The sequence below is a fragment of the Stomoxys calcitrans genome, chromosome 1, assembly GCF_963082655.1.
Source record: "Stomoxys calcitrans chromosome 1, idStoCalc2.1, whole genome shotgun sequence".
Classification (NCBI taxonomy): Eukaryota; Metazoa; Arthropoda; class Insecta; order Diptera; family Muscidae; genus Stomoxys; species Stomoxys calcitrans.
In genome coordinates, this window is record NC_081552.1 from 17,670,394 (window position 1) to 17,742,482 (window position 72,089).

Below are 72,089 nucleotides of genomic sequence, written 5' to 3' on the forward strand. Positions count from 1 at the left end.
CGGCCGGGCCGAATCTTATATACCCTCCACCATGGACCGCATTTGTCCATTTGTTTTCCCGGCATCTCTTCTAAGGCAAAAAAGGATATAAGAAAAGAGTTGCTCTGCTATTAAAACGATATCAAGATATGGTCCGGTTCGGACCACAATTAAATTATATGTTGGAGACCTGTGTAAAATTTCAGCCAATTCGTATAAAAATTGCGCCCATTGGGGCTCACGAAGTAAAATAGAGAGATCGATTTATATGGGAGCTATATCGGCCTATAGACCGATTCAGACCATAATAAACACGTATTTTAATGGTCATGAGAGAATCCATCGTACAAAATTTCAAGCAAATCGGATAATAATTGCGACCTCTAGAGGCTCAAGAAGTCAAGATTCCAGATCGGTTTATATGGCAGCTATATCAGGTTATGAACCGACTTGTACTTTATTTGACATAGTTGTTGAAAGTAACAATAAAAAAACGTCTTGCGAAATTTCAGCCAAATCGGATAGAAATTGAGCACTCTAGAAGCTCAAGAAGTCAAGTCCCCAGATCTGTTTATATGACAGCTATATCAGGTTATGAACCGATTTACACCATATTTCGCACAGTTATTGGATATCATAACAAAATACTACGTGCCAAAATTCATTCCAATCGGATAAGAATTGCGCACTCTAGAGGCTCAAGAAGTCAAGACCCAAGATCGGTTTATATGACAGCTATATAAGATTATGGACCGATTTGAACCATACTTGGCACAATTGTTGGATATAATAACAAAACACGTCGTGCAAAATTTCATTCCAATCGGATAAGAATTGCGCACTCTAGAGGTTCAAGAAGTCAAGACCCAAGATCGGTTTATATGGCAGCTATATCAGGTTATGGTCCGATTTGAACCATATTTGGCACAGTTGTTGGATATAATAACAAAACACGTTGTGCAAAATTACATTCCAATCGGATAAGAATTGCGCACTCTAGAGGCTCAAGAAGTCAAGACCCAAGATCGGTTTATATGGCAGCTATATCAGGTTATTGACCGATGTGAACCATACTTGGCACAGTTCTTGGGTATCATAAAAAAACACGTTGTGCAAAATTTCATCCCAATCGGATAAGAATTGCGCACTCTAGAGGCTCAAGAATTCAAGACCCAAGATCGGTTTATATGGCAGCTATATCAAAACATGGACCGATATGGCCCATTTACAATACCAACCTACCTACACTAATAAGAAGTATTTGTGCAAAATTTCAAGCGGCTAGCTTTACTCCTTCGAAAGTTAGCGTGCTTTCGACGGACAGACGGACGGACGGAAGGACGGACGGACGGACGGACGGACGGACGGACGGACGGACGGACGGACGGACGGACGGACGGACGGACAGACGGACGGACATGGCTAGATCGACATAAAATTTCACGACGATCAAGAATATATATACTTTATGGGGTCTCAGACGAATATTTCGAGTAGTTACAATCAGAATGACGAAATTAGTATACCCCCCATCTTATGGTGGAGGGTATAATAAGACGTAGCGGAGCTAGCCCGGTCCAGCTAGTTTTCAATAAAAACACCTCATGCCAAATTTTGTAAAGATAGAGTCGTAATTGTGGCTTCTGTAGCCCTAAAAGTCCGCAGCTAATGAAATAATGCAAAATAATGCAAAATTTTGTGAAGATCGGACCAAGATTGTGCCTACAACAGCTTTAAACGTCCATATCAGAGGAATGATACATATGGAAGCTATATCTATATCTGAACTGATATGAACCAAATTAGGCAGATTTAGTTCTAGGCCCATTTTGAAGGTCTAATTTGGTCCTGTGATTTGTTGCTTCACAACCCTGGCTTTGGCCGCACAGTGGGCTTTGTAAATCTTTGGATATCCATTAAAAAATTTCGTCGACATTCGATGAAAAACAAATGATAGCGCGATAAGTTCGGCCGGGCTGAATCATATATACCCTCTACCATAAACGCTTGGGATAGGTTCTTTCAATGACTTTTCCCAATATATAGGAGTTCTTTCCAGCTTTGGACCTATATGTGCGGTTTATATTATTATGTTTGTAAGAAGTCATAAAATAATACCACGGTTAAAATTTCGGCAAAATCGGTTACAAAATGCGACCAATAGAGGTTCACGAAACCAAATCAGACGATTGCTTTATAAGGCAGCTATTTCAGGATATTGATCTAATAGGATCATACTTGGCACTACTGTTGAAAGTCGTAGCAAAACTTTGCCTGAAAATTTTTCATATAGTCGGCGTTGAGAAATTTTTTTTACAGCTTGTGACTCTGTAATTGCATTCTTTCTTCTGTCAGTTATCAGCTGTTACTTTTAGCTTGCTTTAGAAAAAAAGTGTAAAAAAAGTATATTTGATTAAAGTTCATTCTAAGTTTTATTAAAAATGCATTTACTTTCTTTTAAAAAATCCGCAATTACTTTTTGGGCAACCCAATAATACGCTTTTTATAGGGCCAAGACTTTAAATCGAGAGATCGTTCTATATGCCACCTATAACCAAATCAGGACCGATCTAGACCAAATTAAACAAATATATAATAATCATCATATATTACTACAACTCCACTACTATATCCGTAGTCATATTTTAATAGTGGCTGGTCTTGACCATATTTTATTCAGGTCCCGAGAACTCATATACAAAAAACATTTTCAGACAATAAATCTACTTTTTATGGGATTAAGACCCTAAATTGGAAGATCGGTCAATATAACCGTTTTATCTATATAGTCTGATCTGACTTATATATATGCCCTTAATCGGCATATCGGTCTATATGACAGCTATATCTAAATACATTTCGATATTTACTATATTTGGGTCAGATGGCGGGTGGGTTAAAACAACTCACTGATAAAAATTTCAGCGAAATTTGGTAATAAATGCAGCTTTTATGGGTTCCAGACCCTTAAGCGGCAGATCGGTCTATATGGCAGCTATATCTAAATATAGTCCGATCAGAACCATATAAAAGTCATTGTTTCAAGTTTCAGCGAAATCGGTAAAAAAATAAAGCTTTTATGGGCTTCAGACCCTTTATCTAGAGATCAGTCTACATACCATAGATATCTGAATATATTCCGATCTGAACCATATTTTGGTCAGATGTCCGGGGGATTAAAATAACCCATTGTTTCAAATTCCAAATCGGGTAATAAATAAAGCTTTTATGGGCTTCAGACTTTTTGCGGCAGATCGGTCGATATTGCAGCTATATCTAAATATTGTCCGACCTAAATAATATATGAATCAGATGTCGGGAGACCCAAAACTATTCACTGTTTCAAATTTCAGTAAAATCGAAGAAGAAGAAGGTAAGAAATAAAGCACTTATGGGCGTCATATCACATATCCTTTATCGGCAGATCGGTCTATATAGCAGCTATATCCAAATACGATACAATTTGGACCATTGAAGAACTTAACCAGCGTGCATTAAAAAGACGTATCTGTTACAAATTTCAGCTCAAAATCTCCATTTATGAAGGCTGTAGAGTGATTACAACATACGGACGTTCGTCCCTACTTGGCCCAGCTTTGGAAGTCATAACAGAACACCACATGCAAAATTTCAGCTCAATCAGACAAAAATTTAATCTTCTACTTTATACACCGATTTGAATCGTACTAAGCGCAGTTTTTGGAAGCCGTAACAGAACACTACCTGGTTAATTTCAGTCAAATCGAACAAAAATTGCGGCTTGTAAAGGCTCAAGAAGTCAAATCGCGAGATCGGTATAAATGGGAGCTAAATCAGGTTATAGACCGATACGATCCGTACTTAGCACAGTTGTTGGAAGCCGTAACAGAACACTACTTGCAAATGTTCAGCCAAATCGGACAAAATTTGCGGCTTCCAGATGCTCAAGAAGTCAAATCGAGAGATCGGATTATTAGGAAGCTAAAGGGTGATTTTTTTGAGGTTAGGATTTTCATGCATTAGTATTTGACAGATCACGTGGGATTTCAGACATGGTGTCAAAGAGAAAGATGCTCAGTATGCTTTGACATTTCATCATGAATAGACTTACTAACGAGCAACGCTTGCAAATCATTGAATTTTATTACCAAAATCAGTGTTCGGTTCGAAATGTGTTCAAATTTTGACAAATTTTGTTCAGCGATGTGGCTCATTTCTGGTTGAATGGCTACGTAAATAAGCAAAATTGCCGCATTTGGAGTGAAGAGCAACCAGAAGCCGTTCAAGAACTGCCCATGCATCCCGAAAAATGCACTGTTTGGTGTGGTTTGTACGCTGGTGGAATCATTGGACCGTATTTTTTCAAAGATGCTGTTCGAACCGAACACTGATTTTGGTAATAAAATTCAATGATTTGCAAGCGTTGCTCGTTAGTAAGTCTATTCATGATGAAATGTCAAAGCATACTGAGCATCTTTCTCTTTGACACCATGTCTGAAATGCCACGTGATCTGTCAAATACTAATGCATGAAAATCCTAACCTCAAAAAAATCACCCTTTATATATATAGAGAGAGAGAGATTTCTTTTAGCTCCTTACCTACATATCTTTCATTCTATTGTATTTGTAATTTTTATGCTGTAGTAGCCACTATTTTGGTCCGATCTTTACAATATTTAGCATGTGGTGTTTAATCAACGACTAAACATGTGTGGACAATTTCATCGAAGTCTGCCAGATTTGCATATAGCTCCATATGTATCTTTTAGCCGATATAATCTTTTAAAACTCCAGCAGCATCAAATTAGGATCTATTGCAAGAAATTCACATCTCAATACCTCAATTAATGAATGGACGACAGACACACGGGCATCGTTTATCGTCTTAGACTTTCACGACCATCCGAAACATTTATACTTTGTAAGTTCGGAAATGGATATTTCATTGTGTTGCAAATGGAATGACTAAATTAATATACCCCCTATGTTATGATGGTGGTTATACAAAGAAACGGCGCAAAGTGTTAGCTCAATGTCTCTATTTTAAAGACTGCATTAAAGACTGCTAGTCGGAACAGCGGGCCGCTGTGCGAAATTGTCCACTTCCTTGGTAGAGTGTACTAATACGTAATCTTACATAATCTGTTTTATCTTTGAGATAAATATTCTTTGAATTCGTATTGCACTGAAAATGAAGTTTTTTAAAAGCTTGGTATAGATGATACCTTTGTCCTTGACATAACGCATTTATAAACGAAAACGTCTATGAACGGCATTTACCAAAGCTGTGTTTGGAGATTTAAAAGCTTTTATATAGGAACTACCATAGACAAAAGAAATGTATAGACTTTGCAACTCAAAATGTTAATGAAACAACTCAAAAGTGGTCCGTTCCATGTCGCCCGGGTTCCTTGCGCACTCATATACAATATAAACGACTGAGAATTTGATATTTCTCCCATCTGTTAGAGCTTTTTTGAACATGCTTTTATGAGTCTATAGATTTCCTTTGTCTATGGTACTATGTGCTTTACCAGAAGTCCTCTTAGTGTTTTACCATAGACAATAATTTTAATGAACTTTTAGTAAATTGTTCAGAAAAGCTCGTAGCATATGGAAAAATTTGAGTTGTTGTTGTGTGAGTACAAGTGACATTAAACGGAAAACTTTCAAGTTAATGCAATAACATTTGAGTTTCAAACCTATAACATAGCCAATGAAATGTACGAACTGTGAAGCTCAAAATGTTAACAAACCATAGACAAAGGAGATCTATAGACTCAGAACAATACGTCAAATTCTCAGTCGTTTATATGTGAGTGCGTAAAGAATTTGGGTTGCCCAAAAAGTAATTGCGGATTTTTTAAAAGAAAGTAAATGCATTTTTAGTAAAATTTAGAATGATCTTTAATCAAATATACTTTTTTTAATCAAATATACTTCTTTTCTAAAGCAAGCTAAATTTAACAGCTGATAACTGACAGAAGAAAGAATGCAATTACAGAGTCACAAGCTGTGAAAAAATTTGTCAACGCCGACTATATGAAAAATCCGCAATTACTTTTTGGGCAACCCAATATTAACATTTTTAGTTTGAAAGTCTATAATTTTCTTTTGTATATGAAAATGTTAACAAACTAACTTAAAAGTTCTTTGTATCATATCGCCTATGTTACTTGTGCATTGCCATATAAACCATAGAAATTTTGACATTTCTTCCAACTGTTAGAGCATTTTTCAACACATTCGTTGGAGCTTTTCATTAATTCAAACTTGATGTACATTATTAAATATTTTTATACCTTCCACCATAGGATGGGGGGTATTCTAATTTCATCATTCCTCGGAACATGCGATTAAGACCCCATAAAGTATATACATTCTTGCTCATCATGACACTTAAAGTCGATCTAGCCATGTCCGTCCGTCCGTCTGTCGAAAGCACGCTTACTTTCGAAGGAGCAAAGCTAGACGCTTGAAATTTTGCTCAAATATATATTATTAATGTAAGTCGGTTGGGATTGTAAATGTGCCAAATCGGCCCATGTTTCGATATTCCTGCCATATAAACCGAAATTGGGTCTTGATTTCTTGAGCATCTAGAGGGTGCAATTCTTATCCGATTTGGCTAAAATTTTGCACGTATGTTTCAAATCGGTCCATAACCTGATACAGCTGCGATATGTACCGATCTTGGATCTTGACTTCTTGAGCCAATGGATGGCGCAATTCTCATCTGATTTGGCTTAGATTTGGCATGAAAATGTTTGTTATGACTTCCAACGACTGTGTCAAGTATGGTTCAAATCGGTCGATAACCTGATGTAGTTGCCATATACAATGGCGCAATTCTCATCTGATTTGGCTTAGATTTGGCATGAAGTTGTTTGTTATGACTTCCAACGACTGTGTCAAGTATGGTTCAAATCGGTCGATAACCTGATGTAGTTGCCATATGAACCAATCTTGGGTCTTGACTTCTTGAGCGACTAGAGGGAGCAATTCCTATCCGATATGGCTGAAATTGTGCACGAAGTGATTTGTTTTGACTTCCAACAGCTGTGCTATGTGTGTTTCAAAACGGTCGATAACCTGATATAGCTGTCATATAAACCGTTCTTGGATCTTTATTTCTTGAGCCACTAGAAGGCGCAATACTTATCCCATTTGGCTGAAATTGTGCATGAAGTTGTTTGTTATTACTTGCAGCAACTGTGCCTAGTATGTTTTAACTCGGTATATAAAATGATATAGCTGCCATATAAATCAAACTGGGATCTTGATTTCTTAAGCTTCTAGAGGCTGCCATTCCTACTCGATTTTGTTGAAGTTTTGTACAACGGCTTTTTCCATGACCTTCAACAAACATGTATAACATGGTCTGAATCGATCTAAAGCCTGATAAAGCTTCCATATAAACCAATCTTCCGATTATGCTTCTTGAGCCCCTACAAGGTGCAATTCTTATCCGAATGGACGGAAATATTACCCAATGACATCTACTATGGTCTTCAACATTCAATTCACTTATGGTCCGAATCGGAAAATAATTTGATATATTTCCAATAGCATAACAATTCTTATCCATTATTCCTTTTTTGCCTAAAAAGAGATACCGCGCAAAGAACTCGACAAATGCGATATGGTGTAGGGTATAAATTATTCTTAATGAATGAATTAAACTTTATTCATTGAGTATGAGTTAAAAACTGAACTTACAATAATGCTGTTACTTAAAACTAAGCCACCACATTATGTTGCGCCGCTGTCGCTCTGCCAACGTTGCCATTGCATTTCTTGCTGACACAGTGGCCCGTGTAGAATATTGGGCTATTAACCTGTAGTGGGGTGTTGAATAGGCGGCTCGTGTTACTTGTGGGAATACGGGAGCATGAAGGTTTCCCATGAATGGTTGTAAGTAGTTGGTTTGGGTGCAACCAAATGAATAAGGTGTCTAGAATAAGGTGTCCAATGCGCTGACTTAGCAGCTCGTGTGGGGTTTTTGGTTGCCTTGGTGCAGCTAAACTGTGGGAATACGGGAACACGAGGGTTCCTCATGATAACTCCTCCCCTTCTAAGTGGGGGCCGTCCTCGGTCCTTGTAATAGCGTTTTTGATTGCATCTTCAACTGACCTGGTTATGATGATCTTCTTTTTTGTGATGGTTCTTCGTCGTAATAGGTAACCTGCCAGTCCCACAATCGCAAAACCACCAATGATTGATAAACCTGCGATTTGGCCCTGATCGACCACACGTTGTAAATGGCGGATGTGTTGGAGGTTCCGTTGGTTCACGTGATGCAGATAGGGGGCACTTAGTATCTCAGTGTGTTGTGTCAGGTTGATCTCAGAAGCCCATGGAGTTTCAGGTTGCAGAGGAGTCGTCGAATTCTCGTTGTAATATACCGAATCGTTGATTTTTACATGATCTTTGAAAATGACCAGGTAAGTGCCATTAATTGTAACAGGAGCTTCATTACTTTCTTCTACTATTGCCAGTTGGTCATTTATGACTACCAATCCATCGCCTATTGGTGTAATCGGCGTGAGATTGTTGAATGTGGTGCTGCAGCTTGCAGTGTTACTTGTCAGTAGTTGTAGAGCGCATGATGTGGCTGATGACGGTAGGCAAAAAGTTGGTATCGTGTCGCTGCAGTTCCTCACCGCTAAGGTACGATTATGGCATACCGCTAAGGTGGATTCTTGTAGGTGGAGCATTTGGTGGCCGTGAGCTACTGGTAAAATAGTAATTTTCTTACATCTAAGCTTAGGAATAGGATATCTTATTAGGAAGTAAATTACATTATCGTATTGCAAAATCTTAATATTAGCTACAGCCATAACATCGGCCACGGAGAGGTTCGTGAAGTGCTCATTTTTTATTATGAAGTTTATTTCGTTACTGTCTAAAAGGATGGGGTTCAAGACTCCAATTTTTGCGAATGTGATAGAAGTGATAAGATTGTCTAAGTCTGTTATTATTGCTCTGTTTCTAGCTAATAGAATATCGTAAAGGTGGCTAGTGTCTATTTCTCTGTGTTTTTCTGTCTTCAAGATTTTATTTACTGTAATGGTGAGACTATTAATTTCTTTTTGTACCTCCGTGTTGATAGTAAACTGTCTGTCCTGGGAGTCGATTAGTTGTTCTGCCTTGTTTGTTAGTCTGTCAAAGTCGTCATGGTCTGGGGTCCCTGCAATATATTTCAGTACCGTCCCTATAAAGTTCAAGCTTCTCGCTTGTCTGTGATGAGTATTTACTGTCTGTATTAGTCTACTTATCTGATTTATGTCTGCGTCTAGCAACTTCCTCATGTGTGTTTGAGGAAAATGGTCCGCAGCGTTAGCTGTCTCGTCCTTTAGTCGTTCGTACAGAGTCAGGTTCGTAACATGTTTGATGTGTCCATAACTTTCCCAGATAACAAGGTCACCACCGGCCACCGGAATGTATCCTGCATTTGAGTAGTCTATTAGTCGTCCAGATGTTGCTGATACCAATATGGCTATAACCAATTTTAAAGCGATTCTGAAAACGTAAGTTATAAAAATTTTTTTTTTTAATCGTCTCTCGCATATAACGTTGTGTTAATTCTAGAAAGGAAGAAAATTCAGCGGAGATTGTCCTTATGGACCCTCCTCCCCCTTATGAGAACGGTGGTACCCAGGTCTTTTTCAACTTCCTCTTCGGTGTAAAGAGGTGTAAGTTTATTACCTAGCCTTCTGTTATTTTTTACGAGCACCTTCTCCCCAACGGCAAAATCCCTATCTTGCCTATTCCTATTGTGCGCTTCTAAGTTTTTGATCTGAGTGTTTTTTATACGCGATACTATTTGTGCGTCGGCTTCCGAGGAATGAAAGGCTGTAATAGGTTTCGTCTCAGTTACCGAATGTATTGACCTGTTATATTCGATGGTAGCCAAAAGAACTATCTCTTCGATATCATCTAAATTTTTGTCAAGTTTAAGACATCTAGATATTTCCATCAGTGTGTTGTGAAATCGCTCTACCTGTCCATTTGAGGTACTGTGCAAGGGTGGAGCGTTCGCAATATCGATGTCGAAATGGTTCTTTAACGTGGCCTTGATGCTATGTGAATTGAGCGACTTCTCGTTGTCACAGTAAATAGTTTTCGTATTTGAAAACACATTGAGCAACTGCAGAAGCTGAGGCTTAACGTCTACTATCGTCCTAGACTTTAAAGACTGTACTATTGCAAATTTTGAAAATTTGTCAATGCAAGTCAAAAAATATTTCGACCCTGTTGAAAATATATCAATGTGGAGAATTTCTCCACAATATGTGGGTATGGGCGTTTGAGCAATGAGTTGCTTTCTTGGATGGCGGTCATACTTCGCTTGAGAGCATACGCGACAATTTGCTACAAATTGTTTAGTCTTCTTTTCCATTTTTGGAAAAAAATAGTCTTCAATTATTTGCTTCACGTTTTCCTGGGCTGCTCGGTGTGCTCGATTGTGTTCGGCTGCGATAATTTCCTGTTGTTCGTTAGGATCTGATATATCAATAACTAACTTTTCTGTGTGCCTGAATTTCACGGTTGGAAAGAGTTCGATCAATTTATGCTGGAATCGTGCCAATGTGTGTAGATCACACTGCAGAGCATTTACTACATCTACGTTCACGGCTTCCTGGAGATTTTTAATTAAATCGTCATCGGTTCGGAATGAAATCAAGTGTCTCGTCTTTTTCCCAAAAATAATGAAAGTTTTTTTCTGGGGTTCTGTGCCTTCCTCAACAAGTATCTGATTACGGAAGCAATTTACCGGCTTATCGGTTCTCTCAATCGTGTTGGTAGATGATTCTTCGCTGTGGATTGTTTCAACACTCGCATTGTCTAAAGCATTAATGTGCTGTCTGGACAGCGCATCTGCAACTACGTTTTCCTTGCCTGGTTTATAGATTAGCTTTGCGTTGCATTCATCAATGAAAGCTTTCCACCTTTTAATTTTAGAATTCGGATTTCTGTCCGAAACGGCAAAGGTTAATGGTTGGTGGTCCGTGAATACGTTTAATTTTGATACACCATAAAGGTAGTTTCTAAGCGTTTTAAGTGCCCAGACAATGGCTAATAATTCCCGTTCATTAGTAGCGTAATGTTCCTCGCTAATTGTCAAAGTGCGGGAAATCATGGTTATAGGTTTTCCCTCCTGTGAAAGGACAGCACCTATAGCATGGGAGGATGCGTCTGTGGTTAAATCGAACGCTTTTCGGAAATCTGGGTATGTTAAGGTTACGTCTTCGGAGGCAAGTATATCTTTTATTTTAATAAAGGCTTTTTTCTGCTCACTAGTCAAATCAATCTTGATTTTTTTCGACTGTGTTGCAGTAACTCGGCCGTACTCTCCTCTCAGTATGTTTGATAGTGGTTTCGCAATCTTGGCGAAGTCGCGTATGAAGCAGCGGTAGTATCCCGCTAAGCCTAAGAATGACCTTAGACCTCTTAAGGTGCTGGGCTCAGGAAAATTCCGAATTGTTTCAATTTTTTCAGCACAAGTTTTAATTCCTCCTTGTGAAACTAAGAACCCTAAGTATTCGACCTCGGTTTGGAAAAATTTTGATTTTTCTGCCGATACCCTCATATTGGCTTCGAATAGACTTCGCATCACTACTTCCGTATCTGTTAAATGGTCTTGCTCGTTTTTCGAGAATATAATGACATCGTCGACGTAGACGAAACATCTCTTACCGATGTGTTCTCTTAACACATCGTCTATCGCCCTTTGGAAAATGCTGGGCGCGTTCTTCAGACCGAAGGCCAGTCTGCAGAATTCATATTTTCCGTTTTTTACAGAAAATGCGGTTTTTTCTCTATCGGGTTCAGACAACTGAATTTGGTGGAAACCTGATTTTAGGTCTAGTGTAGTGAAGAATTTACTCCCACCAAGGTTGGATAGAGTTTCCGTTATTTCTGGAATCGGGTACCTATCACTGACAGTTTTATCATTAAGTTTTCGAAAATCTATAACTAATCGCTTTTTTTCCTGTCCATTTTCATCAAAGCCCTTTTTTTTAACGACCCATATTGGGTTGTTATAGGGGGACCTAGACTTTCGAATGATACCGTTTGCCAGTAAATCCTGAATTTCCTTATTAACAAAATCCGCAACGCCCAGTGGGTACGGGTACAGTCTTGAGTAAACTGGGTCTTCGTTCTCCGTGCGGATGGTCGCAACCACATTCGTATTGTATGGGAGTGCTTCATTGGGGTCTGCAAATACTCCGTTTACGTTGGCAATTACTCTAAAGAATGCGTCTTTGAACTCCCTTGGTACCGACTTAGCCTGAAGTTGTAAATGATTTATATCCTGGCTGGTAATAAATAAAATAACTTCTTTTCCATGGTCATGTGTAATTGTGTTAGTTTTTAAATCAATGGATGCGTGTACCTTATTCAATAAATCAAGGCCAATAACGCCATCAAATGATTTCAACTCGGGTAAAATAAAAAAATCTTCTGTAACGCCGAAAATTCTAATTTTGCATTTAAGTTTGATGGGAGTAACTCCATGAATTGATTTTACTGCAAATGAATTTTGGACCTCCTTTACTCCCTTTAGTTCTGGTAAGGGTTTGATGTAACTCCTTGAAGCCCCCGTGTCGACAAGGAGTTTGATTTCTTTCCCTCCTATTGACCTTGAAATCCAAGGCAGGAGGGACCTTCCCCTAAAAAATTAAGCTCGTCGCTCTCAATTTCGTCTACGGCCTGTTCCGCATCTTCATCATACGTTGGCTCGTCCATTGATTCGTGTTCTTCGCTAAGATGATTCACACGTTGTAGTTTTGGTCCTGTGTATCGCCCTGAATTTGACGCTCGTTTCTGTGTATTTCCCTGTGACCTGTCATTATAGTCATGACTTTGGTAGTTTTTTTTTTGTCTAAATTGGGATAGGGAAGGGTCTACTTCCATAGGTTCGACACGTCTATGATCGGCGAAGTTACCACTGGTGTGTGGCTTTTGGTTATTTAAGTTGTTCTGCGGTTGACCAGCCTGTTTCTGTTTGGTAACCGAATAATGTGGGTTCTTCTGTCCCACATTGTGATCCGTATTAGGGGAATTTTGGGCAGAACTTGCCTTTCTGTTGTAAGAACTATCAGATCTATTTGCGAAATTTTTCGCGAAAGCGTAGCGCTCGTTATTAGCGTCTACTTCTTGTGCTAAGGCCAATGCAGAAGGGAGGTCTGTTGGTCTTGAGGCAAACAGGATATCACAAAGGGGTTTCCTTAAACCTGATATGAAAACCCTAAGTGCATCGGCTCTGTATTTTTCGTTTATAGTGTCTGCTACACTATTTTCATATGACATGATTGTCTTATTGGCTAACAAGGTTAATTTCTTTTCTACCTCATCGTAGAAATCTAGTAACTGCATCGAACCCTGCCTCAGCGTGGACAGTTCTTGTTCGATCAGATATATCGGACGTTTGTCCGCGTAAGTAAAATCGAGACGGGCAATGATTGCTTTAAAACTTAATACCGTGCTAAAGGATGAAAGTACTGCATCGGCGGCACCTCGCACTTTATTTCTAAGAATAATCACCGCTTGATAGTGGCGTTCGCTGCCATCGTATTTCTCAAATAACTCGTATGCATTGTGCGCTGCCTCGCGCCATGACACATAGGTGCCTGGCTGTCCCGAAAATTCCGGAAGAGACTTTATGGCATCTAAGGTGATATCACAAGGTACCAGCGGATTTATCCGAACTTTCGTAAACTTTTCAATTTTAGGTTTGTCAGTAGCAAGTCTACTGTTAATCGCAGTTATTTTCCTGTCGAATTCTAATTTTTGAGCGGCCAATGCTCTGCTCACTTCTGCTCTAACTAGCTCACTTACTTGTTCGGCGTTCATGGTTTCTTTTGTTTCTAAACTTAACTTGCCTAATAAGTCTTCTAATTCCTGACTCATAAATTATTCGCAAAAAATGGAGTATTCCCAAAAAAAAAATATATTTGAATGAATTTGGTTAAATTTTCTCCTTTTTTATTTCAATTTTCACTTGGCACTTCACTTACCTTATCATCCTTAAATGTTAGGTAAATTAATTAAAATTAATTTCTGTTGTTGATTTTCGGTAGCTTCTTCCACTTCTTGGCTCGGGATGTGTGTTTCTTGATGAGCCCTCTGATTGTTTTTCACTTTCTTTCGCCGCCCAAGGATATTCGTTCCTTGGTGATTCTGTAGATCGTCTTCGATGTTGCCTTTCGCTGCCCAAGGATATTCGTTCCTTGGTGACTTAAGCTTATTTTCGAATTGAGTCCTTTCAATTGAGTCCTTTTTTCTTAAGGGTATTTTGGTACAGTTTTGACTGAGCTTTCTTTCCTATTTATATTTTTTTTTCTCACAGGATTTTTATTTTATGTTTTGTAGTTTCACTTTTCACAGTTCTAACTTTTTTTAGAGTTCTTTTCGCGAAGTGAACCACGTACGTTTTTACTTTTCCTTTTTTAGGATTTGTATTTTTATTTTATATTTTGTAGTTTCACTTTTCGCAGTTCTAACTTTTTTTAGAGTTCTTTTCGCGAAGTGAACCACGTTGGGCGCCAATTATTCTTAATGAATGAATTAAACTTTATTCATTGAGTATGAGTTAAAAACTGAACTTACAATAATGCTGTTACTTAAAACTAAGCCACCACATTATGTTGCGCCGCTGTCGCTCTGCCAACGTTGCCATTGCATTTCTTGCTGACACAGTGGCCCGTGTAGAATATTGGGCTATTAACCTGTAGTGGGGTGTTGAATAGGCGGCTCGTGTTACTTGTGGGAATACGGGAGCATGAAGGTTTCCCATGAATGGTTGTAAGTAGTTGGTTTGGGTGCAACCAAATGAATAAGGTGTCTAGAATAAGGTGTCCAATGCGCTGACTTAGCAGCTCGTGTGGGGTTTTTGGTTGCCTTGGTGCAGCTAAACTGTGGGAATACGGGAACACGAGGGTTCCTCATGATAACTTATATAAGATTCGGCCAGGCCGAAGTTAGCACGCTCTTACTTGTTATTAATAATAATTTTCTTTTCTTTGCAGGTAAGAATATACTTTTATTAATTAAAGTTGACTTAAAGTGGGTAAGTTCAATATTTTTGACAATTACTTTATATCTCGATGAAGACTATAGGTGTAAAAAAAAAAAATAATAGGTGTGTTCGGGTACTATTCTTTCAAAAAATTGCCAGTATTTGTCATTCCGTTTACAACACACCGAAATATCCCTTTACGACCCTATAAAGTACAATATATATCTTTTTGATCGTCGTAAAATCTAAGATGATCTAGCTATGTCAGTCCGTCTGCCCGTCTGTCTGTTGAAATGACGCTACAGTCTTCAAAACTAAGATATTGAGCTGAAACTTAGCACAGATTACTTTTTTGTTCATAAATATTGTAGTTTGAGTTCGAAGATAGGCTATATCGGACTTTATCTTGATAAAGCCCCCATAAAAGCCACATTTATTAACCAATTTTTCTGAAAATTGGGACAGTGAGTTAAGTTAGGGCGGTCGACATTCCTCTTGAATTTGGCTCAGATCGGTACAGATTTGGATATAGTTGCCATATAGACCAATCTCTTGATTTAAGGTCTTGGGCCCATTAAAGGTGCATTTATTGTCAGATTTTACCAAAATTTTGGACAGTGAGTTGTATTAGGTCCTTCGACGTCTTTCTTCAATTTGTCCCAGATCGGTTCAGATTTAGATGTAGCTGCCATATAGACCGATCTCACGATTTAATGTTTTGGGCCCATAAAAGGCGCATTTATTGTCCGATGTCGTCGAAATTTGGGACAGTGAGCTAAGTTAGGTCCCTCGACATCTTTCTGCAATATGGCACAGATCGGTCCAAATGTCGATATAGCTGCCATATACACCGATCTCTCGATTTATTGTCTTGGGCCCATAAAAGTCCCATTTATTGTCCGATTTCGCAGAAATTTGGGACTGCGGGTTGTTTTAAGCACTTCAACATTATTCTTTAATTTGGCTTAGATCGGTGCAAATTTCGATATAGCTGCCATATAGACTGATCTCTCGATTTAATGTCTTGGGCCCATAAAAGTCCCATTTATTGTCCGATTTCGCATTCCGTCCGATTTCAACATTATTCTTTAATTTGGCTTAGATCAGTCCAGATTTGGATATAGCTGCCATGCATACCGATCTCTCGATATAAGGTTTTGGCCTTCGGCTTCGAAATCCTTCTTAAATTTGGCGGAGATCGGTTGAGAATTGGATATAGCTGCCATTTAGACTGATCTCTCGATTTCAAGTCTTGGCCTCATAAAATGCATATTTATAATCCGATTTCGCTTAAATTTTACACTTATGTTTTCGACATCCGTGTCGTATATGGTTCAAATCGGTCTATATTTGCATATGGCTACCAAAAATACCAATATTTTGTTCTACAAAATGACTCGTTCTTATCAGACCAATCAATATCCATGTCAAATTTAATCCAAATCGGACCATATTTCGATAAAGCTGCCATGGGGCATACATTATGCATTTTACCGGATTCTGACGAAAGGTGATTTATATATGTATATATCCGCGGTGGTTGGTATCCAAAGATCGGCCCGACCGAACTTAACGCCTTTTTACTTGTTTCTTCATATGCAGGTTAAGTTCAAAGATGGGCTTTATCGAACTATATTTTGATATAGCCTCCATATAGACCGATCTGCCGACTTAAGGTATTAAGCCCATTGAAGTCACACTTATAATCCGATTTCGCTGGAACTTGGCACAATGGTTTGCGTTAGACTCTCCTCGACATCCGTACTGAATATGGTCACGATCGGTCTACATCTGGAGAGCTGCACTATAGAGTGATCTCCGATTTATGGCATTACCTGATTCCGCTGAAATTTGGCACAGTAGACCCTTTAATATCAGTGTTTAATATGGCTCTCATCGGTCTATATTTCGATATAGCTGCTATATAGACCGATCTCCCTAACTAAGGTTAAGATCAATCTATAGCTGGATATAGATGCCATATATGCCGATTTTTGTCCTTGGACCATGAAATCAGCGTTTATTTCCCGATTACTCCTGAAATGTGACATACTCAACTGTGCTAGACCCTACGACATCAGCGACTTAAGCTCTTGCGCTCATTAAAGGCGCATTTATTTTCCCATTTCGGTGAAATTTGGCACTTGTTTTCATCAAAAATGGTTTTATTGTTTTTAAGGGCATGATTTGTACACTTTTGCGAGCGCTCTCACCAATTGACATTTCTACCGATTATGGTAAAGATAGGGCTATATTTATTTAAGTTCTTGGGACAATAAAAGCACATTTATTGCTCGATTTCCCTTAAATTTGACACAGTGGGCTTTGTACTAGAGCTGGCAAAAAATCGATGGCACTATCGATATTTAATTTTTTGGCTGAATACCGATTGATATTTTTCCGAATGATACTATCGCAAAAGTTAATTTTTTTGCAAAACTAAACAGAAATAAGCAATTCGACTCTGGATGTATCCTCTAAAATACATTGCGCCTATAGAGGGCGCAATTTTCATCCAATTAGACAAACATTTTGTTTCACTCATGACTTCCAACTAACTTTATTAATCTTGGTTTTATTTGGTCTGTGCATTGATATTGCTTCTATATAAATTGATCTCCCGATTTTAATTTCTCATTCTCGTTTGAAATATAGTTGAAATATAGGGGAAATTAACGATAGTATCGATATTTATTATAAAAACTATCGAAAATATCGAATGTTGCGATTATCGATAGTATGCCATCTCTACTTTGTTAGGCTCTTCGACATTCGTGTTCAATATGGCCCAGATTGGTATATATTTGGATATAGCTGTCATATAGACCACTCTCCCGACTAAAGGTCTTGAAACTAAACAAGTAAAAGCGTGCTAAGTTCGGCCGGGCCGAATCTTATATACCCTCCACCATGGATCGCATTTGTCGAGTTCTTTTCCCGGCATCTCTTCTTAGGCAAAAAAGGATATAAGAAAAGAGTTGCTCTGCTATTAAAACGGTATCAAGATATGGTCCGGTTCGGACCACAATTAAATTATATGTTGGAGACCTGTGTAAAATATCAGCCAATTCGAATAAGAATTGCGCCCTTTGTGGGCTCAAGAAGTAAAATAGAGAGATCGATTTATATGGGAGCTGTATCGGGCTATAGACCGATTCAGACCATAATAAACAGGTATGTTAATGGTCATGAGAGAATCCGTCGTACAAAATTTCAGGCAAATCGGATAATAATTGCGACCCCTAGAGGCTCAAGAAGTCAAGATCCCAGATCGGTTTATATGGCAGCTATATCAGGTTATGAACCGACTTGTACTTTATTTGACATAGTTGTTGAAAGTAACAATAAAAAACGTCTTGCGAAATTTCAGCCAAATCGGAGAGAAATTGCGCCCTCTAGAAACTCAAGAAGTCAAGGCCCAAGATCGGTTTATATGACAGCTATATAAGGTTATGGACCGATTTGAACCATACTTGGCACAGTTGTTGGATATCGTAATAAAACACGTCGTTCAAAATTTCATTCCAATCGGATAAGAATTGCGCACTCTAGAGGCTTAAGAAGTCAAGACCCAAGATCGGTTTATATGGCAGCTATATCAGGTTATGGACCGATTTGAACCACACTTGGCACAGTTGGTGGATATCATAACAAAACACATAGTGCAAAATTTCATTCCAATCGGATAAGAATTGCGCACTCTAGAGGCTCAAGAAGTCAAGACCCAAGATCGGTTTATATGGCAGCTATATCAGGTTATAATCCGATTTGAACCACACTTGGCACAGTTGTTGGATATCATAACAAAAAACGTAGTGCAAAATTTCAGTCAAATCGGATAAGAATTGAGCACTCTAGATGCTTAAGAAGTCAAGACCGATTTGAACCATAGTTGGCACAGTTGTTGGATATCATAACAAAACACGTAGTGCAAAATTTCAGTCAAATCGGATAAGAATTGAGCACTCTAGATGCTCAAGAAGTCAAGACCCAAGATCGGTTTATATGGCAGCTATATCAAAACATTGACCGATATGGCCCATTTACAATACCAACCGACCTACACTAATAGGAAGTATTTGTGCAAAATTTCAAGCGTCTAGCTTTACTCCTTCGTAAGTTAGCATGCTTTCGACAGACAGACAGACGGACGGACGGACGGACAGACGGACGGACATGGCTAGATCGACATAAAATTTCACGACGATCAAGAATATATATACTTTATGGGGTCTCAGACGAATATTTCGAGTAGTTACAATCAGAATGATGAAATTAGTATACCCCCCATCTTATGGTGGAGGGTATAAAAATGCTCAATTATTGTTCAATTTCACTGGGCACATTGAGCTCAGTTAAGCTCTTCGACAACCGTAACCTATATAGTTCAGATAGGTATATTCGATATATACCGATTTACCGATTTAAGTTCATAGGCCCTAAAGGGTGTAATCTTTATACCCTACACCACCACTGTGGTACAGGATAATATAACTTTGTTCATTTGTTTGCACAGCTAAGAAGGAGAAGAGCTAGACCCATTGATAAGTGTACCGATTGACTCAGAATCACTTTCTGATGTGATTTAGCTATGTCCGTCTGTCCATCTGTGAGTTCATGAATTCTTCTAATCAAGGTAAAGGTCGCATTTGTTGTCCGATTGTTTCACAGATTTTGCACAGGTCTCTTTTGTGGCCCAAGGACGAAAGCTATTGATTTTGATATTTCATCCATTGATATGCATCCATTGGCTAGAATATGGAACATAGTTATGACGAATTTTGAGCAGCAAAAGTCGGATGAAATGGTGCTGTTGGATATATAGGCTCCATTCGACTTGGAATGGAACAAGGGTTTCATCTTCAAACTGATAAATTTTCAATTTCATCCAAAACTTATACGGATCATACTTCCAGTTTTCAAGGACATAGGAGAACTGCGCTACGTCGACATTCGCCGATAATATGGCTTAACTTTCTTCTGAAATCATTTCGGCTCTAACGAATTTATGTGACTACTTTTCTAAGTGGAAAATAATAATAAATGGCGAAAAATGTCTGGCAATTTATTTCACTGCGAATGAGAAAACAATCTTCTTTATATATAACCAGTAAGGAAAGGCAAAAGTCAGGCGGAGCCGACCTTATAATACTCTACTCCACCCAGTCTGTGTACTACTTTTAATGCATTAAACCTATGTTAAAATATAGTCAGATTTGAATTTTGCATACCTATAGATATAATGAATAGAATCTTGTAAGATTTTCTTACGATAGGACCTAAATTGTACCTACTAATGCCTTTAAGGCCACTTTATATGAAACATATACATGGGGCCTATATATATCCAAATATGGACGGCCTTTGATAAAATTTAGCACACGTCAATAAAACACCTCACTCAAAATTTTGTAAAGATCAAACAAAAATTGTGGCAATATATATGGGAGCTATATCTAAATCTGAACCGATTTTTATGAAACTTTACACACATATTGCAACATTAAATAACACATCTCATGCAAAATTTTTGTGTCTTCTATAGCCTTCAACAGCCATATCGGATAAAAGATATATATGAGAGCTATATCTAAATCTGAATCGATTTTAATGAATTTTTGCACACGTAATAAAACGTCAAATAAATGATTTCATACAAAATTTTTCAAAGATAGGACAAAAATTGTGGCCTCTATAGCCTACAAAGGCCATATCATATGAAAGATATATGACACGTATATTGAAGGTCATGAGAAAAGCCGTTGTACAAAATTTCAGCTAAATCGGATGAGAATGACGCGCTCTATTGGCTCAAGAAATCAAGATCCAAGATCGGTTTATATGACAGCTATACCAGATTTTGAACCGATTTAAATTATACTTATCACAGTTGTTGGAATTGACACCAAAACACCATGTGCAAAATTTCAGTCAAATCGGACGAGAATTGCGCCCTTTAGACGCTCAAGAAGTCAAGACCCAAGATCTGTTTATATGGCAGCTATATCAAAACAAGGTCCGATTTGGCCCATTTACAATTCAAACCGACCTACAGTTATAAAAAGTATTTGTGCAAAATTTCAAGCGGCTAGCTCTACTCCTTCGGAAGTGCTTTCGACAGACAGACGGACGGACATGGTTAGATCGACTTAAAATGACATGACGATCAAGAATATACATACTTTATGGGGTCTCAGACGCATATTTCGAGGTGGTACAAATAGAATGACGAAATTAGTATACCCCCATCCTATGGTGAAGGGTATAAAAATGTAAAAAAAGTGTATTTTTTTGCATTTTTTGGTCAAAAGTATATCTTTATTGAAAAACTTGATCCTATACCTTAATTAATTTTTTTTGGTGAAAAGAAACATATTGAAGGCGAATTTGAAATGAAATTAGAACAAGCTATGTCAACTCAAAAAGGTGGTTTATGTGCTTCAAAATATATAATTTTTTATTGAAAAACCGCCCTTGTAACAACTCTACAGCCTTCAAAAATTGAGATATTGAGATGAAATTTGGCACAGATACGTCTTTTTGATGCATGCTGGTTCTTGAACGGGCCCAATCGGACCATATTTGGATATAGTTGCAATATAGACCGTTTTTCTGGTTATTGCTGGTTCTTGAACTTGCCAAATCGGACCATATTGGGATATAGTTGCTATATAGACCGTTTTTCCGACAAAATGTCGAATGCTTCATTTTTTATCCGATTTCGCTGAAATTTTAAACAGTGATTAGTTTTACGCCTCATAAAAAAGGACCCAAATATGGTTCAGATCGGACTTTATTTAGATATAGCTACCATATTGGACAATCTCCCGATAAAGGATTTCGAAGCCCATAAAAGCTCTACTTAATACCCGATTTTGCTGAAATTTGAAACAGTGGATAGTTTTAGGTCTCCCGATATCCGTCCCGAATATGGTTCGGATCGTATTATATTAAGATATTGCTGCCATACAAACCGATCTCCCGATAGAGGGTCTGAAGCGAATAGAAACTTTATTTTTTATCCGATTTCGCTGAAATTTGAAACAGACCCTCGCCATGCGACCCAAATATAGTAAACATCAGATTGTATTTAGATAAGGCTGTCATATAGACCGATGTGCCGATTAAGGGTCTGAAGCTCATAAAAGCTTTATTTGTTCCCCGATTTTGTTGAAATTTAAAATCCAAATTCAACAGTTATATTTATTAGACCACCCAATGTCCGTGAAGAATTTGGGTGCATAGGTTATCCAATTTTCACCGGATTGTGACGAAAGGGGGTCTACATATATACCGATCGAACTTAATGCCTTTTTGCTTGTTTTTACATTTTTCTTCTTAGCCGTCAGAAGTAGAAATGTCAATTTTTATTTTCCACGCTTTTACCTGTTACTTGCTATATTTGATTAAGATGTTTAACACTTTTTCTTGTGTACATTGGAATACCTTAACCGCTGTCTTTAATTGTGTTTTACAGAACAAAATCTTATATGAATCGAAGTAAAAATTTTTTTAATTTTGGCCAAAGGAGTTCTATTCGAGATTACTGTGCGTTACCTGGCATTAACCCTTTTCTACTGCACTATCTTCCAAAGAGGAGAGAGGCGAGTTGTTTTACTATGAAAACGGATATGACCAGAAGCCGAAAATGTCCACCAATGGTGTGTTATCTGTGTCCGAGTTGCCTGTGTGTAAAAAAATTTCATTCTTGTAATCAATAAACACCTTACATTCTAGTGATATTCATTCCCATGGTCAAACAGCTGTTCTCTCTCCACTTTGGAACACAACTAAAATACATGACTTCAATAACCAGCTGTAATATAACAACCACAAGACAATAATAGAAAAATTCGCCTTATAATGCATGCACAAAAACAAGAGGTGAATTCTGTTGACAAGTCTCGAAACAGTTCATTAAACAAGTGATTTGAGGATTTTATGTTCCCAAAAGTATATATTTCATGGAACTATAAAACTTTCCTATCCAGAGAAATTGGCGCACTCATATAAAAATGACTGCCGGGTTAAGGTTGTAATACCACGCGCCATATGCTGAAGCTTTTATGAAAGCCATCTACATTGCACCATGCTAAACAATTTCGTATAACAGTTCCTATGAACTTTGAGTTTCTCTACAAACCTTAAAAGCTTTAATGGGCAAAAGCTTTAAGCAAATATGCAGGGCACAAAATCATTCGTAGATGGCGCCCTTACCAATCACACAGTAAAATTCGATATGCTGAACAAAAAATTATTTTTAACGTTGGTAATGTTTATATGGCTTCAAAATATTCCAGTTATCTAAGGCAAAAGTCGGACGGAGCCGACTATATAATGCCCTACACCACCGATACTACTTTACATGTACAGTTGCGTTCAAAAAAATTGGATTAGTCCTAACTAAAAAACCAAATATGTTATATTTGTATAAAACAATTTTGTTTTATTAAGATGTTTGTACATAAGATTTCGATTCGAATAAGAATTGCGCTCTTTGTGAGCTCAAAAAGTAAAATAGAGAGATCGATTTATATGGGAGCTGTATCGGGCTATGGACCGATTCAGACCATAGTTAACACGAATGTTGATGATCATGAAAGAATCCGTCGTACAAAATTTCAGGCAAATCGGATAGGAATTGCGACCTCTAGAGGCTCAAGAAGTCAAGACCCAAGATCGGTTTATATGGCAGCTATATCAGGTTATAGACCGATTTGAACCATACTTGGCACAGTTGTTGGATATCATAACAAAACACGTCGTGCAAAATTTCATCCCAATCGGATAAGAATTGCGCACTCTAGAGGCTCAAGAAGTCAAGACCCGAGATCGGTTTATATGGCAGCTATATCAAAATATGGACCGATATGGCCCATTTACAATACCAACCGACCTACACTAATAAGAAGTATTTGTGCAAAATTTCAAGCGGCTAGCTTTACTCCTTCGGAAGTTAGCGTGCTTTCGACAGACAGACGGACGGACATGGCTAGATCGACATAAAATGTCACGACGATCAAGAATATATATACTTTATGGGGTCTCAGACGAATATTTCGAGTAGTTACAATCAGAATGACGAAATTAGTATACCCCCCATCTTATGGTGGAGGGTATAATAAAAACAGGTAAAAGCGTGCTAAGTTCGGCCGGGCCGAATCTTATATACCCTCCACCATGGATCGCATTTGTCGAGTTCTTTTCCCGTCATCTCTTCTTAGGCAAAAAAGGATATAAGAAAAGATTTCCTCTGCTATTAGAGCGATATCAAGATATGGTTCGGTTCGGACCAAAATTAAATTATATGTTGGTGACCTGTGTAAAATTTCAGCCAATTCGAATAAGAATTGCGCCCATTGGGAACTCAAGAAGTAAAATAGAGAGAACGATTTATATGGGAGCTGTATCGGGCAATAGACCGATTCAGACCATAATAAACACGTATGTTGATGGTCATGAGAGGATCCGTCGTACAAAATTTCAGGCATATCTCTAGGGGTCAAGAAGTCAAGATCCCAGATCGGTTTATATGGCAGCTATATCAGGATGTGGACCGTTTTGAACGTTATTTGACACAGTTGTTTAAAGTAAGAATAAAATACGTCATGCAAAATTTCAGCCAAATCGGATAAGAATTGCGCCCTCTAGAGGCTCAAGAAGTCAAGACCCAAGATCGGTTTATATGGCAGCTATATAAGGTGATGGACCGATTTGAACCATACTTGGCACAGTTGTTGGATATCATAAGAAAACACGTCGTGCAAAATTTCCTTCCAATCGGATAAGAATTGCGTCCTCTAGAGGCTCAGGAAGTCAAGACCCAAGATCGGTTTATATGGCAGCTATATCAAGTTATGGACCGATTTGAACCATACTTGGCACAGTTGTTGGATATCATAACAAAACACGTCGTGCAAAATTTCATTCTAATCGGATAAGAATAGCGCCCTCTAGAGGCTCAAGAAGTCAAGACCCAAGATCGGTTTCTTTGGCAGCTATATCGAAACATGGACGCCCCGAGGACGGCCCGGCCGAACTTAGCACGCTTTTACTTCTTACATTCTATCCCACTGCACGCTACATGGCCGAGGAAAATGCTCCTTTAGCTTCACACAGACAAGGCATCCTTTGGTCCGGCTGAGTATTGAACAGTAGGTGGACTATTGAAACGCCGTCCATCCGACCGAACACCATATAGCATTATTGGTCTAACAACTGCGGTATACACCCAGTACACCATGACACGTGGTTTAAACTCCCTACTTTAGCCAATCGCTCTCTTGCAGGGGCAAAAGAGGGCAAAAGTTGCCTTTCCAAAGTGTTTGATTTGAAGCTCAGTTTCCTGTGTAGAGGAACACCCAGATATTTTGCGCTTTCATGGCACAAGATGTCAAATCGCAAAATCTGTTTTTATGGGAGCTATCACAGGCTACCGTAGCTCAGAAGTTTGCACGTCCGCCATGACGCTGGGTTCGAATCTTGGTGAGATCTGCTTGAAAATTGCTCGGCGGTTATTATCTCCTCTAAATGTTGCCGACATTTGTAAGGCAAAAACTTCTCAAAGAGGTGTAGCACGGGTCGCCTTTCGAACTGGACTATAAAAAGGAGGCCCCTTATCATTGAACTTAAACTTGAATCGGACAGCACTTTTTGATGGAATGTTCATTTGCATTTCAGGTTATGCAACGCGTACTTGAAGCGTACTTGACACGGTTGCAAGTTTTTAGCCAGATTGGATAGAAACTGAGGCTTCCAGGACCTCAAGACTTCAAATCTGGAGATTGGTTTATATGGGAGATATATCGGGTTATAGACCGATTTGAATCAGACTAGGTGCAATTCTTAAAAGGTGTAACGGAACACTTGGTGCATAATGTAGATATTCTGCTCACATAGATGTATATTTCATCCGATAAGGCTGTAATGGCCGCAATTAAGGTCCTATCATTATAGAACTATACAAGGTTCTTTACTATATCTCAATAGGTTTGCAATATTAAAGTCTGACTAGATTTCGACAAAGTTTCTTAATATTAAAGATAGTATTTGTAGGGCATTTTATAGTAGGCTCCGCACGACTTTTGCCATTTCTTGCTGGTTTTGTTATAAGAAGTTATTCATATTCCAAATTTACCATTCACAGAACAACTATTCAAGAGTTAAGTTGCTAAAATTCAAACCTATTGAAACTAAAAATGCTTTGAGTGCCTTGACAAATGATTGACAAAAATTTCAAGTACTTTGCAATATGGCATTTTTCAATCATTTCCTGAAAAATCACTTGTTTTCACGGATAATTGAACACGGATTTGATATGCACTCGGAGAATTGAATTAAAATAAAATTTATAAACATATTGCAGAAATACTAGCATGCTCTATTGCATCTGAATGCTTGGGCGAAGCGATATAAAAAATCTTCAAATGCACATCAGCAAACAAAGCTCAAGGCTGGCTGCTAAAGGCAAGGAAACGGAAATCAGTCAAATCAATCGTTTCAACGGAAATGTATGTACAGTGTAAGGGAAAAAATAAAAAAGGAAAACGACTAAACGCCAATTCAAACAACACGGGCAAGCAGCCAAGCTTGCCCGTGTTGTAATGTAGTCCTCAAGCCTTTTGTTGTATTTCTAAACCACTACAACTATGACCAACATTCTCCATATCCTCGTTGAGGAAATTTTCCTAAAATTATATCTACATTTCATATCTGTCCTCCTGGAATTTGTTTCTGAGCGCCACGAAATTTATTATACCCACCACCATAGGATAGGGGGTGTATTTATTTAGTCCCTCCGTTTGTAACACATCGAAATATCCATTTCCGAATCTACAAATTATATATATTTCGGATAGTTGTAAAATCCTAAGATGATTTAAGAATTTCCGTCCGTCCGTCTGTTGTAACCACGCTACAATCTTCAAAAATTGAGATATTGGGTTGAAATTTGGCACAAATACGTCTTTTTGATGCACTCTGGTTAAGTTCTTGGACGGGCCAAATAAGACCTTATTTGGATATATCTGCTATATAGATCGGTCTGCCCGTAAAGGGTCTGAAATGCTGTATTTGTTACCCGATTTCGCTAAATTTGAAATAATGAGTTGTATTAAGACTCCCGTCATCCGACTCAAATATGTTTCAGATCAGACTATATTTAGATATAGTTGCCATATAGACCGATCTGCCGATTAAGGGTCTGAAGCCCATAAAAGCTTTACTTATTACCCGATTAGGACGAAATTTTAAATAGTGAGTTGTTTTTTTAATCCTTCATATTTGACCTATATATTGTTCAGATCAGACAATATTTAAAAATAGCCGCCATATAGACCAATCTTCCAATTTAGGGTCTTAATGCCATAAAAAGCGGATTTAAAGCCTGATTTCAGTGAAACTTTGACTTGTATAAGAGTTCTCAGAACCTGAATCAAATATGGTCCAAACCATATGGTCCAACCATATATATGGATATGGTAGTGAAGTTATAAGAACGTAGACTATTTTTATACCCTCCACCATAAGATGGGGGGTATACTAATTTCGTCATTCTGTTTGTAACTACTCGAAATATTCGACTGAGACCCCATAAAGTATATATATTCTTGATCGTCGTGAAATTTTATGTCGATATAGCCATGTCCGTCCGTCTGTCTGTCGAAAGCACGCTAACTTCCGAAGGAGTAAAGCTAGCCGCTTGAAATTTTGCACAAATACTTCTTATTAGTGTAGGTCGGTTGGTATTGTAAATGGGCCATATCGGTCCATGTTTTGATATAGCTGCCATATAAACCGATCTTGGGTCTTGACTTCTTCAGCCTCTAGAGTGCGCAATTCTTATCCGATTGAGATGAAATTTTGCACGACGTGTTTTGTTATGACATCCAACAACTGTGATAAGTATGGTTCAAATCGGTCCATAACCTGATATAGCTGCCATATAAACCGATCTTGGGTCTTGACTTCTTGAGCCTCTAGAGTGCGCAATTCTTATCCGATTGAGATGAAATTTTGCACGACGTGTTTTGTTATGCCATCCAACAACTGTGATAAGTATGGTTCAAATCGGTCCATAACCTGATATAGCTGCCATATAAACCGATCTTGGGTCTTGACTTCTTGAGCCTCTAGAGTGCGCAATTCTTATCCGATTGGAATGAAATTTTGCACGACGTGTTTTGTTATGATATCCAACAACTGTGCCAAGTATCGTTCAAATCGGTCCATAACCTGATATAGCTGTCATATAAACCGTTCTTGGGTCTTGACTTCTTGAGCCTCTAGAGGGCGCAATTCTTATCCAATTTGAATGAATTTTGGCACGTAGTATTTTGTTATGATATCCAACAACTGTGCCAAATATGGTTCAAATCGGTACATAACCTTATATAGCTGCCATATAAACCGATCTGGGATCTTGACTTCTTGAGCCACTAGAGGTCGCAATTATTATCCGATTTGCCTGAAATTTTGTACGACGGATTCTCTCATGACCATTAACATACGTGTTTATTATGGTCTGAATCGGTTTATAGCCTGATATAGCTCCCATATAAATCGATCTCTCTATTTAACTTCTTGAGCCCACAAAGGGCGCAATTCTTATTCGAATTGGCTGACATTTTGCACAGGTCTCCAACATATAATTTAATTGTGGTCCAAACCGGACCATATCTTGATATCGCTCTAATAGCAGAGCAAATCTTTTCTTATATCCTTTTTTTGCCTAAGAAGAGATGCCGGGAAAAGAACTCGACATATGCGATCCATGGTGGAGGGTATATAAGATTCGGCCCGGCCGAACTTAGTACGCTTTTACTTGTTTATATACATGGTGGTTGGTATTCAAAGTTCGACACGGGCGAACTTAACACGTTTTTACTTGTTTAAATACGGTAACTTAATTATGAAAACACTATTAATTATACACACATCCTTTAATCAGTATATGTGCATTAGAGTGTCCCAAAAACAAAGATTATTTTTTTCAAACGCAAACCCTCCATTTTTTATACCCACCGCAAAAGGTTGGGGGTTCATTTTGTCATTCGGTCTATATGGCAGCTATATCTTAATATAGTCCGATCTGAACCATATTTGCGTCAGATGTCGGGAGGCTTAAAACTACTCACCGTTTCAAATTTCAACGGAGGAAAAGTAAAGCATTTATGGGTAATCGAACCTTTATCGGAAAATCGCTCCGATTTGGTCCGTACAAGAACTTAACCAACGTGCATCAAAAACACATATCTGTGCCAAAGCTGTAGAGTGATTACAACAGACTGACGGACAGACACGACGATCCGAAATATATATACTTTGTGGGGTCGGAAATTTATATTTCGATGTGTTGCAAACGGAATGACTAAATGAATATACCCTCTATCCTACGGTGGTGGGTATAAAACTATTTAAAAAGTCAGCAAAAGTTGTGTTGTTGCTAGAAGCATTTGACTGGTTTCCCTTATCGCGATTTCATTTTCAATCAAGAAAAATCATCAGAAGGAGATGTCAAATGGATCATGGTGCTTTACAACCATTCCAACTGGAGTAAGTTGTACAATAAAACACGTCTAAATTTGAACAAGGCTCTTTATGTCGACTTGGCTCATAAGCGCAATAGAAAATAAATCGCCATAATATTTCTTATTTTGTTTATTGGCATCAAAAGGAAAAGTCATGGGACAGTCTAATGTGCATGGTTGCTTTGCTTGTTGATAAGTTGAGTGCGTATTGTATGTGCCTTCATGTTCCAGACTGTTGGCAGTTTTCAGTTTTTTACGTTGCACTGCATCCATCTATCCAATCGGGAGATACCTAACTGGTCTGTTGGGTTAATCAAGAACTATTTACCCGGTGCGGTTTTTCTGCAGTGTGCATTGTTACGTTTTTCCGTAAAACGTTGTTTTTCTAGGTTATTAACTCTTCTTCTCTGTTTATGATGTGTTGAGATTGATGTTTATTATTAAAAAAATAAATGAGGAGAAATATTTAAATTAAAATAGTTATTGTGGTTTCTTGCAATTTTATGATAAACCAGGCATCATGCTTTAACGATAAAGAGAGATGAAAATCAAAAGGCATGGATTTAAAATAAAATTAAAGAACAAATAATATGTCATGGAACTTAAATAAGGTTGTAGTAAATATAAGATTTGCAGAACATGTCCATTCGTCAATATATTTACAGGATAAGGGTATACTAACTTTGTCATTCCGTTTGTAACACATCGAAATATTGGTCTTAGACTCCATAAAGAAAATTTATTTTTGATCGTCATACATTCTATGGCGATCTAGCCATATCTGTCCGTCCGTCTGCACGCTCACTTTCAAAGTAGTAAAGCTGGGCTCTTGAAATTTTGCACAAATATTTCCTAATAGTGTAGATCGATTGGGGTTGTAAATGGGTCATATTGGTTCATGCTTTCATAAAGCTTCCATATCTACCGATCTCGGATATCGACCTTTAAGCTTCTTAAAATCACCATTCCTATCCAATTTTGTTTTGGCTTGCAACAACTGTGCCAGCAATGATCCAAATCAGCTCCCATATAAACAGATCTTCCGTTAATACTTCTTAACCTCTAGAGGATGCAATTATTATCCGATTTGGCTGATATTTCGTACTATGGAGTTTTTTATGGCGTTCAATATATGTGCCGAGCATGGTACGAATCAGTTCAAATCCTGATATAGCTCCCATATAAACTGATCTCCAGATTACATTTCTTGGACCACTAGAGAGCGAAATTCTTACCCGATTTGGCTGAAATTTTTCACAATGACTTCTTCTGTGTATTTTAACATACGTGCGAAATATGATCTGAATCGATGCATAACCTCATATACCTGCCATATAAACCGATCTGCTGACAGCACTTCTTGAGTTCCTAGAGTACGCCGTTCTGGCCTGATTTGGCTGAAAATTTGCACTACGACTTCTTTAATAGCCCTTAATATACGTGTCTACTATGATCTTAAGCGATCCATAACCTCATATAGCTACCATATAAACCGATATCCCGATTTTACTTCTTGAGCCCATATTCCGCTAGAGATGGGTTTCTCCCGAGTAAATACCCAACGCTTGGGTATTTATTGGATAAATAATTGGATGGGGGGTATATTCATTTAGTCATTCCGTTTGCAACACATCGTCCGTCTTTTCGCCCGTCAAAAATTGAGATATTGAGCTGAAATTTGGCACAGATACGTCTTTTTGATGCACGCTGGTTAAGTTCTTGAACGGGTCAAATCAGACCATATTTTGATACAGCTGCTATATAGACCGATTAGCCGATAAGGGGTCTGAAGCCCATAAATGCTTTCCTTTTTAACCGATTTCGTTGAAATTTAAAACGATGGGTTGCTGTAAGCCTCCCGACGTCAGACCCGAATATGGATAAGATCGGACTATTACATTAGTCCAATGTAGACCAATCTCTCGATTTTAGGCCTTGGGCCCATAAAACTCCCATTTATTGATCGTTTTCGCCGAAATTTAGGACAGTGAGTTGTGTAAGGCCTCTCGATATCTACCTTCAATTTGGCCCAGATCGGTCCAATTTTGGATATAGCTGCCATATAGAACGATCTCTCGATTTAAGGTTTTGAGCCCATAAAAGCCCATAAAAGGCGCATTTATTATCCGATTTCGCTGAAATTTTACACAGTGACTTATGTTAGGCTTTTCGACATCCGTGACGTATAAGGTCTACATTTGGATAAAGACCATGTTTTGTTATACAAAATTGAAAAATGACTTGTATTTATTAGACCACTCAATTTCCGTGTCGAATATAGTCCAAATCGGAGCATTTTTGCATTTTTTACCGGATTATGGCGAAAGGTGGTTTACGTATATACCCTAGGTGGTGGGTATCCATCGCCCATCTCTAGCAATGATTTATACTATTGCCCAAAATGTTGGGCAAAATGTTGTTGATGTTGGAGAAATATTGGGTTGCCCAAAAAATAATTGCGGATTTTTTAAAAGAAAGTAAATGCATTTTTAATAAAGCTTAGAATGAACTTTAATCAAATATACTTTTTTACACTTTTTTTCTAAAGCAAGCTAAAAGTAACAGCTGATAACTGACAGAAGAAAGAATGCAATTACAGAGTCACAAGCTGTGAAAAAATTTGTCAACGCCGGCTATATGAAAAATCCGCAATTACTTTTTGGGCAACCCAATATTTCTCCAAGATCATTAGAAATCTTTAGGTGTGAGGGCTTCAAAGGTCGCACATCGGTAGGTTCTATTTATCTCGGAGAAATTGCGAAAGAACCTCAATGAAATGCTGCAACAAACTAACTAAACCCGAAACTGTCCTACTGGCTGTGTGACTTTTCTAATGCATATGTGTTTGTTTTATTTCAGTGCGTCGGTCTATATCTCAATATTCAAGACCGTTCAAGACCTAATTTAGGTGTGATGATAGAAGGCTTAAAACAACTCACTGTTTCGAGTTTCAGCGAAATCGGGTTATAAATGCGGTTTTTATGGGCTCAAGACCCTTAATTGGCAGATCGCTCTATGTGGCAGCTGTATCTGAATATAGACCGGTCTGAATTTGAGTGGGATATTGGGAGGCTTTAATTAATTCTCTGTTTAAAATTTTATCGAAAATCCGATAATAATTGTGGCTTTATGGGCTTTAGAATCTAAATATAGTCCAATCTGAACCATATTTGAGTCATATGTCGGAAGGCTTAAAATAATTCACGGTTTTTAATTTCTTTGAAATGGGATAATAAATGCGCCTGTTACGGGCTTAGGGTCTTAAGCATATTCGGCATATCAATATATATGGCAACTAAATTCAAATATAATCCGATATGGGCCATATTCGGTTTGAACATTGGGGCCCCTAATATACAATAACTTCCTCTTTCAAATTTTCGGTGAAAATGGAATACGGCTTTTACAGGCCTAAGACCCTAAATCGCCAGGTCGGTCAAATGGCAGCTATATCCAAATAAAATCTAATTTGGCCCATTCAAGAACATAAACTGAATATAGAAGAAATACGAGTCCGTGCAAAATTTCAATTCAATAACCCAATTTCTAAAGACTGTAGCGTGATTACAACTGACGGACACAAAAACGGACACATACACGGACAACGTTAAATCGTCTTAGAATTTAAAGATGTTTATATATTTTGTAGGGTCGTAAATAAATATTTCGATGTGTTGCAAACGGAATGCCTAATTGAATATACCCCCTATCATATGGTGGTGGGTATAAAAAAAGCTAAAATTTTCCAAAATAATATTTTTGCTAAATTTTGTATTAAAAAGCGTGCTAAGTTCGGCAGGACTGTACGCGACACGGTTGTTGGAACTTGTAACAGAATACTACGTACAAAGCCCCATCGGATAAAAATTGAGGCTTCCAGGGGCTTGAGATGTCAAATTAGGAGATCGGTTTATGTAGGAGCTATATCAGGTTATACACTGATTTGGAACATACTTGTCACAATTGTTGAAAGCCATAACAGAACCCTAAGTGCAAAATGTCACTTAATGGGATAACAACTAAGGCTTTTAGGTGCTCAAGATTACTAATCAGGAAGTTGGTTTATATGGGAGCTATATCAGATTATAGACCGATTCGGACCATATTTGGCACGGTTATACCACTATGTCTAAAATTTCAGCCAAGTCAGTTAATTATTGCAACTTCTAGGAGCTCATGAAGTCAAGTCGAAGGACCAATTCATATGGAAGCTATATCCAAATCTAAACCGATATGGCCCATTTGCAATCCCCAATTACTTACTTCAATAAGAAGTATTTGTGCAAAATTTCTACGCGTTTCACAGATGGACAGACACGAGGACGGACATGGCTAAATCGACTTAGAATGTCAAGCCGATCAAAAATATATAACCTTATGGGGTCGCAGATTTTGATCAAATACCAACAAGTCAAGTCATTGGTCTTTTTAGAAGCTATATCTATAAATAAACAGATCTGAAGCATATACGACGCAAATGTCGAAAAGCCCAACATAAGTCACTGTGTTAAATTTCAGTGAAATCCGAAATCCGAAATTTCAGTGAAATCTCAAATTTCGGCGACATCGGACAATAAATGACTCTTTTATGGGCCCAAAACCTCTAATCGAGAGATCTGTCTAAATGGCAGTTATATCCAAATCTGGACCGATCTGCGCAACGTTGAAGAAGGATGTTAAAATGCCCAACACAACTGACTTTAGAAAAATTGGGGAATAAATGCGCCATTTATGGTCGCAAGACTCTAAAACGAGAGATCGGTCTATATGGCAGCTATATCCAAATCTGAACCGATCTGATCCAAATTGACGAAGGATGTGGGATAGCCTAACACAACCCACTGTCCCAAATTTCAGCAAAATTGGATAATAAATGTGGCTTTTATGTTCCTAAGGCCCTAAATCGGCGGATTGGTCTATACGGCAGCTACATCCAAATCTGAACCGATCTGCGCCAAACTGAAGAAGGATATCGAAGCGCCTTACACAACTCACTGTCCCAAATTTCAGCAAAATCGAATAGTTGGTGTGGCTTTTATGGGCCTAAGACCCGAAATCGGCGGATCGGTCTATATTGGACTATATCAAGATATAGTCCGATATAGCCCATCTTCGAACTTAACCTGCTTATGGATAAACAAGTAAGAGCGTGCTAAGTTCGGCCGGGCCGAATCTTATATACCCTCCACCATTGATCGCATTTGTGGAGTTCTATGCGCGGCATCGAGTTCTATGCGCGAATATCGAATAAGAACTGCTATGCTATTGCAGCTATATCAAGTTATAGTCCGATTTGGACCATAAATGAATGCTGAACATTGTAGAAGTCATTGTGTAATATTTCTGTTCATTCGGATAAGAATTGCGCCTAGAAGCAAAATCGGGAGATAGGTTTATATGGGAGCTGTATCAAGCTTTTGGTCGATTCAGACCATATTAGACACGTATATTGAAGGTGATGAGAGAAGCAAATCGGATAAGAAATGCGCCCTCTAGAGGTTCAAGAAGTCAAGATCCCAGATCGGTTTATATGGTAGCTATATCAGGTTCTATATCGATTTTCGCCATACAAAGCACAGTTATTGGAAGTCTTAACAAAACACCTCATGCAAAATTTCAGCCAAATCGGATGAGAATTGCGCGTTCAATTGGCTCAAGAATTCAAGATCCAAGATCGGTTTATATGACAGCTATACCAGATTATGAACCGATTAGAATCATACTAAGCACAGTTGTTGGATATTATAACAATACACGTCGTGCAAAATTTCATTCCAATCGGAGAAGAATTGCGCACTTTAGAGGCTCTAGAAGTCAAGACCCAAGATCGGTTTATATGGCAGCTATATCAGGTTATGGACCGATTTGAATCATACTTGGCACAATTGTTGGATATCGTAACAAAATACGTCGTGCAAAATTTCATCCCAATCGGATAAGAATTGCGCCTTCTAGAGGCTCAAGAATTCAAGACCCCATATCGGTTTATATGGCAGCTATATCAAAACATGGCAGCTATATCAAAACAAACAAATGATGGCATCATATTGCCATCATTTTGACTATTTTCGAATTTCATCGAATTTCCACTTTTGTCGGCATATCTAATGCCACCGTTGCGCATGGGTAAGCATCGTACGCTCAAAATATCAGAAAAAAACTTTGAGCACTGGTTATTTCTTCACTAATAGTTGCCACAATAATTATTATGCATTTAAGATTTCAGTACAAAAACTGACGACCTAGACCACTAAAGTAGTTTTTTTCTTTTTGTACCCTCCATCATAAACTAATTTCGTCATTCCGTTTGTAAAGCATCGAAATATTCATCTGAGACCCAACAAAGTATATATGTATATATTTGATCGTCTTGACATTCGATTTAGCCACGTTGTTCCGTCCATCTGTCAAAAGCACGCTAACTTTCGAAGGGATAAAGCTAGGCGCATGAAATTTTGGACAAATACTTTCTATTAGTGTAGGTCAGTTGGGATTGTAAATGGGTCATATTGGTCTATGTTTTGATATAGCTGCCATATAAACCGATCTTGGATCTTGACCTCTTGAGCCCCTAAACGCCTCAATCCTTATCCGATTTGTCCAAAATGTTGTATATGATATTTTGTTATGACTTTCAACATCTTCGCTATTAAAACTTGATATAGCTCCCATATAAATCGATCTCCTAATTTGACTCTTTGAGCCTCTGGAGGGCGCAAATCTTATGCGATTTGGCTAAAAGTTATTTTGAGGACTTCTCCTACAACCTTCCATATACGTGTCAAATATGGTCTGAATGGGTCCTTAACCTGATATAGCTCCAATATGAATCGATCTTCCGATTTTAATTCTTAAGCCACTATAAGGCTCAATTCTTATTCAATTTTGCTGACATTTTGCACAATTACTTTAACTCCAAAAGCATAACCGAGCATGGTCCGAATCGGTTGATAACTTGAAATAGATCCAATAGCTTTGCAATTTTTATCCATTATCCTTTGTTTGCCTATAAAGAAATATCGGGCAAAAAATGACAAATGAGATCCATGCCCTCTACCATGGATATGTATGATTCGGCCTGGCCGAACTTTTCACGCTTTTACTTGGTGTCACTCGATTCGTTCGCCAAGTCATTGAAAACAGCTATTTTCCCTTTATAAAATCAGCTGTTTTCAATGACTTGGCGAACGAATCGAATGACAAAACGACAAAAATGTGTGCTTATCGGCCCCTCTAACAGTTAAGCACACTGGATATTCGCACTCTACTAAATACATTTTTTCCGCCCCCTTCCAATATCGACAATCTAAAAAGCCTTTCCTCCTTTCGTAATCTACTCCCGAATACCTTTCATTCGAGTCCCGATCGGTTCACTTTTATTTTAAGTTCGTACTTTTAGGGTTAGGGGAAGGATCCGCCCCCCTTACCGATATCAATAAATTATATAGCCTATTGCTCCTTCCGGATCATTCCCCACAATCTGTGAAAGCTACTGCGGCCATTTAAGTGAAAATCGGGCGATACATATATATGGGAGCTATATCCTAATCTGAACCTATTTTGATGAAATTGAGCAGATATGTAAAAATCAGTAACAAAACAATCCGTGCCAAATTTTGTGCAGATCGGTTGGTAGTTACTACAGCCATTTAAGTGCAAATCGGGCGATACATATATATATGGGAGCCAAAAAAGTGACATGTGTAAAATACAAAATTTTGCATAAGTCTCTTTTTTGGTCAAAGGACGAACGCTGTTGATTTTGAAGAAAATCGGTTCAGATTTAGATATAGCTTCCATATATATATTTGTGCTTATCGAAATATCTATTTCCGACCCTATAAAGTATTTATATTCTTGATCACCGTAAAAATCTAAGACGATCTAGCCATGTCCGTCCGTATCTCCGTCTGTCGGTTGAAATCACGCTACAGTCTTTGAAAATAGAGATATTGAGCTGAAACTTTGCATAGATTCTTTTTTTTGTCCATAAGCAGGTTAAGTTCGAAGATGGGCTACATCGGACTATATCTTGATATAGCCCCCATATAGACCGATCCGCCGATTTAGGGTCTTAGGCCCAAAAAAGCCACATTTATTATCCGATTTTGTTGAAATTTGGGACAGTGAGTTGTGTTAGGCCTTCGACATCCTTCTTAAATTTGGCTCAGATCTATCCAGATTTGGATATAGCTGCCATATAGACCGCTCCTCCGATTTAGGGTCTAAGGCTCATAAAAGCCACATTCCTTATCCGACTTTGCTGAAATTTTGACAGTGAGTTGTGTTAAGCCCTTTGACATATTTCTTCAATTTGGTCTAGATCGGTTCAGATTTGGATATAGCTGCCATATAGACCGATCCTCCGATTTAGGGTCTTAGGCCCATAAAAGCCACATTTATCATCCGATTTTGCTGAAATTTGGCACAGTGAGTTGTGTTAGGCCCTTCAACATTCTTCGTCAATTTGGCCCAGATCGGTTCAGATTTGGATATAGCTGCCATATAGACCGATCTGCCGGTGTATGGTCTTAGGCTCACAAAAGCCACATTTATTATTATGCGACTTTGTTGAAATCTGGGACAGTGAGTTAGGTTTAGTCCCTTGATATCATTTTGCAATATGGCACAGATCGGTACAGATTTGGATATAGCGCATTTATTGTCCGATTTCGCCGAAATTTAGGACAGTGAGTTGTATTAGGCTCTTCAACATCCTTCTTCAATTTGGCCCAGATCGGTCCAGATTTGAATACATCTTCCATATTGACAATTTTCTCGATTTAAAGTTTTGGGTCTATAAAAGGCGTATTTATTGTCCGATGTCGCCGAAATTTGGTACAGTGAGTTAAGTAAAGCCCCTCGACATATTTCTGCAATTTGGCCCAGATCGAACAAGATTTGCATATAGCTGTCATATAGACCGATCTGTCGATTTAAGATTTTGGGCCTATAAAAGGCGCATTTATTGTTTGATGTCGCCGAAATTAAGGACTGTGGGTTGTGTTAGGCCCTATGACATACTTCTTCAACTTGGCTCAGATCGGTCCAGATTTGGATATAGCTGCCATATAGACTGATATATTGATTTAAAGTCTTGGCTCCATAAAAATCCGATTTCATTCATAATCCGACTTATGTTAGGCTTTTCGACATCCGAGTCGTATATGGTTCAGATTGGTTTATTTTTAGATATAGCTAATAAAAAGACCAATATTTTGTTATACACAATTGAACAATGAGTTGTACTTATTAGTATTTGGTCCAATCGGAACATAGCTGCTATGGGACATGAGGTATGCATTTTTCACCGGATTGTGACGAAAGGTGGTTTGCATATCCAAAGTTCGGCCCGGCCGAACTTACTGCCTCTTTACTTGTTTGTTTGTTAGTTTGTTTGTCTGTTCCGTATAGACTCAACAAGTAAGAGCGTGCTAAGTTCGGCTGGGCCGAATCTTATATACCCTCCACCATGGATCGCATTTGCCGAGTTCTTCTCCCGGCATCTCTTCTTAGGCAATAAAGGATATAAGAAAAGATTTGCTCTGCTATTAGAGCGATATCAAGATATGGTTCGGTTTGAACCACAATTAAATTATATGTTGGAGACCAGTGTAAAATGTCAGCCAATTCGAATAAGAATTGCGCCCTTTGGGGGCTCAAGAAGTAAAATAGAGAGATCGATTTATATGGGAGCTGTATGGGGCTATAGACCGATTCAGACCATAATAAACACGTATGTTAATGGTCAAGAGAGAATCCGTCGTACATAGTTTCAGGCAAATCGGATAATAATTGTGCACTCTAGAGGCTCAAGAAGTTAAGACCCAAGATCGGTTTATATGGCAGCTATATCAGATTATGAATCGATTTGAACCATACTTGGCACAGTTGTTGGATATCATAACAAAGCACGTCGTGCGAAATTCGCGCAAAATTTCATGCCAATCGGATAAGAATTGCGCCCTCTAGAAGCTCAAGAAGTCAAATCCCCAAATCTGTTTATATGACAGCTATATCAGGTTATGGACCGATTTGAACCATACTTGGCACAGTTGTTGGGTATCATAACAAAACACGTCGTGCGAAATTCCATTCCAATCGGATAAGAATTGCGCACTCTAGAGGATCAAGAAGTCAAGACCCAAGATCGGTTTATATGGCAGCTATATCAGGTTGTGGACCGATTTAAACCATACTTGGCACAGTTGTTGGGTATCATAACAAAACACGTCGTGCGAAATTCCATTCCAATCGGATAAGAATTGCGCACTCTAGAGGCTCAAGAAGTCAAGACCCAAGATCGGTTTATATGGCAGCTATATCAGGTTATGGACTGATTTGAACCATACTCGGCACAGTTGTTGGATATCATAACAAAACACATCGTGCAACAAATGTCATCCCAATCGGATAAGAATTGCGCACTCTAGAGGCTCAAGAAGTCAAGACCCAAGATCGGTTTATATGGCAGCTATATCAAAACATGGACCGATATGGCCCATTTACAATACCAACCGACCTACACTAATAAGAACTATTTGTGCAAAATTTTAAGCGACTAGCTTTACTCCTTCGGAATTTAGCGTGCTTTCGACAGACAGACGGACGGACAGACGGACGGACATGGCTAGATCGACATAAAATGTCACGACGATCAAGAATATATATACTTTATGGGGTCTCAGACGAATATTTCGAGTAGTTACAAACAGAATGACGAAATTAGTATACCCCCCATCTTATGGTGGAGGGTATAAAAACGGATGAACCGATTCTCATGAAATTTTCAAAGATGGTAGAGTTCGAGACCCCGGTGAAAATGGGGTACTACATTTTTATACCCACCACAGACGGATGGGGGTATATCCATTTTGTCATTCCGTTTGCAACACATCGAAATATCCATTTCCGACCCTATAAAGTATATATATTCTTGATCAGCGTAAAAATCTAAGACGATCTACACATGTCCGTCCGTCTGTCTGTTGAAATCACGCTACAGTCTTTAAAAAAAGAGATATTGAGCTGAAATTTTGCACAGACTCTTTTTCTGCCCATAAGCAGGTTAAGTTCGAAGATGGGCTATATCGGACTATATCTTGATATAGCCCCCATATAGACCGATCCGCCGATTTAGGGTCTTAGGGCCATAATAGCCTCATTTATTATACGATTTTGCTGAAATTTGGGGCAGGTATTTGTGTTAGGCCCTTCGACTTTCCTCGTTAATTTGGACCAGATCGGTCCAGATTTGGATATAGCTGCCATATAGACCGATCCTCCGATTTAGGGTCTTAGGCCCACAAAAACCATATTTATTATCCGATTGTGATGAAATTCGAGACAGTGAATTGTGTTAGGCCCATAGACATCCTTCGTCAATTTGACCCAGATCGGTACAGATTTGGATATAGCTGCCATATAGACCGATCCTCCGATTTGGGGTCTTAAGCCCATACAAGCCACATTTACTATCCGATTTTGCTGAAGTTTGGACAGTGAGTTGTGTTAGGCCCTTCAACATTCTTCGTCAATTTGGCCCAGATCGGTTCAGATTTGGATATAGCTGCCATATAGACCGATCTGCCGGTGTATGGTCTTAGGCTCACAAAAGCCACATTTATTATTATGCGACTTTGTTGAAATCTGGGACAGTGAGTTAGGTTTAGTCCCTTGATATCATTTTGCAATATGGCACAGATCGGTACAGATTTGGATATAGCGCATTTATTGTCCGATTTCGCCGAAATTTAGGACAGTGAGTTGTATTAGGCTCTTCAACATCCTTCTTCAATTTGGCCCAGATCGGTCCAGATTTGAATACATCTTCCATATTGACAATTTTCTCGATTTAAAGTTTTGGGTCTATAAAAGGCGTATTTATTGTCCGATGTCGCCGAAATTTGGTACAGTGAGTTAAGTAAAGCCCCTCGACATATTTCTGCAATTTGGCCCAGATCGAACAAGATTTGCATATAGCTGTCATATAGACCGATCTGTCGATTTAAGATTTTGGGCCTATAAAAGGCGCATTTATTGTTTGATGTCGCCGAAATTAAGGACTGTGGGTTGTGTTAGGCCCTATGACATACTTCTTCAACTTGGCTCAGATCGGTCCAGATTTGGATATAGCTGCCATATAGACTGATATATTGATTTAAAGTCTTGGCTCCATAAAAGGCGCATTCATAATCCGACTTATGTTAGGCTTTTCGACATCCGAGTCGTATATGGTTCAGATTGGTTTGTTATACACAATTGAACAATGACTTGTACTTATTAGTATTTGGTCCAATCGGATCATAGCTGCTATGGGACATAAGGTATGCATTTTTCACCGGATTTTGACGAAAGGTGGTTTACATATATACCCGAGGGGGTAGGTATCCAAAGTTCGGCCCGGCCGAACTTACCGCCTCTTTACTTGTTTGTTTGTTAGTTTGTTTTTCTGTTCCGTATAGACTCAAAAACGGATGAACCGATTCTCATGAAATTTTCAAAGATGGCAGAGTTCGAGACCCCGGTGAAAATGGGTTACTACATTTTTTGATATCCGATGGGGGTGGCGGAACCTCCATGCAGATATCGGAGATGGGTGCACCGATTTAAGCGAAATTTTGTATGCTACCCTATCTTAGCGTCAATGGGTCCGATCCTCTCCTCCCACAGCAAACTGTCATATAGGATGACAGGGAAAGTATTGTACTCAAATGAAATTATATGTCAGAGGGTAATCACCCTCCCCCTATCCTAACCAAAAATAAGGAATTAAAATAATATATGAAGGCCGATAAGGATAGAATAGAACCTTGGTAGAGTACACTTTTTATCCTCGAATTGAGATAGACACAGGTGAATCCGCGGATCTTTAAATATGTGGTATCCCAAGTGTAGCTTTGAAATATGATTTTGAATGTAGATAACCAATACGAAAACAAACAAATAAAAAGGCGTAAAGTTCGGCCGATCGGAATATACAATGATGATATAATTGCAATTTTAGCCTAAATCGGACGAACATATGTATATATGGGCTCTATATCTAAATCAGGACCGATTTCTATGAAACTCACCAATAGTGTCGAGACTTGTAAGAGAATCACTAATGCAAAATGACGTAAGAATCGGTTTACAAATGACGATATAATTGCAATTTTAGCCCAAATCGGACGAACATATATATGAAAGCTATATCTAAATCTGATCCGATTTCTATGAAATTTACCAATAATATCGAGACTCATAAGCTAATCACTAATGCAAAATTTCGTGAGAATCGGTTTACAAATGACGACATAATTGCAATTTTAGCTCAAATCGGACGACTATATCCAAATCTGAACGGATTCCAAGAAAATACTTGTTCCAAATTTGAAGACGATCGGATGAAAATTGCCACCTGTACTTTGCACAGGAAGTGATTCTGAGTCGATCGGTATACTTATGAATGGGTCCCTTAACTCCTAATTGACCTAAATTGTCCAAAAACAAATCTGCAATATATTTATCCTTTAGAGAATTTTTTGATTTCGAACCACAGTAAAGTGATTCTGAGTCGATCGGTATAATTACCAATGGGTATATCTACATTCCTTCTGGTTGTTACAAACAAATTCACACATTCATTGATCCATTGATTCACTTTTTCAATTTATGCCTAAAGGGTCAGCTGCTACAACATATTTACCACAATTTTTAAACTGCCCATATTTGTAGGCAGTTTCATTTTAAATGGGGGACAAATACACGCACACTCAAACTTTCGTTCTGTTCTCATTGTGTGGAGTCGAAAACAGACACGAACTGAGTAAATATACAGAATTTTTAACTCTCAGCAAATATTGGTAACGAGTAAAAGAGACAGAAAATGGTAGTTAAAAGGCAAAAAAAGTAATGGTGAAGGCAAAACAACTTCCAATGAATGATGAGAGAACGAGTGAGAGAGAACTCGCATTTATAGTCTCCACAGCTCAGTTATGACACGTTGGCATTGTAGAGATAGATGCATGCAAATGCTATATGTTAGTGTGCTTGTGTGTGTGTAGATGCGAGTGTTTGAGTTTGAGCAATATTTAAATGCTGCTCTCTATATGTGAAGCAGAATATGCGTGCTTGCTTTGTGGCGGTGTTTGAGAGTATGAGGCTGCATTTTGGTGCTGCCTCTCAAGCTCAAACCATTTGCTTTGGGTCCTGTGTTGCCGTGGCAACGCAACAGTTTGTTGCCGTGGCAATAATACGTTACAATATGCGAATGCGAATTTTAAGGCAAATCAAAGGCCTTCTTCCCATCTTGCACAATGCCAAGGGGGTGATAGGGAGGGCAAGGGTATCATAAGCATTCATTGTTCGCAAGGTTGGGTAAGACCACCAAGGCAACCCAAGCTTGCTGCAAAGGGGAAGCTATCCCAAACCAACCTGGCAACACAACAACACAAATAAAATATAATGAAAATAAATTATAAAAACTCCGAGTACCGAATAACAATTTGAGAAAGTTAACCTTTATCTTTTTTTTATTTTTCAACTGAATACCTCAACCACATACCCCATTCACCCTTTTACCCACACTCGTTGGTACGTGCGGCTGTGACATTGTTGCTCGCCTCTATGGTGATCAGCCATAAAATGTTTATTTTATTGCTGCTCACTTTGAAATATCACAAAGGCTTTTATTATGAAGCATTTGATTGCCTTTTGTTTACCTACTTTCCCTCCCTCAATCCGAGATTTTATTCTAAATAGCAAAATATTTTTTCAATAATCACAAAAATCACATGCATACAACTGCCATGGCAAGTATTATAGTTGTCAGGAATGTAGGTGTGGAAATTTCATATTTCTGTCATTAAGAATAATCTTTTTGACATTAAGGCCTTTTAGTTGTATTTCTCACAACAAAATTTGGCATTGAATTGACTACGTATTTTATTTTCCTTAACAACGTGTGCCTTAGACAACGAAAGTAGAATTTTCAGGAATTGACTCAAAATAAGGCTGTAAAATAAGCGAAAAACCCTGGAATTCTCTGAATAAGGAAGATTTGAAAAAATCTGAAAAAATCCAAATTGCAAATAGTTTTTGAAACAGAAATATTTATCTAATCCAGCAGGTAAAAATGTCTTTTATTCGGCGGATTAGGGTATCCACCACCAAGGATATATCCTATCGATATTTGTTGAAATGAAGTTGCAGCGAAACAATTAAAAAGGCTTTCAGTTCGGCAGAGCCGGATTTCGCTGTTCCAAATTTCAGCGAATCGCTTAATAAATTCAAATCGATTCAGATTTGGATATAGCTCTCTTATATATGTTCGTCCGATTTTGAGGGATATGGTAACAAAGTGCTCATTTGTCAGCCGATTCTCTCGAAATTTGACAGGAAGAATTTCTTTGTGACTCTCCACATTACTGGTCAATTTCATAGAAATTGGTTCGGATTTAGATATAGCTATCATATATATATATATCGGCCTGATTTTCACTCCCAGAGCCACTGCAAGCGCATATATTGACCAATCTTGCCAAAATTTTGTACAACGCTTTCCATAACGACTAAATAGTTTGGACGAAATTGGTTCAGATTTAGATGTAGCTCCCATCAAGGACGTAGCCAGGATTTTATTTTGGGGGCGGCACCCCACATTTCTTATAAATCGAAATTTACCCAAAATTATGCCGCTGCTGTGAGGTTGGAAAATATACCTCAAACTTTTTATACCCTCCACCATAGGATGGGGGGTATACTAATTTCGTCATTCTGTTTGTAACTACTCGAAATATTCGTCTGAGACCTCATAAAGTATATATATTCTTGATCGTCGCGACATTTTATGTCGACCTAGCCATGTCCGTCCGTCCGTCTGTCTGTCGAAAGCACGCTAACTTCCGAAAGAGTAAAGCTAGCCGCTTGAAATTTTGCACGAATACTTCTTATTGCTGTAGGTCGGTTGGTATTGTAAATGTGCCATATCGGTCCATGTTTTGATATAGCTGCCATATAAACCGATCTTGGGTCTCGATTTCTTGAGCTTCTAGAGGGCGCAATTCTTATCCGATTTGAATGAAATTTTGCACATAGTGTTTTAGTATTACTTCTAACAACTGTGCTAAGTATGGTTCAAATCGGTCCATAAACTGGTATAGCTGTCATATAAACCGATCTTGGGTCTTGACTTCTTGAGCCTCTGGGGTGCGCAATTCTTATCCGATAAGAATGAAATTTTGCACCACGTGTTTTGTTATGATATCCAACAACTGTGCCAAGTATGGTTCAAATCGGTCCATAACCTGATATAGCTGGCATATAAACAGATCTTAGGACTTGACTTCTTGAGCCTCTAGAGAGCGCAATTCTTATCCGATTGGAATAAAATTTTGCACGACGTGTTTTTTTATGATGTCCAACAACTGTGCCAAGTATGATTTTAATCGGTTTATAACCTGATATAGTTGCCATAAAAACCGATCTGGGATCTTGACTTCTTGAACCTTTAGAGGTCGCAATTATTATCCGATTTGCCTGAAATTTTGTACGACGGATCCTGTTATGACCATCAACATACGTGTTTATTATGGTCTGAATCGGTCTATAGCCCGATACAGCTCCCATATAAATCGATCTCTCTATTTTACTTCTTGAGCCCCCAAAAGGCTCAATTCTTATTCGAATTGGCTGACATTTTACACAGGTCTCCAACATATAATTTAATAGTGGTCTTAACCGGATCATATCACGATATCGCTCTAATAGCAGAGCAAATCTTTTCTTATATCATTTTTTGCCTAAGAAGATATGCCGGGATAAGAACTCGTCAAATGCGCTCCATGGTGGAGGGTATATACGATTCGGCAGGCCGAACTTAGCACGCTTTTACTTGTTTGAAACTTGTGGTCGCTACAGGGTGCAGGAACTGGCCCATCGGCGGTAACGTTTGGTTAAATATATAGCTTAATTTTTTTAATGTTTGCCAACAGACTATAGGCCGATCCTAATCTTTCAAAGGCTTCATAGTTGTAGTGATAGTTTTGGCGAATCTGCTTCAGTATTTTTATGACATTTTTTCTTTCATATAAATTTCTATAAATGTTAAATATTAAAAAAAATAAATTTTGACCAATTATTACGACGAGCGTTCGTTCTACTTAAATGATGCCGCTTATACGTTTTTGATGGACAATATGTCATTTAAAAATGCTTCCAACTATTGCCGTATATACCTATAATTTGCATCATATCTTTATGAGTCCTAAAGTTTTCCTAATTTATTATACCCTCCACCATAAGATGGGGGGTATACTAATTTCGTCATTCTGTTTGTAACTACTCGAAATATTCGTCTGAGACCCCATAAAGTATATATATTCTTGATCGCAGTGAAATTTTATGTCGATCTAGCCATGTCCGTCCGTCTGTCCGTCCGTCCGTCCGTCCGTCCGTCTGTCTGTCGAAAGCACGCTAACTTCCGAAGGAGTAAAGCTAGCCGCTTGAAATTTTGCACAAATACTTCTTATTAGTGTAGGTCGGTTGGTATTGTAAATGGGCCATATCGGTCCATGTTTTGATATAGCTGCCATATAAACCGATCTTGGGTCTTGACTTCTTGAGCCTCTAGAGTGCGCAATTCTTATCCGATTGGGATGAAATTTTGCACGACGTGTTTTGTTATGATATCGAACAACTGTGCTAAGTATGGTTCAAATCGGTCCATAACCTGATATAGCTGCCATATAAACCGATCTTGGGTCTTGACTTCTTGAGCTTTTAGAGGGCGCAATTCTTATCCAATTTGAATGAATTTTGGCACGTAGTATTTTGTTATGATATCCAACAACTGTGCCAAATATGGTTAAAATCGGTTCATAACCTGATATAGCTGTCATATAAACAAATCTGGGGACTTGACTTCTTGAACTTCTAGAGGGCTCAATTTCTATCCGATTTGGCTGAAATTTCGCAAGACGTTTTTTATTGTTACTTTCAACAACTATATAAAATAAAGTACAAGTCGGTTCATAACCTGATATAGCTGCCATATAAACCGATCTGGGATCTTGACTTCTTGAGCCTCTAGATGTCGCAATTATTATCCGATTTGCATGAAATTTTGTACGACGGATTCTCTTATAACCATTAACAAACGTGTTTATTATGGTCTGAATCGGTCTATAGCCCGATACAGATCCCATATAAATCGTTCTCTCTATTTTACTTCGTGTGCCCCAATGGGCGCAATTCTTATACGAATTGGCTGAAATTTTACACAGGTCTCCAACATATAATTTAATTGTGGTCCAAACCGGACGATATCTTGATATCGCTCTAATAGCAGAGCAAATCTTTTCTTATATCCTTTTTTTATACCCACCACCGAAGGATGGGGGTATATTCATTTTGTCATTCCGTTTGCAACACATCGAAATATCCATTTCCGACCCTATAAAGTATATATATTCTTGATCAGCGTAAAAATCTAAGACGATCTAGACATGTCCGTCCGTCTGTCCGTCTGTCTGTTGAAATCACGCTACAGCCTTTAAAAATAGAGATATTTAGCTGAAACTTTGCACAGATTCTTTTTTTGTCCATAAGCAGGTTAAGTTCGAAGATGGGCTATATCGGACTATATCTTGATATAGCCCCCATATAGACCGATCGGCCGATTTAGGGTCTTAGGCCAATAAAAGCCACATTTATTATCCGATTTTGCTGAAATTTGGGACAGTGAGTTGTGTTAGACCCTTCAACATCCTCCGTAAATTTGGCTCAGATCGGTCCAGATTTGGATATAGCTGCCATATAGATCGATCATCCGATTTAGGGTCTAAGTCCCATAAAAGCCACATTTATTATCCGATTTTGCTGAAATTTGGGACAGTGAGTTGTGTTAGGCCCTTCGACATCCTCCGTGAATTTGGCTGAGATCGGTCCAGATTTGGATATAGCTGCCATATAGACCGATCATGCGATTTAGGGTCTAAGTCCCATAAAAGCCAGATTTATTATCCGATTTTGCTGCAATTTGAGACAATGAGTTGCGTTAGGCCCTTCGACATCCTCCGTCAATTTGGCTTAGATCGGTCCAGATTAGGATATAGCTGCCATATAGACCGATATGCCAATTTAGGGTCTAAGGCCCATAAAACCCACATTTATTATCCGATTTTGCTGAAATTTGAGACAGTGAGTTGTGTTAGGACCTTCGACATCTTCCGTGAATTTGGCTCAGATCGGTCCAGATTTGGATATAGCTGACATATAGACCGATCATCCGATTTAGGGTCTAAGTCCCATAAAAGCCACATTTATTATCCGATCTTGCTGAAATTTGGGACAGTGAGTTGTGTTATGCCTTTCGACATCTTTCTTCAATTTGGCCCAGATCGGTTCAGATTTGGATATAGCTGCCATATAGACCGATTTCTTGATTTATGGTTTTGGGCCCATAAAATGCTTATATATTATCCGATGTCGCCAAAATTTGGGACAGTAAGTTAAGTTAAATCCCTTGACATACTTCTGTAATATCGCACAGATCGGTTCAGATTTGGATATAGCTGCCATATAGACCGATATCTACGTTTTAGCTTTTGGGGCCATAAAAGACGCATTTATTGTCCGATGTCGCTGAAATTTGAGACAGTGAGTTTGGTTAGGCTCTTCGAAGTCCTTCTTAAATTTTGCCCAGATCGGTCGAGATTTGAATATAGCTGCCATATAGGCCGATATCGCGATTTAAGGTCTTGGCCCCATAAAAGGCGCATTTATAATCCGATTTCACTGAAATTTGGCACAGTGACTTGTGTTAGGCTTCGACATCCGTGTCGTATATGGTTCAGATCGGTTTATTTTTAGATATAGCTAGTGTACTTTTAGTATTTGGTCCAAATCGGAACATATTTTGATATAACTGACATGGGACATAAGGTATGAAATTTCCACCGAATTTTGATGAAAGGTGGTTTACATATATTCCCGAGGTGGTGGGTATCCAAAGTTCGGCCCGGCCGAACTTAACGCCGTTTTACTTGTTTTTGCCTAAGAAGAGATGCCGGGAAAAGAACACGACAAATGCGATCCATGGTGGAGGGTATATAAGATTCGGCCCGGCCGAACTTAGCACGCTTTTACTTGTTGGGGATAAAATAGGAAAAGGTGCTAGAATTAAAAATCTGAAATACGAAGAGATTTCCACTGCAGTTGTAGACATTTCTCTTTCTTTGCCCACTAATTTTTACTCCGTAGATGAAATAAATAAATAATGACAAATGTCCTAGCGGCAACCGTAAGTGTAATGTTAAACTTGAACTCATAGATAAAAGTCTGCTGACTACTATTATTTTGACACATTTTCTTACTTAAGGCGTTAAGTGTTCTTTCCATTGTAAAAAACATTTTTTTTTTTTTTGAAGAAAATCAAAAATTCAAAATTTTTATTTTAAAAATTTTGAAAATATATTGCGTCCAAAACTATGGTCAAAGGGCACAGAACCAATAAATTTCTACTAGAATCAACGCTGCTTGCTATTGATAGATAGATTTCAATTCAAAGTCACTATGAGCTTCGTATAAATTACCATAAATACTGTATTGTAAATTATGAAATTCCATTTCTATTTGGGACAGAAATTCCATTTCTATTTGGGAGAGAAGAGCGTTATAAAAAACTTTAAAATTTTTTAATGCTTATGTTAAATGTAGTGTCGCAAACTGCATTAACCAGGCACACCAAATTTTATTGAAACTTTGGCTTATACAATAATTTCAAGGTAGGCTAGGCAAAAGTATGTCTTTAGAAAAATTTTCACCGAAATATAGTCTTTAGAAAAAAAAAATGCATTAAAATGTTGTCTTTAGAAAAAATTTTATTTAAATTTGGTCTTTAAGAATAATTGTAATGAAATTTTTTCTTTAAAACAATAATTTCGAGAGGGGTCCAACCAGGGCTGATGAGAATGGTACACTGAATAATTAAAATGTTGTCTTTAGGAAAAATTATGATGAAATTTTGTTTTTAAAAATATTACGCTGAAATTATGTCCTTAGAAAAAATTCATTGAAATTTTTTTAGAAAAAATTTCATTACCATGTTTTATTTCAGAAAATTTAAAATGCATTAAAATATTGTCATTAGAAAAAAATTTTGTCTTTAAGAATAATTGTAATGAAATGTTCTCTTTAAACAATAATTTCGAGAGAGGTCCAACCGGGGCTGATGAGAATGGTACACTGAATAATTAAAATGTTGTGTTTAAGAAAAATTGTGATGAAATTTTGTTTTTAAAAATATTACGCCGAAATTATGTCCTTAGAAAAATTTATTGAAATTTTTGTAGAAAAAAAATCATTAACATTTTTTACTTCAGAGAAATAATTTAAGGTGGCCCTGGACTGATCAAAATTATGTCTTAAACAAATAAAAAGGCATTAAGTTCGGCCGGGCCGAACTTTGGATACCCACCACCTCGGGTATATATGTAAACCGCCTTTCATCAAAATTCGGTGAAAAATTCATAACATATGTCCCATATCAGTTATATTAAAATATGTTCCGATTTTGACCAAATACTAATAAGTACAGTAGATATATCTTAAAATAAACCGATCTGAACCATATACGACACGGATGTCGAAAAGCCTAACATAAGACTTTGTCAAATTTCAATGATATTTGATTATAAATGCGACTTTTATGGGGCCAAGACTTTAAATCGAGATATCGGTCTACATGGCAGCTATATCCAAATCTGGACCGATTTGGGCCAAGTTGTATAAAAATGTCGAAGAGCCTAACGCAAAGCAATGTCCCAAATTTCGGCGAAATCGGACAATAAATGCCTCTTTTATGGTCCCAAAACCTTAAATCGAGAGGTCGGTCTATATGACAGCTATATTTAAATCTAGACCGATCTGGGCCAAATTGAAGAAGGACGTCGAAGAGCCTAACTAAACTCACTGTCTCAAATTTCAGCGACATCAGACAATAAATGCGTCTTTTATGGCCCCAAAACCTAAAACCTAGATATCGGTCTATATGGCAGCTATATCCAAATCTGGACCGATCTTTGCGATATTTCAAAAGTATGTCTAGGGGCTTAATTTAACTCACTGTCCCGAATTTCAGCGACATCGGGCAATAAATTAGCATTTTATGGGCCCAAAACCTTAAATCAGGAAATCGGTCTATATGACAGCTATATCCAAATCTGAACCGAACAGGGCCAAATTGAAGACAGATGTCGAAGGGCCTAAGACAACTCACTGCCCCAAACTTCAGCAAAATTGGATAATAAATGTGGCTTTTATGGGCTTAAGACCCTAAATCGGAGGATCGGTCTATATGGCAGCTATATCCAAATCTGGACCGATCTGGGTCAAATTGACGAAGGATGTCGATGGGCCTAACACAATTCACTGTCACGAATTTCATCAAAATCGGACAATAAATATGGCTTTTGTGGGCCTAAGACCCTAAATCGGAGGATCGGTCTATATGGCAGCTTTATCCAAATCTGTACCGATCTGGTCCAAATAAACGAAGGAAGTCGAAGGGCCTAACACAAATCCCTGTCCCAAATTTCAGCGAAGTCGGATAATAAATGTGGCTTTTATGGGCCTTAGACCCTAAATCGGAGGATCGGTCTATATGGCAGCTATATCCAAATCTTGACCGATCTGAGCCAAATTAACGAAGGAAGTCGAAGGGCCTAACACAAATCCCTGTCCCAAATTTGCACAAAATCGGATAATAAATGTGACTTTTATGGGCCTAAGACTCTAAATCGGCGGATCGGTCTATATGGGGGCTATATCAAGATATAGTCCCATATAGTCCATTTTCGAACTTAACCTGCTTAAGGACAAAAAAAGAATCTGTGCAAAATTTCAGCTCAATATCTCTATTTTTAAAGACTGCAGCGTGATTTCAACAGACAGACGGACGGACATGTCTAGATCGTCTTAGATTTTTACGCTGATCAATAATATATATACTTTATAGGGTCGGAAATGGATATTTCGATGTGTTGCAAACGGAATGACAAAATGAATATACCCCCATCTTTCGGTGGTGGGTATAAAAATTTTAGTGTACACACACATATCGGTCAAACAACGATTAAAACAGATTGCAGTCATAATTTCATTAATTTTCTCATTCCAATTTTTTCCAGCTTGTTTCAATCCGCAGATCGATTTCTTTAGTTTACAAACCTTGTCTTTATTTGACGAACATTTTTGGTTGGTGCATATAGACGTTTTCCTTTAAAATTCCATTTAAATACACCGATTTTACGTCTATGTGATTATACAGTAATTTAAAACGAGCTGCGAATGACAATATTAAGCGAATAGTACTATGCCTTACCGCTGGCGCAAATGTGTCGTTGTAATCGAGTGTTGCTTTTGGAGACAACCAAGTGCAACAAGCCTCGCTTTATGCTTATCGATTGTCCCATCAGCTTTACGTTTTGTTGCAAAAATCCATTTATTATACCCACCACCGAAGGATGGGGGTATATTCATTTTGTCATTCCGTTTGCAACACATCGAAATATCCATTTCCGACCCTATAAAGTATATATATTCTTGATCAGCGTGAAAATCTAAGACGATCTAGACATGTCCGTCCGTCTGTCCGTCTGTCCGTCTGTCTGTTGAAATCACGCTACAGCCTTTAAAAATAGAGATATTGAGCTGAAATTTTGCACAGATTCTTTTTTTGTCCATAAGCAGGTTAAGTTCGAAGATGGGCTATATCGGACTATATCTTGATATAGCCCCCATATAGACCGATCCTCCGATTTAGGGTCTTAGGCCCATAAAAGCCACATTTATTATCCGATTTTGGTGAAATTTGGGACAGTGAGTTGTGTTAGGCCTTTCGACTTCCTCTGTTAATTTGGCCCAGATCGGTTCAGATTTGGATATAGCTGCCATATAGACCGATCCTCCGATTTATGGTCTAAGGCCCATAAAAGCCTCATTTATTATTCGATTTTGCTGAAATTTGGGACAGTGAGTTGTGTTGGACCTTTCGACTTCCTCTGTTAATTTGGCCCAGATCGGTTCAGATTTGGATATAGCTGCCATATAGACCGATCCTCCGATTTAGGGTCTAAGGCCAATAAAAGCCTCATTTATTATTCGATTTTGCTGAAATTTGGGACAGTGAGTTGTGTTAAGCCCTTCGACACCCTTCGTCAATTTGGCTCTGATCGGTTCAGATTTGGATATAGCTGTCATATAGACCGATCCTCGGATTTAAGGTCATAGGCCCATAAAAGCCACATTTATTATCCGATTTTGCTGAAATTTTGGACAGTGAGTTGCGTTAGGCCCTTTGACACCCTTCGTCAATTTGGCTCTGATCGGTCCAGATTTGGATGTAGCTGCCATATAGACCGATCCTCCGATTTAGGGTCTTAGGCCCATAAAAGCCACATTTATTATCCGATTTTGCTGAAATTTGGGACAGGGAGTTGTGTTAGGCCCTTCGACACCCTTCGTCAATTTGGCTCTGATCGGTTCAGATTTGGATATAGCTGCCATATAGACCGATCCTCAGATTTAGGGTCTTAGGCCCATGAAAGCCATGTTTATTATCCGATTTTGCTGAAATTTGGGACAGTAAATTGTGTTAGGCCCTTTGATATCCCTCATCAATTTGGTGCAGATCGGACCAATTTTGGATATAGCTGCCATATAGACCGATCTCTCGATTTCAGGTTTTGGGCCCATAAAATGCTCATTTATTGTCCGATGTCGCCGAAATTTAGAACAGTGAGTTGCCTTAGGCCCTTCGACATCTTTCTTCTATGTGGCACAGATCGGTTAAGATTTGGATATAGCTGTCATATAGACCGGTTTTAGGCCAATAAAAGGTGCATTTTTTATCCGATGTCGCCGAAATTCAGGTATACAGTTTTCACCGGATTTTGATGAAAGGTGGTTTACGTATATTCCTGAGGTGGTGGGTATCCAAAGTTCGGCCCGGCCGAACTTAACGCCTTTTTACTTGTTTTCGATTAAATTTTTATTTTAGGGTTTATCGACCAACTCCCATGTATAATTCTTTATGGGACTTTTATACTCATCCATCATCGCTGCCTTCCATTTATCAACATCTTCTCCTCTTATCGCCTCGCTCACAGTTTTGGGATCGTCAGACATTTCATAAATTTGAGTAAGAGCATCAGATGAAGATTCTCTCAAAAAATATTTACTGGCTCTCTGTCCATCGTTTCTTTTTTCATCACTATCATTTTTTCATCACTATCTGCTGCGCCTGCTGTTGGTGGGGGTATTATTAGTGGGGCCATCAGTATTGGATCATGTGTTGTTGTTGATGTTGTTGACTGGCTCGTTTGGGGAGAAATTGCTCGTGGAGCTGAGATGTGTGACATATTTATTTGTTGTACTCTCTGAGTGGACATCCAATTATACTCTTGTTCTTCGTTATATTCATCAATTTTTGCAAACAAGTTTTCAAAGAACAGCACATCTCTGGAAATTGCAATTGCTTTGGTCTTTTTGTTGTACAGTATGAAGCCTTTTGTTGTTGTACAGTAGCCGACGAACGTCAACACATCTCCCTTTGGTTCCAACAAATTTTTTCCAGGCTTTTTTTTTTAACCACTACATTACAGCCGAATATTTTAAAGCAAGACACTAAGTCGTTTTTATTGGTCCAACACTCATAAGGTGTAACATTTTCGAGCACTTTTGTTGGTGACTTATTTCTTACGTAGATAGCAGTGTTAACAGCTTCACTCCATTCGGGGTATTCGCGTTGGCCATTGTACATTTCCATGATGGTTCTATTTACACGTTCGGCAATGCCGTTTTGCTGTGGTGTAAAACTGGCAGTTGTCTGATGTATGATGCCACGTCCCTTTAAAAACTTATCAAAATCATTGGAGAGGTATTCGCAGCCATTATCACTCCGCAATATTTGTAACCTTTTCCCGGGTTGATTTTCAGCCATATTTAAAAGATTTTTAAATGTCTCAAAAACTTGCGGTTTTTGCTTCATAAAATAAATATATCGCGAAAAATCGTCCACAAACGTAACGAAATAAACCGAACCACTTTGCGATGCCACACGTATTGGGCCGCACACATCACTGTGCACCAATTCTAATGGTATTTTTATACCTTCCACCATAAGATGGGGGGTATACTAATTTCGTCATTCTGATTGTAACTACTCGAAATATTCGTCTGAGACCCCATAAAGTATATATATTCTTGATCGTCGTGAAATTTTATGTCGATCTAGCCATGTCCGTCCGTCTGTCCGTCCGTCCGTCTGTCTGTCGAAAGCACGCTAACTTTCGAAGGAGTAAAGCTAGCCGCTTGAAATTTTGCACAAATACTTCTTATTAGTGTAGGTCGGTTGGTATTGTAAATGGGCCATATCGGTCCATGTTTTGATATATCTGCCATATAAACCGATCTTGGGTCTTGACTTCTTGAGCCTCTAGAGTGCGCACTTCTTATCCGATTGGAATGAAATTTTGCACGACGTGTTTCGCTATTATATCCAACAATTGTGCCAAGTATGGTTCAAATCGGTACATAACCTGATATAGCTGCCATATAAACCGATCTTGGGTCTTGACTTCTTGAGCCTCTAGAGTGCGCAATTCCTATCCGATTGGAATGAAATTTTGCACGACGTGTTTTGTTATGATATCCAACAACTGTGCCAAGTATGGGTCAAATCGGTCCATAACCTTATATAGCTGTCATATAAACCGATCTTGGGTCTTGACTTCTTGAGCCTCTAGAGTGCGCAATTCTTACCCAATTGGGATGAACTTTTGCACGAAGTGTTCTGTTATGATGTCCAACAACTGTGCCAAGTATGGTTCACATCGGTCAATAGCCTGATATAGCTGCAATATAAACCGATCTTGGGTCTTGACTTCTTGAGGCTCTATAGTGCGCAATTCTTATCCGATTATAATGAAATTTTGCACCACGTGCTTTGTTATGATATCCAACAACTGTGCCAAGTATGGGTCAAATCGGTTCATAACCTGATGTAGCTGCCATAATAACCGATCTTGGATCTTGACTTCTTGGGCCTCTAGAGAGCGCAATTCTTATCCGATTTGCCTGAAATTTTGTACGATGGATCCTCTCATGACCATCAACATACGTGTTTATTATGGTCTGAATCGGTCTATAGCCCGATACAGCTCCCATATAAATCGATCTCTCAATTTTACTTTTTGAGCCCCCAAAGGTCAAATTCTTATTCGAATTGGCTGACATTTTACACAGGTCTCCAACATATAATTTAATTGTGGTCCAAACCGGATCATATCTTGATATCGCTCTAATAGCAGATTTTTCTTTCTTTCTTTTCTTATATCATTTTTTGCCTAAGAAGAGATGCCGGGAAAATAATAAATGCGCTCCATTGTGGAGGGTATATAAGATTCGGCCCGGCCGAACTTAGCACGCTTTTACTTGTTATTTATAAAATTCTTGACAAACAAAATTCTTGTTATTTTTGACAAATAAAATTTTTTTCGCTAAACGGTTATACTTTTTATACACACCACCGTAGGATAGGGGATATATTTATTTAGTCATTCCGTTTCCAACACATCGATATATCAATTTCCGTTCCTACAAAGTATATATACTTCGGATCGCCGTAAAATTCTAAGACGATTTAACGATGTCCGTGTGTCTGTCCGCCCGTCTGTTATAATCACTCTACAGCCCTCAAAAATTGAGATATCGAGCTGAAATTTGGCACGGATACGTCTTTTTGATGCACGCTGGTTAAGTTCTTGAACGGGTCAAATCAGACCATATTTGGATACAGCTGCTATATGGACCGATTTTGCTTAAATGCTTAATTTTTCATCCGATTTCGCTGACAGTGAGTAGTTTTAGGCTTCCCGACTTCTAATCCAAATATGGTCCATATCGGACTATATTTATATATAGCTGCCGTATATACCGATCTGCCGATAAAGGGTCTTAAGCCCATAAAAGCTTTATTAATTACACGATTTCGCTGAAATTTTAAGGATCTGAAGCCCATAAAAGCTTTTTTTTAACCGATTTCGCTGAAATTTTAAGCCGCCTAACATAGGACCCAAATAGGCTTTAGATCGGACTAAATGTAGATATAGCAGTCTTATAGATCTGCCGATAGAGGGTCTAAAGCCCATAAAAGCTTTATTTTTAACCGATTTCGCTAAAATTTGCAACATTGATAGTTTTATTCCTTCTAACATAGGATCCAAATGTGGTTCAAATTGGTCTATATTTAGATATAGCTGCAATATAGACCGATCCGCCGATAAAGGGTCTGAAGCCCATAAAAGCTCTATTTATTACCCGATTTGCTGAAATTTTAAACAGTAGGTAGTCTTAGTTCTCCCTACATCCGCCCCAAATATGGTTCGCAGAAATTTGATACAGTGACTTGTGTTAGGCTTTCGGCATACATGTCGTATATGGTTCAGGTCGGTCTATCTTTGGATATGGCTACTAAAAAGGCCAATATTTTGAACTACAAAATTGAACAATGACTTGTACTTATTAAACCACTCAATTTCCGTCCCGAATTTGGTCCAAATTGGACCATATTTCGATATAGCTGCTATGGGGGCATAAATTATGCATTTTTCACCGGATTTTGACGAAAGGTGGTTTACATATATACCCTTGGTGGTGGGTATACAAAGTTTGGCAGGGACGAACTTAACACCTTTGTACTTGTTTTTTTTAAGAAACCGTATTGTAGAGACGTAGGCTTTTGTGGGAGTCATTTATAGCCTCTTGTGTACAGAACAATGTTGAAGGTTGGACGTTCTGGTATATCAGCCCTGTACAAGAAATGATTGTGAAGAACTTTCTCCAACACATCCATGGTGCTTTTTCTTTTGGTTCTAGGTGATTAACAATTTCATTCATCCAAATAAGTACCTTCGATCGTAGTTCTCCAATTAGTTTCATCATTTTTATACCCACCACCGAAGGATGGGGGTATATTCATTTTGTCATTCCGTTTGCAACACATCGAAATATCCATTTCCGACCCTATAAAGTATATATATTCTTGATCAGCGTGAAAATCTAAGACGATCTAGACATGTCCGTCCGTCTGTCCGTCTGTCCGTCTGTCCGTCTGTCCGTCTGTCCGTCTGTCTGTTGAAATCACGCTACAGCCTTTAAAAATAGAGATATTGAGCTGAAATTTTGCACAGATTCTTTTTTTGTCCATAAGCAGGTTAAGTTCGAAGATGGGCTATATCGGACTATATCTTGATATAGCCCCCATATAGACCGATCCTCCGATTTAGGGTCTTAGGCCCATAAAAGCCACATTTATTATCCGATTTTGGTGAAATTTGGGACAGTGAGTTGTGTTAGGCCTTTCGACTTCCTCTGTAAATTTGGCCCAGATCGGTTCAGATTTGGATATAGCTGCCATATAGACCGATCCTCCGATTTAGGGTCTAAGGCCCATAAAAGCCTCATTTATTATTCGATTTTGCTGAAATTTGGGACAGTGAGTTGTGTTGGACCTTTCGACTTCCTCTGTTAATTTGGCCCAGATCGGTTCAGATTTGGATATAGCTGCCATATAGACCGATCCTCCGATTTAGGGTCTAAGGCCCATAAAAGCCTCATTTATTATTCGATTTTGCTGAAATTTGGGACAGTGAGTTGTGTTAAGCCCTTCGACACCCTTCGTCAATTTGGCTCTGATCGGTTCAGATTTGGATATAGCTGTCATATAGACCGATCCTCGGATTTAAGGTCATAGGCCCATAAAAGCCACATTTATTATCCGATTTTGCTGAAATTTTGGACAGTGAGTTGCGTTAGGCCCTTTGACACCCTTCGTCAATTTGGCTCTGATCGGTCCAGATTTGGATGTAGCTGCCATATAGACCGATCCTCCGATTTAGGGTCTTAGGCCCATAAAAGCCACATTTATTATCCGATTTTGCTGAAATTTGGGACAGGGAGTTGTGTTAGGCCCTTCGACACCCTTCGTCAATTTGGCTCTGATCGGTTCAGATTTGGATATAGCTGCCATATAGACCGATCCTCAGATTTAGGGTCTTAGGCCCATGAAAGCCACGTTTATTATCCGATTTTGCTGAAATTTGGGACAGTAAATTGTGTTAGGCCCTTTGATATCCCTCATCAATTTGGTGCAGATCGGACCAATTTTGGATATAGCTGCCATATAGACCGATCTCTCGATTTCAGGTTTTGGGCCCATAAAATGCTCATTTATTGTCCGATGTCGCCGAAATTTAGAACAGTGAGTTGCCTTAGGCCCTTCGACATCTTTCTTCTATGTGGCACAGATCGGTTAAGATTTGGATATAGCTGTCATATAGACCGGTTTTAGGCCAATAAAAGGTGCATTTTTTATCCGATGTCGCCGAAATTCAGGTATACAGTTTTCACCGGATTTTGATGAAAGGTGGTTTACGTATATTCCCGAGGTGGTGGGTATCCAAAGTTCGGCCCGGCCGAACTTAACGCCTTTTTACTTGTTAATAATGTCAAGCGTTTTCTATGGGCAATTATTCCGAACAGCATAGTGGAGTACCTTTTTTCTTTAAGAGTGGGCCATCAATGGGACATAACAATCAAATTATAATCCCAATTATTTGGCATGTCCATGACTACACTAACACACACACACAAACACACACACACATATCAAGTCACCATGATTTAATTTAATAGAAGTTTATTCATTCGGATTTTAAGTGACTTGTTTTTCTGTGATTTCCTTGACACCCAACACCCAACAGCGGTGTGGGGGTTATATGAAGCGAACGCTTAATTTATAAGTTTTCATATGACTTATTTTGATCAACTTGAATGGCATTTTATTTCCGTGGCGTTTTTGTTGTTGCTGAATGCGGTGGCCATGGCTGAAACTGTTTTCGTGAAAGTTTTATTTAGTTGAATTGTTTGTCTTTCTCATCCCGGACCTTTCGTTTACGTTGCTGAGCAACAGTCTTTTTTCTTACTTTCCCTCAATTGTGGGGTAGTTGATGCAGTAAAACATCCCAGCAGAAAGGGAGGATGCTTTGAGGTCAATATGGCAACGCTTGAAAATGATGTGGACAAGAAATACATTGTTGTTGATAATTTATTTTTGTAGTTGCTTATCATGGCGGGGGCTTTGAGAAAGTTTCTGCCATTTTTGCAGTTGTTTGTGCTGCTATAGTTGGTATTTATCTGGTGGTTGTTGCAACAATCATTTTTAAGGTTTCACAGCGTGAAATTTGTTTCATCATTTGTATGATGTTTTTATACCCACCACCATAGGATGGGGGTATACTAATCTAGTCATTCCGTTTGTTACACCTCGATTGATCTAGGACGCCATAAAGTATATATATTCTTGATAGTCTCGACATTCAGAATCGGTCTAGCCATGTCCGTCCGTCCGTCTGTCGAAATCACGATAGCGGTCGAACGCGTAAAGCTAGCTGCTTGATTTTGCACAAATACCTAATATCAATGTAGGTCGATGAAGATTGCAAATCGACCATTCTGATTGTAACTACTCGAAATATTTGTCTGAGACCCCATAAAGTATATATATTCTTGATCGTCGTGAAATTTTATGTCGATCTAGCCATGTCCGTCCGTCTGTCTGTCGAAAGCACGCTAACTTCCGAAGGAGTAAAGCTAGCCGCTTGAAATTTTGCACAAATACTTCTTATTAGTGAAGGTCGGTTGGTATTGTAAATGGGCCATATCGGTCCATGTTTTGATATAGCTGCCATATAAACCGATCTTGGGTCTTGACTTCTTGAGCCTCTAGAGTGCGCAATTCTTATCCGATTGGAATGAAATTTTGCACGACGTGTTTCGTTATTATATCCAATAACTGTGCCAAGTATGGTTCAAATCGGTTCATAACCTGATATAGCTGTCATATAAACCGATCTGGGATCTTGACTTCTTGAGCCTCTAGAGGTCGCAATTATTATCCGATTTGCCTGAAATTTTGTACTACGGATCCTCTCATGACCATCAACATACGTGTTTATTATGATCTGAATCGGTCTATAGCCCGATACAGCTCCCATATAAATCGATCTCTCTATTTTACTTTTTGAGCCCCCAAAGGGCGCAATTCTTATTCGAATTGGCTGACATTTTACACAGGTCTCCAACATTTAATAATATAATAATAGCAGAGTAAATCTTTTCTTATATCCTTTTTTGCCTAAGAAGAGATGCCGGGAGAAGAACTCGGCAAATGCGATCCATGGTGGAGGGTATGTAAGATTCGGCCCGGCCGAACTTAGCACGCTTTTACTTGTTTTTTATCAAAATTGGATGAAAAATGCTTCTTTTATTGGCTCATTGCACTGTATCGGGAGATCGGTCTTTATGGCAGCTATATGCAAATATGGTCCGATCCAGACCATATTTGACAGTAATGTGTAGGGGTCTACCAGAATACACTGTGCCAAGTTCATCGAATTCGGGTAATAAATGGATCTTTTATAGCCTCAATACCCTATATCGGGATCTCGGGCGGTCGATCTATAGGGCAGCTATATCTAAATATAGTCCGATCTGAACCACACTTCACAAAAATGGTTAAGAACCAGAACTCACTGTGCCAAATTTCATCGAAATCGGATGAAAAATGATCAATTTATTGCCTCGAGACTTTAAATCTGGAGATCGGTCTATATAGAGGCTATATATAACTGAAATCCGATTTTATGAGATCAGAAGTTCAGGTTTATATACAAAGAATGCGAAATCATAAAAAATTGTTTGCAAGAGATATCTGCAAAATCATAAATACTCCAAAAAGATATTTATTGGGTATTTACCGAATACCCAAGAGTTGGGTATTTACCCGGTAGAAACCCATCTCTAGATATGGCCCAAAGACCTACATCAATATTAAGTATCTGTGCAAAATTTCATGCACTTAGCTTTACGCGTTCGACCGCTATCGTGATTTCGAGAGATGGCCGGACGGACATGGCTAGATCGACTCAGAACGTCGAGACGATCAAGAAAACACTGTCTGCTGATATTAAATTAAAAATGTTGAACCTTTAAATAAATCCATTCAAAATTTTTGAACTTCGAAATAACAATTGAGGCATTAATTGTACATTAGTAAATAAATCTGGCAATTTGGACCCTAAAACGCAACAATCAAATTTGTTATTCAAAACAACAAAAAAGTTTGCTAAAACAGCAGTTTTTGTCTGCTGAAAATGGGAAAGCAAATATTCGTACTAACAGATCGGGCTAGATTTGGGTATGGCTGCCATGACTGATCTCCCGACTTATGGTGTAGGGTCCATAAAAGGCGCTTTTACTTTTCGATGTCGCAGAAATTGCGCACAGTGAGCTGTGTAGAGCTTCTCGACATACGTGCGCAATATAGTTCCGATTGGTCTTTATTTGGATATAGCTGCCATATATACCGATCTCACGATTTTAGTCACTGGACCCAAAAAAGCAGCGTTTATTATCCGGTATCGTTGATATTTGGCACAGTGACCTATGTTAGGCCCCTCGACATTCTTGTTGAAATTTGGGACACTAAGTTACGTTATTCTCTTCGACATTTTTTTAAAGTTTGTCGAAATCGGTACAGATTTGAATATAGTTGCCATATAGACCGATCTCTCGATTTAAGGTCTTGGGCCCATATTAGGCACATTTATTGTACGATTTGACTGAAATTTGGTAAAGGGATATCCTTGTTTAAAACCGCCCAGATCGGTCGACATTTGGATGTAGCTGCCATATAGAGCAATCAAAAATTGCGCAATTATTGTTCAATTTCACTGAGATTTGGCACTGTGAGCCCTGTACAGCTCCGTAACCTATATATTGGTTCAGATCGATCTATATTTGGATATAACTGCCATATGCATATTCCGATGTTATGATTTAAGTTCCTAGGCCCATAAATGGTCAGTTTTTATACCCTACACCGACAGATAGACGGACGGACATGGTTAGATCGACTTAAAATGACATGACGGTCAAGAATATATTTACTTTATGGGGTCTTAGACGCATATTTCGAGGTGTTACAAACAGAATGGCGAAATTAGTATACCCCCATCCTATGGTGGAGGGTATAAAAATTTGCTGAAAACTATCGAAATCTTGACAAATATACGACAAGTTGTACCAAATATGAAATGTTGAAATCGTACAAGGAGTGAAATAAAAAGTACTTAAGTGCTGTAATTGGTACTATTTAGTACTTTCTTTATAGATTGAGCTACAGATCTGAAATTAGGAATACAGGCACATCTTGACAGTATATACCGGACGGCTAAAAGGTTTTGTTGATTTTTGCACATTTTGGTACTAAAACATACAATACGGCACCTTCTTTACGGATTAAGCTACAGCTCTGAAATTTGCATTACATTTACATCTAGGCACTATGTACCGAGCGACTAGGAGATTTTTTCGACATTTGTTCATTTTGGTACAAAAACGTACAAAGTGGTATTTTATGTACAAACTGAGCTACATCTCTGATAATAGAGATACTGGTACATCTTGGCAGTATGTAAAATTTTTGCATATTTAGGTACTAAAACGTACACAATTGTACCTTTTTTACGGATTGAGCTAAAGATCTCAAAATTTGGATGCAGTTTGATATTGGGTGTACCAATGGGGGGCAGCAAAGCGACCGAGCAAATTTTATATATAAAAATCAATTTATGTTTGGTTGTTGTTGTGGGGGGCATCGAAGCGACCGAGCAAATTTTATATATAACAAGTAAAAGCGTGCTAAGTTCGGCCGGGCCGAATCTTATATACCCTCCACCATGGATCGCATTTGTCGAGTTCTTTTCCCGGCATCTCTTCTTAGGCAAAAAAGGATTTAAGAAAAGAGTTGCTCTGCTATTAAAACGATATCAAGATATGGTCCGGTTCGGACCACAATTAAATTATATGTTGGAGACCTGTGTAAAATTTCAGCCAATTCGTATAAGAATTGCGCCCATTGGGGCTCACGAAGTAAAATAGAGAGAACGATTTATATGGGATCTATATCGGGCTATAGACCGATTCAGACTATAATAAACACGTTTGTTGATGGTCATGAGAGGATCCATCGTACAAAATTTCAGGCATATCGGATAATAATTGCGACCTCTAGGGGTCAAGAAGTCAAGATCCCAGATGGGTTTATATGGCAGCTATATCAGGTTATGAACAGATTTGAGCCTTATTTCACACAGTTGCTGAAAGTAAAAATAAAATACGTCATGCAAAATTTCAGCCAAATCGGATAGGAATTGCGCCCTCTAGAAGCTCAAGAAGTCAAATCCCCAGATCTGTTTATATAACAGCTATATCAGGTTATGGACCGATTTGAACCATACTTGGCACAGTTGTTGGATATCATAACAAAACACGTCGTGCAAAATTCCATCCCAATCGGATAAGAATTGCGCCCTCTAGAGGCTCTAGAAGTCAAGACCCCAGATCGGTTTATATGGCAGCTATATCAGGTTATGGACCGATATGGCCCATTTACAATACCAACCGACCTACACTAATAAGAAGTATTTGTGCAAAATTTCAAGCGGCTAGCTTTACTCCTTCGGAAGTTAGCGTGCTTTCGACAGACGGACGGACAGACGGACGGACGGACAGACGGACGGACGGACAGACGGACGGACATGGCTAGATCGACATAAAATGTCACGACGATCAAGAATATATACTTTATGGAGTCGCAGACGAATATTTCGAATAGTTACAAACAGAATGACGAAATTAGTATACCCCCCATCTTATGGTGGAGGGTATAAAAAAAACTCAAAGGTTGAAGGTTATTGAAAAAGCAAAATATTGGCTTAAAACAACTTTTTTATTGCTTGCTACTGACAATTTAACTGTGCTTTTAAAAGAAACTAATACTAAGTGCATAATTATAAATTTTAAAACAAAATGAATTGTTTATAAAACACATTTCCAAAAACAATCTTAAACGTCCTTTTTCGTCCTTCCGGGACTTCTTCTATATGCGTTCTTTCCATTTCCTTTGTATAGCATGTACCACCCATTCTCCTATGAAAACCACAATGCTCATTGCTATGCCAAAGATCCATAAGATCATAATGCCGGCGAAATTTTCCAAATTCAATTTCTCAGCACCCCTATCCAATTTGCTGAACATTGAGGTAGCCACTTGATCCTGTTCCCGTGAATTCAAATAGTCGGCGGCAATTTTCCACTCCCAGTATTTAGACAGACCTGAAGCATGCCAAGTTAGTATTAATTGATTGTAATTCGGTAAATAGGCCCACAATCGGGGTACCATGGCCACAGTGTATTGGTGGTAAATATCGTCAACCATAAGTTTTAAGCGGGACAACGATTCTGGTGACAGAAATTTAATATTGCCAAAGTGACCATATTGCATTTTTTCCAATGCAAAGCCTATATTTTCAGTTTTGGCCAGTGATCGCATTTGATCAATGCTTGAAATGAAAAAATTCGATACAAGGCGTTCCATAATAGGCTGCAAAGACAAAAGAGATATTAGAATATCTTAAGGGGAAACAATCATGCAGAACAATGTGGTGCGTCAATTTACATCGAAAGTTGTAGAGTCGGGATTATGTCTGTTATCAATCGAAGTTATAAAAACATAGGAACTGGCAGTCCAGCTTAAATTGTGGCTGTACAAGCGCTCCACTGAATCGGCGACTTCTTGTAAACTGAAAGCAAACGAAAAGCAAAATCCCAAGTTAATAGTCGTTAAGTTCGTAAGGACCGAAAATAATCAAATCTTTTCTTACGCAGGTTGAGTTAAAACTGCCGCCAATCCTCCCCCATAAGTGCCGGTTAATATCATGTCAGCCATGTAACAAGTGCACAGAATGGCTCTTAGAGTATTCGAGTTAATGACAAATTTCGAGCTTTGCGATACCAGCAACTTTGTACTGCTAACGAAAGCAAACCAAATGCTTGACTTCCAAGTTTTCCGATGGACTCGCTGCACCCTCCAATGCTCTTCAAACTGCCTGGCCAGGTACAATATGACAGTTTCAAATATCAAATATCCAAACAACAACAACCAAAGCGAATTCTGGAAAGGTTTCAAGATTAAAGTCCAGCTGGCTATACGTTTGGGGGCTGGCACCAAACAAGTGACTCCCGATCTTCCTAAATAATGGGTGCAGTCCATGGATTGATAAGCCAATTCCCTGCCAAAATAAATAGAAACAATCAAAAGCGTGCTAAGTTTGACCGGAATGAAAATCTTGGGTACCCCCACCATGGATTCTGCTAAAAATGTAACCTTGTTAACTGAGCTTGTATTTGAATTATTTTTAAACAATCAACTCGGCTATTTTTAAACAATCAACTCGGATATTTTTTATACCCTCCACCATATAAAATATACTAATTTCGTCATTCTGATTGTAACTACTCGAAATATTCGTCTTAGACCCCATAAAGTATATATATTCTTGATCGTCGTGAAATTTTATGTCGATCTAGCCATGTCCGTCCGTCTGTCTGTCGAAAGCACGCTAACTTCCGAAGGAGTAAAGCTAGCCGCTTGAAATTTTGCACAAATACTTATTATTAGTGTAGGTCAGTTGATATTGTAAATGGGCCATATCGGTCCATGTTTTGATATAGCTGCCATATAAACCGATCTTGGGTCTTGAATTCTTGAGCCTCTAGAGTGCGCAATTCTTATCCGATTGGAATGAAATTTTTCACGATGTGTTTTGCTATGATATCCAACAACTGTGCCAAGTATGGTATAAATCGGTCCATAACCTGATATAGCTGCCATATAAACCGATCTTGGGTCTTGATTTCTTGAGCCTCTAGCGTACGCAATTCTTATCTGATCAGAATGAAATTTTGCACGACGTGTTTTGTTATGATATCCAAAAACTGTGCCAAGTATGGTTCAAATCGGTCCATAACCTGATATAGCTGCCATATAAACCGATCTTGGGTCTTGACTTCTTGAGCCTCTAGGGTGCGCAATTCTTATCCGATTGGAATGGAATTTCGCACGACGTGTTTTGTTACGATAACCAATAACTGTGCCAAGTATGGTTTAAATCGGTTCATAACCTGATATAGCTGCCATATAAACCGATCTTGGGTCTTGACTTCTTGAGCCTCTAGAGGGCACAATTCTTATCCGATTTGAATGAATTTTTGCACGAAGTATTTCGTTATGATATCCAACAACTGTGCCAAGTAAGGTTGCAATCGGTCCATAGCCTGATATAGCTGAACAGATCTGGGGATTTGATTTCTTGAGCTTCTAGAGTGCGCAATTCCTATCCGATTTGGCTGAAATTTTGCATGACGTATTTTATTTTTACTTTCAACAACTGTGTCAAATAAGGTTCAAATCGGTTCATAACCTGATATATCTGCCATATAAACCGATCTGGGATCTTGACTTCTTGACCCCTAGAGATATGCCTGAAATTTTGTACGATGGATCCTCTCGTGACCATCAACAAACGTGTTTATTATGGTCCAAACCGGACCATATCTTGATATCATTTTAATAGCAGAGCAACTCTTTTCTTATATCCTTTTTTGTCTAAGAAGAGATGCCAGGAAAAGAAGTCGACAAATGCGACCCATGGTGGAGGGTATATAAGATTCGGCCAGGCCGAACTTAGCACGCTTTTACTTGTTAAACAATCAACTCGGCTATTTTTTATACCCTCCACCATATAAAAAATACTAATTTCGTCATTCTGGATGTCATTGTTGGATATCATAAAAAACACGCCGTGCAAAATTTCATTCCAATCGGATAAGAATTGCGCACTCTAGAGGCTCAAGAAGTCAAGACCCAAGATCGGTTTATATGGCAGCTATATCAAAACATGGACCGATATGGCCCATTTACAATACCAACCGACCTACACTAATAAGAAGTATTTGTGCAAAATTTCAAGCGGCTAGCTTTACTCCTTCGGAAGTTAGCGTGCTTTCGACAGACAGTCGGACGGACGGACGGACGGACAGACGGACGGACGGACAGACGGACGGACGGACATGGCTAGATCGACATAAAATTTAACGACGATCAAGAATATATATACTTTATGGGGTCTAAGACGAAAATTTCGAGTAGTTACAAACAGAATGACGAAATTAGTGGAGGGTATAACAAGTAAAAAGGCGTTAAGTTCGGCCGGGCCGAACTTTGGATACCCACCACCTCGGGTATATATGTGAACCACATTTCGTCAAAATCCAGTGAAAAATGCATACCCTATGCCCCATAGCAGCTCTATAGATATCATCCGATTTAGACCAAATGCTTATAAGTACAAGTCATTGTTCAACCGAGAGATCGTTCTATATGGCAGCTATATCCAAATCTGGACCGATCTGAGCCAAATTGAAGACATATATCGAAGGGCCCAACACAAGTCATTGTCCCAAATTTCGGCGACATCGGACAATAATTGCGCTTTTTATGGGCCCAAAACCTTAAATCGAGAGATCGGTCTATATGGCAGCTATATCCAAATCTGAACTGATCAGGGCCAAATAGAAGAAAGATGTCGAAGGCCCTAAGGCAAGGCACTGTCCAAAATTTCAGCGAAATCGGATAATAAATGTGGCTTTTACGGGCCTAAGGCCTTAAATCGGAGGATCGGTCTATATGGCAGCTATATCCAAATTTGGAACGATCTGGGCCAAATTGACGAAGGATGTCGAAGGGCTTTCCGCAACTCACTGTCCCAAATTTCAGCAAAATCGGATAATAAATATGGCTTTTATGGGCCTTACACCATAAATCGGAGGATCGGTCAATATGACAGCTATATCCAAATTTGGACCGATCTAGGCCAAATTGACGAAGGGTGTTAAAGGGCTCAATACAACTCACTGTCCCAAATTTCATCATAATCGGATAATAAATGTGGCTTTTATGGGCCTAAGACCATAAATCGGAGGATCGGTCTATATGGCAGCTATATCCAAATTTGAAACGATCTGGGCCAAATTGACGAAGGATGTCGAAGGGCTTTCCGCAACTCACTGTCCCAAATATCAGCAAAATCGGATAATAAATATGGCTTTTATGGGCCTTACACCATAAATCGGAGGATCGGTCAATATGACAGCTATATCCAAATTTGGACCGATCTAGGCCAAATTGACGAAGGGTGTTAAAGGGCTCAATACAACTCACTGTCCCAAATTTCATCATAATCGGATAATAAATGTGGCTTTTATGGGCCTAAGACCATAAATCGGAGGATCGGTCTATATGGCAGCTATATCCAAATTTGGAACGATCTGGGCCAAATTGACGAAGGATGTCGAAGGGCTTCCCGCAACTCACTGTCCCAAATTTCAGCAAAATCGGATAATAAATATGGCTTTTATGGGCCTAAGACCATAAATCGGAGGATCGGTCTATATGGCAGCTATATCCAAATTTGGAACGATCTGAGCCAAATTGGCGAAGGATGTCGAAGGGCTTACCGCAACTCACTGTCCCAAATTTCAGCAAAATCGGATAATAAATATGGCTTTTATGGGCCTAAGACCATAAATCGAAGGATCGGTCTATATGACAGCTATATCCAAATTTGGACCGATCTAGGCCAAATTGACGAAGGATGTCGAAGGGCCTAATACAACTCACTGTCCCAAATTTCAGCAAAATCGGATAATAAATATGGCTTTTATGGGCCTAAGACCCTAAATCGGCTGATCGGTCTATATGGGGGCTATATGAAGATATAGTCCGATATAGCCCATCTTCGAACTTTACGTGTTTATGGACAAAAAAAGAATCTGTGCAAAGTTTCAGCTCAATATCTCTATTTTTGAAGACTGTAGCGTGATTTCAACAGACAGACGGACGGACATGTCTAGATCGTCTTAGATTTTTACGCTGATCAAGAATATATATACTTTATAGGGTCGGAAATGGATATTTCGATGTGTTGCAAACGGTATGACAAAATGAATATACCCCCATCCGTCGGTGGTGGGTATACAAATAATCTTACTCTCCCAGCAGTAATTTTCAGCAAATAACTGACTTTTCAGCAGTCATACTGCTATTCTGAAATTGCAAACACTAAGCTATGACAGCAGAACTTCTACTGTTATAACAATCAAATTTACTACTAGCAGTCACGAGGCAGTGTTTGCAACTATCATCGGGCTTTTTTCTATGAGTGTATATGGAGCTATACCATTTAATAGATGTTTCGAATCATACTTGACACAGAGGTTGGAAGTCATAACAGAAATCCTGTTGCCAAAGTGTATTTAAACTGGGGTTTCTAGGAGCTCAGGAATTCAAAACCAGGTATCGTTTTATATGGGGGCTATACCATTGAATAGTTCGTTTCGAATCATTCTTGGCACAGAAGTTGGAAGTCATACATACATCCCTCTGCCAAATTTCAGCTAAATAAATTGAGGCTTCTAAAGGCTCAGAAAAACCAAAATCGGGGATTGTTATTAATGGGGGCTTTACCAATTAATAGATCGATTTGAATCATACTCGTTCTTGGCATAGAGGTTGGAAGCCATAAAAGAAGTCCTTGTGCCAAATTTCAGCTAAATCAGATGAAAGCTGAGGCTTCTAGGGGCTCAAGAAGTTAAAAACGGGGATTAGGTTACATGGGGGGTTACATCCAAATCTGAACCGATATGGCTAATTTGTGAAGATATATTTATTCGTTCGAACGCTATTGTATTTTCGACAGACAGCCATACGGACGGACGGACATGGCTAGATGGACTTAGAATATCAAGAACATATAGTTTAAAGGTTTTCAGATCAATACATTGAGGTGTTACAAACGGAATGTCTAGATTAGTATACTCACATCCTATGGTGGAGGGTATAAAAGGCACTACCACAATACCTACTGAATTACCATAAATACATGGCCCCCATTACCATATGAACCTTGCCGTCTATGGTCATACCCATCAGACCAGTTGCTGTATAGTTGGGGATACATCACTCCCCATTCTTCTCTTTCAGCTGAAAAAGTAAAGTTGCTTAATTTTTTCTTTCTTTTTTTTTAACAAAAGAGATATTTACAACTTACTTGTATCCACCTCTATGGTACAATTGTAGATTTGACAAAATATCAAGACAATATGCATTTCAGTGCCATCAATATGAACAGCATGTCTAGGATTATCCAAAGCATGATCCAAATATTGGGGTTGACGTTCAAAGTCCACCACCACAAAGGGGCGATAATCAAAGGCCCCCACAATGAGCTGACGTCCTTGCAAATTTTGTAATTTGTCTATAGAAGAGAAATCCACATGCGGTTCGAAGATAATTTTTTCTGCATCGAAAAATGGCTAAGGGTAATAATTGCGTCAGGATTTTCTTGAAGAGGACCCACAAATTTATTAGTTTTTATGGCAAATTTTGAAGAATTTTTGTATTCAGATTCGATGACCAAAATGTTGGCAGAATCTAAAATGGCAAACTTATTCAAACTCTTCAAACCTTATTTTACCAAGCCATTGTAATAACTCACTTTTCAATATGTGG

At 38.5% G+C, this 72,089-nt stretch overlaps 2 protein-coding genes across 2 annotated transcripts in view; both read right to left on the reverse strand.

The window, feature by feature from the left end:
- Nucleotides 1-7,698: 7,698 nt before the first annotated feature.
- On the reverse strand, nt 7,699-55,496 carry LOC131995647 (uncharacterized). Its single transcript, XM_059364441.1, has 8 exons — nt 55,257-55,496; nt 54,736-55,104; nt 13,984-13,992; nt 12,607-13,867; nt 10,250-12,427; nt 9,617-10,162; nt 8,093-8,864; nt 7,699-7,984 (listed from the first exon to the last, which is right to left on the reverse strand). The coding sequence occupies exons 1-8, from the start codon at nt 55,494-55,496 to the stop codon at nt 7,699-7,701; spliced, it is 5,661 nt and encodes a 1,886-aa protein (XP_059220424.1).
- Nucleotides 55,497-65,476: 9,980 nt separating this feature from the next.
- The window catches only part of LOC106095247 (uncharacterized), a 22,838-nt gene continuing 16,225 nt past the window's right edge, over nt 65,477-72,089 (reverse strand). Inside the window, 8 exon segments of the mRNA XM_059364446.1 lie at nt 65,477-66,062; nt 66,138-66,261; nt 66,343-66,750; nt 71,452-71,531; nt 71,533-71,561; nt 71,629-71,869; nt 71,872-72,011; nt 72,076-72,089. The exon segment at nt 72,076-72,089 is cut by the window's right edge and continues 143 nt beyond it. Coding sequence (XP_059220429.1) covers nt 65,559-66,062; nt 66,138-66,261; nt 66,343-66,750; nt 71,452-71,531; nt 71,533-71,561; nt 71,629-71,869; nt 71,872-72,011; nt 72,076-72,089 — 1,540 coding nt within the window. The 3' untranslated portion in view covers nt 65,477-65,558.

Excerpts from the sequence above, each read along its gene's own strand:
- LOC131995647 (XM_059364441.1), bottom strand. The coding sequence starts at position 55,496 with ATGGCTGAAAATCAACCCGGGAAAAGGTTACAAATATTGCGGAGTGAT. Across the intron at positions 8,865-9,616 it reads GGAAGTTGAAAAAGACCTGG|ACAGTAACGAAATAAACTTC; the intron begins GTACCACCGTTC and ends CCATCCTTTTAG. Across the intron at positions 7,985-8,092 it reads AAGAAGATCATCATAACCAG|TTTAGCTGCACCAAGGCAAC; the intron begins GTCAGTTGAAGA and ends GTATTCCCACAG.